This window comes from Ornithodoros turicata, chromosome 6 (genome assembly GCF_037126465.1).
Source record: "Ornithodoros turicata isolate Travis chromosome 6, ASM3712646v1, whole genome shotgun sequence".
NCBI classification, from domain to species: domain Eukaryota; kingdom Metazoa; phylum Arthropoda; class Arachnida; order Ixodida; family Argasidae; genus Ornithodoros; species Ornithodoros turicata.
In genome coordinates, this window is record NC_088206.1 from 33,187,753 (window position 1) to 33,259,841 (window position 72,089).

The 72,089-nt window shown below is 46.9% G+C and overlaps 2 long non-coding RNA genes across 2 annotated transcripts; both read right to left on the minus strand.

The window, feature by feature from the left end:
• Nucleotides 1-17,049: 17,049 nt before the first annotated feature.
• LOC135397832 (uncharacterized) lies at nucleotides 17,050-17,774 on the minus strand. The gene is made up of 3 exons (XR_010423790.1): nucleotides 17,615-17,774; nucleotides 17,281-17,358; nucleotides 17,050-17,117 (listed from the first exon to the last, which is right to left on the minus strand). It is a non-coding gene; the product is annotated as an uncharacterized LOC135397832 (long non-coding RNA).
• Nucleotides 17,775-40,640: 22,866 nt separating this feature from the next.
• On the minus strand, nucleotides 40,641-41,074 carry LOC135397833 (uncharacterized). Its single transcript, XR_010423791.1, has 3 exons — nucleotides 40,960-41,074; nucleotides 40,740-40,899; nucleotides 40,641-40,671 (listed from the first exon to the last, which is right to left on the minus strand). It is a non-coding gene; the product is annotated as an uncharacterized LOC135397833 (long non-coding RNA).
• Between the last annotated feature and the right edge of the window lie 31,015 nt (nucleotides 41,075-72,089).

Here is a 72,089-nt window from a genome sequence, read left to right on the forward strand (position 1 = left end):
ACATTCGAGAATATTATTTGCCTTGTGTCGTCTGTTGCCATTGCCGCCATACTCTGCGCTACCGTTGAACTGACATCTGCGGGAGTGCAGAGTTTCCTTACACTATAGGGCTACACTTGGCGTGCACTGGTTTGAAACGAACGAGATGGTGCAGGGGGCGCTCGGCTGCACTGGCGAAACGAACGGGCGAGTGCAGCGCCACCGGAACTGGTTCAGGCAGTGCAGGCCTAATCGAGCGTACCTAGCAAAACTCATGAATCAAAGTTCACTGCCTGTCAGAATGCCAAACGCCTGTAGTTGCAACTGCTGCCCTGGACGAATGTATGCGAGGATTTCCAGGTACCTCGAAGCAACGAGAAATGCTGCAGCAAGCATTGCTAACATTTTCCAGGACGTTCACGGGAAAATACCAGGTTTCACCGATGTTTTGGAACACCCCTCCCCCCCTCTACACACAGTCGTAACTAGACAAAAAAGTAGAGAACTCCGACTTCACGTAACAAAATAACAAGGTTTACTCAGACGTTTCGTCCGTCGTGCGACGGACATCATCAGTGCCAAACTCAATGAGAGATTACACAACCGGTCGCTATTTAAGGAGATCATTGTTCAGAAGGGGGCCACGGTTTTTGTTACAAACCGAGGGGTCACCGCGTATGTGCCAGGACTCTAGAAGCTTCCTGTGTCCCAATCTTTGTTCTCGAGCCAAGGCCACTGCGTTGTCGAAATCGAAAAAATGTCCCGTGTCCGCACGCAGACGTAGACTGCAACTCATGCAACGTTATCTATGTAATCCAATGCAACACATGCCGTGCCCAATACGTGGGTCAGACAAAAACTTCTTTCCGAATTAGATTCAACAATCACCGATCGGATGTTACCAAGAAACCTAATCTTCCAGTCTCACGCCATTTCAAACAACCAGAACATTCAATCAACGAAGCCTCAGTTTTTATTCTCCAGTCGAACTTTACCTCCGACCGCTCCCGAAAACAACGGGAATCTTACCTAATTTACAAGTTCCGATCGGCCATTAACGAGGACCCTGGCATGCTGTCAACAATAAGAAGTCTAACAACCTAGATAAGACCCTGTTGCCTTTTCTCGTTTCAGCCATATCAAAATCCCCACTGACCCACAAGGACGATGATCCCACTCCTGGACCTGACACAAAAACGCTCTGGAATTTCCCCAATTGACAACCGCCAGGTGGCGGGAATTTCCCCCAACCGACCACGTCATTCTCAAGCCCCTTATCAGCCTCGTGGCCACATTTAGCTCTTTTGTCCCGAAGAAGGCGGAGCTTCCGCCGTAACGTAGACATCCTCCCTAACTTTTATGATTTTTAAGTTTTAATAAACCCCTTTTTTGTTACTTCCCCTACTTTCGTCTTCTGTCTCCCATTTATTTCAACTATATATATATATATATATATATATATATTTATTGTCAGACTACATTAGACACTTATTGCCAAATATGGTAATTCTCTGTATAGGCACCGTGCGCTAGAGTTTTCTATCGACGGCAGCGGCCCCTCGAGGGGAAACGCGGCGTAATGCCCTGGTACCAGCCAGCAGCGTCTAGCAGTGCTGCGCTAGTTTCGCCGTTCGAAAAGAGCGATTTGAAGCTGCCTGCATAAGAAAGTCAAAGGAGAAGACAAAATGGAAACTAATTCTATGTGGTAATCTGCCACGACAACCAAGTTACTGCGAAAGAGAGGCAACTTGCCGTAAAGTTTTCGTCCTTCTCGCTGTATCGTCCCGCCGATCACATATTTGAGGGAGGGCTTTCACGGCAATCCACCCAACGTGCCGCTCAAATCCGTTGTTTCAAACTTAGAACTCATTCCTTGCATTTAGTATATTTGTCAATGACCAGTTGAGCATCACGATGCGGACTTATAGCACAGCAACTGACGTGAAAAAGTTGCCAATGAACATCGTGGAGCTTGGCTAAAATTAGTGTCTGCCATATGTCGTACAGTATTTATCTCTTTTACTCGGACCCTAATTTTGCGGCGTGTCGGCGAAGACTGGATTTGGACCTCGTCTTCCTTCAATATAAAGCTTGCATGCGAACACAGGGAGTTATTTGTCCTCCCCGAGCTGCGTTTCGCAAGCCGTCATCATTTTATGTAGGTGCATTCTGTCCCTATGATCTTATTATCGTTGCCAAATCTTGTGATCTCGGTTTACAAGTGGTTCTTTGCTCCTTCCTATTCGTCCGCGCGCACACACGCAAACACACACAAAAGTAATCATGCGTTTGTCGAACAGCAACCTCACTGTTTCTTCTTAATTATTGTCATTTTAATTTTATTTTTTAGCATAGTTTATGTTTGTGTTTCTTTGCGTGATATTTCTGGCTGCTTCTATGTTGCAATTTGCGACAATGTGTCTGATGCGCTATGTCCACCTATACTAAGGCCGCTGTGGTCGTTGTTTAGCACTAATAAAACATTATTATCATTACATATCCAGTTTCAAACAAAAACACGCCTTATTTATATCCTGAAACAATCTTGATTGACTGATTGATTTTTATTACTATGACTTTGCATCAAATGCAGGCACAAAGGGCTAAAAGGGAATCCCCCGACTTGAGCGATGCAAGATTGGGAATAATTTGACTAAGGAACTTATCCTGACAGTGCATCATCACGTTAACGGATTATGCATAAGAAAGAAACGAGAACGGTTTTTTCCGCTATCTTCGTAATGTATATTCCAATTTGTTGTTGACTGTATTATTGTGAATTCTTCAGTGCGAGATTTCCGTCTTCATAGCGCAGGTTCTGGACGCAGCTAGTCTCTGATCTGTAGTCTATAATTGGTAGACCCTTGCGGATAAATGTGCACTTAACTTCACGTAAATACGGGCCGCGAATACTACACGCTTGTCTGCGCTACACACTGTGTCACACATTTTGCATAGACACATAATGTTCCACGTGCAAAAGGCTTTCCCATCGCATACATTTTACGTGACAAACCACTTCCGCACAAGTAGTCTCACGGGTTAATGAGTCCAAAGCCCCAAAGCCGATATATAAAATTCGGGAAAACACCCGTACGCACCAAAGCTACATACGCGAAGGCGCCGATACGGCGTCAGTACCAGACCGTTACGCGCGAAATCGCCACGGGTGGCGATGTCAATCAAGCGACCGCAGCGTCCTCTCGCTGGTGCACGGTGCCCATATGAAAACGTTTGCGCACAGAAATAGATGCAAAACTTTGCAATCTGTCCGAAGCATAGAAACCTCAAGGAGTATGCTAGAAGGAAATAGCACGGTTACGTGACCACAACGCATCGACAACGAGTGGGGTTTGTCTGGTTGTTCCACGGACTGCGTAGTGCTTGTGCGGTGCTTTCGCAGTCGATGAAATTCGTCCAGCAAAGTTCTGTGGATATTCGCCTTTCCATGATAGAAGTTGAAGAGATTGCCGGCTCCGTCAGTTATCTCACCTTCCATCGATAGCGGTTGTAAACTAGCGGGATGATGCTCCTCAATGCTACGAATGAGAAAGTTTTGGGCGGACAAGCTAATGCGGACGACGCCGACGCCATCTACGCCGACGCTGTAATTGTGACTGCACGTGAGACATTGTTCTAGGGCATGTCTGTGCTCCAAGGCCATTTATTGGGAGAGTTTTGACATTTTCTGATCTTTCGCCGTCTCATGGGTGGAGCCTACTTTAAAGTCATAGTCCTCGTTCCGCCACCCACAAAGCGTGAATCCATGCAGAATCCGCTTATGAGCTATCTGGTGCGCGCCATTTTGAAGGTGTTCGCCAGGAGATGGTCGACAGCTTGGTTGTCGCACTGAATGCAGTCTACAGGAATAACCGGTTTCTGACCCACAGCCGCCTGTGATAAGAGAGATTTTATTGCCAAGCTGAAAGAGTTTAAGGACAAAGGATTTTCGGTTTTAGGCCTCGTATCATCCAAATGCCCTTTTCCACCGACGTCCCAAATCAAACAAACGCTCATATTATCCGAAAAAAAGTTTGGAGGTTCTGGGCTTTCGGTTGTTCTGGGTACACGGGTAGCAGTGACCCCATATCCCCCAAATGCTCTTTTCACCGGAGCGCCCAGAACCACCAAAAGCGGGACACTTGAAAGGACACGCTTCCCCCAGTTTGTCAGGGAGAGGAGGAGGTGAGCGGTTCCTGGGTGTGCGAGAATCCAATGTACTTCCTGCAAATGATTCAGAAGTGAAGTTTGCCAAGGAAAGGTAACTATTCGAAGATATTCCGTTAGAAAGAGGCATTCGATTCGCAATTCGGATACCGAAGTTCATATTCGATTCAGATTTCCAATCGAAATTTTATGTGTTCGCCTCGATATTCGAAAAATTAGAATATTCCACCCCAAATATAAAGCTCCGCCCCAATTCTCCGTTAGTCTGCGTTAAATATACTTCTCGTACGTGCTATAGCTGAATTCCATTGTGCCGATAATGCGTCATTCATTTGGTGCAAGTTAGACAGAACGTGAAGCTATAAGCCATTGAAGCTGTTCCTCTGCACCAACAAAAACACTCTCTCTTATTTATTCCGATGAAAACGGTGACTAGAATTTCAACGCAACGCGCGTGTTTGGAGCGTAGCTGGAACATCTTTATCTAGAGGGAACTCGTGAATGAATTATTCCCTTCGAAACTGACGCCGAGAAGTCGTTCCAGGCTCGAAATAGCAGTGGGGTCTGTGTGACCGGCCGCATCAATCACATTGTGGTGGCTCTATATACTGAATGCTTCGGATGATTTCACACCTACCTGTCTCAATCCGATTCAGTCTTCGCGCGCGGAAATTCTACGAAACGACAGTTCACATCCTTATGTATCGTTCCAACAATCTATGTGTTGAAAGAAGAGAATTTTCTGTTCAGTTCCGTTTCTTACGACGTCTCCTGTTGGAGGCTGTCTGTCAGCAATATCTCGTACAGCCGCCATGCAGATGTGGAGAATATAATCCTCTCCCACGCACTCACAAAGCCACAATAAACAGAAAGCCAGCATAATTTTACGTGTCGTCGCTTTCAGTACGCTTTGAAACACTGAGTCATCCACACCTGGCAATAACTACAGGAATCACGCTCTTGGTATGTCTACAGTCTGTCTAGAAGGATCACCTGAACCACCATTTCTGGGTAACGCAAATACATGGAGGCGTTAAATCTTTCATTGCAATAAAGTTAAAATCCGGGTGGGTTGGTGATTCTTTCTAAAAACGATTTGAGCTCCTAGTGCAAGGGAACAAGGCATGGGGGAAAAATACATAAATAAAAGAAAAGACAGAGAAAAAGAAAGAAAAAACGCACGGTGACAAACAGAGCACTGTTGAATGTAAGTGATCTGTCCGAAATTAAAAATTCGGAGGGGCTATTGCGCAAATTAAGGATTTTAAAGAAGGGGAAATGAAGCGTTTTTCATTGTACGTAAATGACTCACAATAATATTCCGCAAGGGGGGGATACGTTTATTATATTAAAAAAAAAGATAGGACGGAAAGGTTAGCCACAGCTACAGCGGCTTGCTATTCTTAGGGAAAAAAAGAAAAGAAAAAAAGGAAGGGAAAGACAAATAAACAGAAAAACAAACAAAAAGCAAAACAAACAAACAAAACGGAAAACAGACACGAAATTGGTCACAGTTCTCGCAGAAGGCCACAGATCCGTAAAAACAGAAGAAGTGCCTTTGTCCCCGACTATATTGTGTGGGGCCTAGCAGCGTAGCTAGGGAAAAGTTCGGAATCCTGAGGTGAGCGATACGCAACCGTAGGAGAAGACGACTTTGGCAGTAACGGGTGCAGTGGAGCAGCAAGTGCGGGATGTCTCCTTCGAGATGACAGGTGGGGCACTTGGGTGACGAAAGGTGGCCCATCTTAAACAGGTGCAGTGGAGTACGCGCCACATTCAGTCGAAGTCTGTGGAGCAAGGACTCTTCCTCCCTGGGGTAGCGGCCTACCAGTGTGTGGGTCATCGTAGGGTCAATCGAGCGCAGAAAAGGGTTCGTCCTGGCAGCGTATCGAAAAAAAGGCCTGAGAGCTATTTCTCCAGTAGCGGTGAATAGCTAGCCGACAGGCAGACGGCGCAAGCAGGACAAAAGGGAGAGACCCAGCCGCACGAGCACACCTGGCCACATAATCGGCGAGGGCATTCCCCGAGATACCTACGCGGCGCGGAATCCAATGGAACCACACACTTGTAGCATAGAGACGACAGTGTGGCGTGCAGGCCAAGGATCTTCGTGTAGATGTAGCGGATAACCTTGGGCGAATACGACGCCGGGTCCTCCAAAGCCGACTTACTATCCGAAAGAATAGTCCACGCTCTTGGTGTCATCGAAGAGATGTCCCGCAGAGCAGATAAGATAGCAAAGGCTTCTGTTTCGGCTGATGACTGCACGGGCAGCAGCTTGAAACCACGCTGGTATGCCTGCTCCGGAATGTAAAATGCAGATTCATAGGATGCCATGGAGCCATCAGTGAAAACCTCCATTCGGTTTGAGTGCACGGGGGGTGATATTGCAGCGTTAGTGGGCATGCCACAACAGCTGGGACATAGCTCTTCTTCGGAAGATCAGGAACGGATGTGTGCACTGGACGCAGACTTAAGGCCCACAGCGGCTCCGTACAGAAGACCAAGGTATGCGATGGTGGGATTTGTCCTTGTAGGCGCAGAACAGCTTGGCCGTACGCCGAAGAAGGGCAATGCTGCGTAACATCACGAAGGTGGTGACATGGGTGCCGTATACGAGACACCGTGAGTAAGGATTGGTGATTGCCCTAATGCAAATTGTAAAAGAAAGCATCGATCACTTTGTTGCGCTGAGGTTTCAGAATTTGTCGTGTTGTTCTTCACAGGAACTTGGACTCAACCAAAAGGGAAATTTTTCATTCAGAAGAGGGGTGTTTGTATTGGGTCGTGGATCGCAAAGAATCTGAGCGCGCTTCTGATGGCCAACGTAGATAGTAAAGTTAAAATGTGTTAGGAAACAGAAACGTTGGAGTTAGAGGAATGTGGAGGCATGTAGGTTATTCTCTGGCCTTTTTGCACCAGGAAATGACAGGCGGTCACGGTATAGGAATTGTTTGAGACCCACGGCGAGGATATCGAACTCACAATTGAAGAGGCCCGAGAAAGGGCAATTCAGTTTTTGGACTGAATTTCGTTTCAGTTTCCGTTTCTGGTAGTGGACGCTAAAACAATTTTGTTGTTTCCATTTCCGTTTCCTACTAAATTTCGGTAATTACCATTTCTCGTTTCCGGTAGCCAACCCTAGTTTTCTTTCTGGATTCTACAAATTTGTAAATCCCACTTTGCGGAAATGTGGATTTTTCACGAGCACTCTACACAGAGGACATGCGCTAGGACAGAAAACTGTGTTTCAAATCATCACATTTTTGCAGGAAGGACACACGACCTCCTGGATATGGTGATGTCCTTGTGGATGTTTCACTTGGTAAAGCCGAGTTCTTTCAGTGTACCACACAGGCAAAGCAACCATACCAAACTGTTTTCCCATCAAACAGATCAAGTAATGATGAAAGATGGAAGTCACTGAAAACGTTAGCCAGCCGTAGGACTCGAACCCACATCTTCTGAATTAGCGGTCCAGGGATCTACCAATTGAGCTAACCCATAACACACCTACCCAGCGACTTCTTAAGGGACAAATCAACCACTCTCTCTCCACTCGTCCCCCTTTCACTCTTACATTACTGTTACTCATACACACATTCATACGATGGGATCGATGCGTGCAGCAGCAGCTGAACATGAGACAATTGATGTTCTGATGCTGGAACACACAGAAAGGACAAATACATACAAAGCCTCAAGTGCATAATCCCTTGACCGGTAATCCAAAAGATGTGGGTTCGAATCCTACAGCTTGCTAACCTCTTCAGTGACTTCAGCCTTCCGTCACTAGCATAAATTGCGCAATTTTTCTCTAAAAAAATCGGAAAAGCTGGTGCGAACAAATTGCACGGGAACGTTCGTTACGATGTCCAAACGACGCCAGATTGTGAAAATTGTAGTATGGCGGTCAGCCGGTCAGATATAAGCTCTCGGTACAGCTGATATTGATGTTTTCACTCTGTTGCACAAGCGCCAAAGACGTGCCAGGATACCAGGCGACCGCCAACGGTCGGGAGGCAGACTGCCGGGCCACTATCGCTCATACACCGGTGAGAAAGGGATCGGAACCTGCACTCAGCGGAAAGTCAACTTGTCCCTGTATGCCGATGACACCTGGGTTTGGACTGAAGGCACTTCCCGTCCAGCACTCCGTCAGCGTCTTCAGCGCACGTTAGATGTCATTCGCCTCTACTTACTCCAGGCAGGAATGGAGATATCCGTAGAGAAAAGCGCAGATCGCCCGTATACTGGTGGAAGCCCACTGGAGCAGGTGACACATCACAAGTTCCTCGGCGTGACTCTATCATGGAATTTGTCGTGGAAGCGCCACATATACGTCATTGAACAGAAAGTCCAACGCTGGGTCAACGTGATTCGTCACTTCGCAGGTATGAGATGGGGGCGAGACGAGAAGGATCTCCTCATGCTGCACAATGCCCTGGTTCGTGGCTCAGTGATGTACAGCCTTCCCGTCCTGCACGGACTTCCTCAGACACTGATTCAAAGGATTCGAGCCATGGTAGCGCGCAGTCTTCGGGTATGTCTCGGGGTCCCGCGAAGCGCCGAAACCCGTCTAGTAGTGGCTGAGTCGAGGGACATCCCCATTGAGGTTCTCCGTACTCGGGAAACTGCACGCCACTATCTGCGTCTACGTGCCCATCATAACCGTCACACTCCGATTCGCGAGCTTCACGCTAGACGGAACGCGACGCTTCATGCTGCTGTGACATCATTCAGATCTCATATCCCCAAATTCATAGTCGACCAGACGGCACCCAAAGCGCCTCCATGGACGTTGCCATCGCCGCCTGTCACTGTCTCCATCCCCGGCCTCAAGAACAACAAAAAGAACTATCCTGATTTTATTCTTAGGCAACTTACCCTTGACTTCATCGAGGCTCAATACCGCAACAGTACCGCTGTATACACGGGTGGATCGTCGACCAGGGACACTTCATCTTCAGCCTTTGCCATTCCATCAGAGTCTGTTACACGTGGTGTCGTCTATCTCACCGTACCTCATCGACATCCGCTGAACTCTATGCTATCTTGTTATTCTTGACATATGCGGAACACTGTGAACCGCGGCACTGGGTAATTTACACAGACTCCAAAGCAGCACTCTTGTGCACTAAAAACATGGGCATCCGCGGTTCCCTTGCCTCAGTGGTGATAGACATCCTGTGCGCCCTGAAGTCCCTATAAGATCGCTCCCACTACGTTGCCTTTCAGTGGGTTCTAGGGCACTGCGGAATAACTGGGAACCATGAGGCCGACGCTGCCGCTGCACACCAACAACGACCTTCTATGACCATTATGCTCTCGAGAGGAGACAGAAGATCCCTCCTCAGGCATTTGTCCGATTCCTGGTCTACCCTACACTGGTAACACGACATTCCAACTATGTCTTCTTTGGGAAATGTAGACCCAACGCTGTCAAACCGGCTGCCTGCAAAGCTTCCTCGTCCTCTGAAGTCACTCATCCACAGGCTACGTCTGAATGTGGCCTTTACTCCGTCCTATCGATACCAGCTAGGCTGTGAGGCTAGCCCTATGTGCAACGAGTGGGGCGTACTTGCCAACGTTGAGCACATACTTCTCCGCTGCCGGACCTATGTCAACGAGAGGCGTACACTGCAGTCACAGCTTGCCACCCTTGGCTGCCGCCCCTTCAACTTGTCGACCATCCTCGGCCCTTGGGACACCGCGGCCGACTCCAGGGCGGCCTTACGTCACGTGGTTGACTTCTTTGAGGCAACAGGCCTAAAGGACTCATTATGACCCCAGCAGCGCCCTCGGAAATTCCCACCATCACGATCACGTCCAGCATCGTCATCGCCACTTCGATCATTCCCGTCATCTCTCATCGTCATCACTCATCATTGTCACCACTCATATTAGACCCCTCGCTATGGGGTAGCCTTCCACTCCTAGAGTGGAAAACCTCCCCACTTCATCATCACAATATATATGTTGTTGTTGTCCCTTGGACCGGTAATTCAGAAGATGTGGGTTCGAGTCCTACGGCTGGCTAACGTTTTCAGTGGCTTCCATCTTTCATCATTACTTGATCTGTTTGATGGGAAAACAGTTTGGTATGGTTGCTTTGCCTGTGTGGTACACTGAAAGACCTCGGCTTCACCAAGTGAAACATCCAGAAGGACATCATCGTATCCAGGAGGTCGTGTATCCTTCCTGCACAAATGTGATGTATTTGAAACACAGTTTTCTGTCTTAGCGCATGTCCTCTGTGTTGGGTGCTCGTGAAAAATCTACATTTCCGCAAAGTGGGATTTACAAATTTGTAGAATCCAGAAAGAAAACTAGGGTTGGCTACCGAAAACGAGAAATGGTAATTACCGAAATATATCTGTGATAACCATGCTGCTTTTCGTGGCCCTAAAGGCCATAGTCTCTGCGTGCCCCGAGTGTAAGGCGCTTACTGAAGTCCAATCGATCCTTCCACTTGAAAACGCAATCGCCCCCTTACTGCCAACCAAGCCGGTTGGGCGCTAAGCCCCGGCTGTGTGACGGCATCGCTCCCTGGACGGAGAAATGGCGGTGCCAACAATAGTGCAGTATCAGAAGACAACAATCTTCCAGTGGAATTGAAGAGGCCTTCAATCCAAAATATCAGACTTTCGCCAGTTTGCGTTGCGGCACAAGTTCCCCCTTATGTGCATCTCGGAATGCGGGAAGCTGATTTCCGTCTGTCGAATTATATCACATATGTCTCACAACCAAGCGGAACAAAAAGTCGGGCAGCCATCTTCATCCGCTCGGACATACCGGCTGTGCAGAGGAGCATTGTGGCAACGGGCGCAGGGGAATACGTCTGCTGATCGATTCCAGTGGGCTCCCAGGGCCTCACAGTTGTCTCCCTCTACATACCTCCCGCTGTCCCATATGATGTGAGCGACCTGGAGAATATCCTGGACAGTGTTCCTACGCCATATGTCTTATGTGGAGACTTTAACGCCCATTATACCATCTGGGGCAGCGTGCGGTCCGACTCGCGAGGACAGCGGCTTGCTGCGCTGTTCGAAGAGAGGAACCTCCACATCCTTAACGACCGTTCCCCGACCTTTGTACAGTCACCACACCGATCGTCATGCATGGACCTGACAGTTGTGCCTGCTTCGCTTGCGCGGCACTTCACCTGGACTGTTGGCGCTGATATGCTTGGCAGTGATCATGCCCCGGTATTAATCAACATTGGCGGAGCAGCTGGGACACAGCTCAAGCGCACAGTCAAGCGGACCGACTGGCAACGCTACAGGGCTGCCGTTGATTCCACCTTTCCAGGCCGCGTACTTGGGAACGCCAGCCACCGCGACTTCTGCCGGTTGGTGGTCGGCGCCACACACTGTGCCACGAGAGTCTTTCACCTTCCGACCAAGTTCTTAGCGGTCGACGCCGAGTACGCCAGACTACGTGAGATCCGGCGGAGAGCAGAGAGGCGGGCCCGTCGCACGCATCTCTTGGCCCATATGCTGGAAGCGCGACGGATACAAAAAGCCGTCCATAGACACATCTGTAAATTGGCCAGAAATCACTGGAGGAACTTTGCTTCCTCCCTATCTCCGCGAACATCTCTGTCCCGGATATGGATGGTACTCAGAGGACTAGCCGAACCTGTTACCCAGAGAGACCCGTTCCGATCACTCTCCGTGGCCACAGGACGCTCCGAATTACAGCTGGCAGAGGAGTACTGCGGCACGGATCCTACACGCGGATCCTAACGCGGCACCCCTTCCACTATCTCCGACTCATAGGAAGTGACTGCCCCGACTCTGCCCTTGGTGGCGCTGTCGACCGCCTGCGGGCTGTTGTGCCCCAGCCCTCTTCCACCGTGTCCTTTGCCCCCCTCCCCCTTTGTGGGCCCTCGACCGGCCCTTCGTGTGCTCCACTATCCCCGGCCTTGGGCGAAAGAATGACACTCCTTCCGATGTCGCACGTCAGCTTGCCCTGGAGCACCCTCCATCCCGCCACAGGAAAACTGGTACATCTTTACAGATAGTAAGGCAGCGTTGGAGGTCATCAGCTCACACGGATCCCAGACGATCAACGACCTCCACGCAATTACTATCTCGTCATACAACTCCGTTCTCGCCTGGGGTCATACCGTCTGGCTCCAGTGGGTTCCCAGCCACATAGGCCTCCCTGGGAATACCCGTGCCGACGCTGCTGCAAGGCGCGCACATAGCTGTGACAGCCCCATTGCAAACATACCGCTCACGGCATCAGCTCGCCACCTTAAAATCCATCGATGGTCTCCCTCTGAAACCCGCCACTTCATTGCAGGCGCTATTCGATGCAACACATTTCTTCGAGCCATCGACCCCGCGATGCAACTTTACCCATCCCAACACCTTACCAGGGCCGAGGAAACCCTCGTTCATCGCCTCCGCCTTAACGTCGCCTACACTCCGTCACTCCTGCACAAGATGGCAGACGCGGCAACGCAAACTGCAACGCCTGCGGCGCCATCGCTGACGTAGCCCACCTCCTGCTAACGTGCCCGACGTTCTCGGCGCCCCGTGCCGCCCTCGCCCGACGCCTCCAAGCCTTGGACCACCACCCCCTCTCGCTCGCTACACTCCTCGGGCCTGTCCAGCGCCCTGGGCAACGGGTTGTTACCAAGGCACTCTTCGAGTACCTCAAGGCCACAGAAATGATGACCGCCCTCTGAAGCACAGGCGGCGAGCCTCAACGCCCGCTGCACATCGTTCCCATCGCGGCTTCTTCCGAACCTGTTTTTTTTTCTCTTTTCTCTCTTTCTCTTTTTAAGGAGTAGCAAGCCGGCACTTGCCTGGCTGACATCTCCATCGTGTGAATAAACATATACCCCCCCCCCCCCCCCCAAATCAACCAAAAGCCCATTTCCTCCAAAAAAATATTCGGAGGTTCTGGGCTTTCAGTTGATCTGGGCACATTGGTGGCAGTGACCCATATCCCCCAAATGCTATTTTCATCGGAGCGCCCAGAACCACCGAAAGCGATACTTGAAACGACCCAGGCAGCACAGCGCGACGACCCAACGTCGGTGCGCCGGCGGCGACCGACCCGACCGGGTCGGCTCCCGACCATGGTCCGGCATACGGTTTGCAACACGGGGATGTTAATGGTCCGTTATCGGCAGCCTGTATCGTACCCCAACGATTTCCCGAGGTGCAGCCAATGCACACTTGCGGGTACCTCCTACCCCCCAAACAAGAGTTAATTTGCGCGATTTTTAAAAACAAAATCAATATGCCATTGTAGAAAACTCTTTATTGCATCATAGTCACAAAATACATGGGTTCTTTAATGCATCACTTCACCAGCAATGAAAGAAAGAGAGTTACATTGAAAGTATCTAACCACCAGTCCCGCATATGCACTATTTACTTCACAAATATTCACTTAACACAGGTTATATGGAACAGAGATAGAAGTTGGAACTCGTTACCAGTTAAGTTTTAAAGGGACTATCACATCCGGGAACGTATGTATGATACCCATAGGATAATGTTCGTCACCGTTTCAGAGTCAACTTTGCCAAATTTCTCTTCCGAAAACAGCTTAAATATTAAGTAATCGAGTTTTAAAGGTCCGCATTCCATCTGCAGCCAACACGATGATGACGTAAGCCAGGCACACGAATAGGAGCGCAGCGCAGGCGATTGTCTCCGAGATCGTCTGCTTGGCGTTCGCATCGTACTATACTAAGTGAAAAGTCCTCGGTAAATACGCTGGCTTTCGCTTACCAGTGTGAGTGCAGACGTAACCATGTTACGTGAAACAAGGCGTTACGCTCCTGACTGTACGAACACGTTCGACACTAACCAGAAACAACGTTCCGCGAGCCGTTCCCCAGCATTCCGCCTCGCTCGCCCGCCCGGCCGCCTGTCTGTCGGTTGCCAAGGCTACCAAGGTCCCTCCGGCCGCTCCGTGATTGGTATTCTCCATGTCATAGGGCGCGCAGTGATTGGCCTCGTCCGTGTGACGTTTCCGGAGAGGGAACCCCGGAATGCGTCGTCTGCTCTTGCGAAGTTTTATATCAAACTACACGGGAACAACGCTGCCAATTCGCGTCGGGTTTTCGGCGTTATTATCAGTGATGAACGCGGAGTAAAACGGCGCTACAGTTTCGGAATCGACTGAGATGGATGCGATAGTCCCTTTAACTGTTGAAAGATGGGAGCCACTGAAAAGGTTAGCCAGAACATACTTGTAGGCCGGTTCCACGTTAGCTCAGACAGGGACGTCCCATGGACCTTCTGAATTTTCATGAGTTTTCATATATATTTCGACGCTCATCGCAGATGATGATCAACATTGGTAGAATTAATCATTCCAATACTTTCCGTGCAAAAAATCGAGAAATCCAGCCCTGAATTCGATTGTTGCAATTTTGCCGTGTTTGCACGTGTATACATCCTAAGTCCTACAAGATATCGTAGTGCATTTTTTTGTGTGTGCTTTAGTATACCTACCTGCCAGCACTCCGAGCGGAAATTTAGGCGCTCAGGTGGAGCACTGTATCGTATAAAAAGCGGCGAACATGCTCTGTCACGCAGTTTTGTTCAAACTTCGACGCTTCTTGCTCTGGCTGTCGATATCTCCGACACGTTCGTACGCAGTGGGGCCGCGTTTTAACGCACTAATCAGCAGCATACGCCTTTGGAGAAGAAGTTTTTCCGTTAGGTGAAAGGCCTAACATCGGGCCATATCCTGGCAAAATATATACGAAATTAAGTGGGACCTTTTTGAGAAATACAGGTGCAAAATCCACGTTTATTTCGAAATATGCCTAAACATTTGCCTATTTAAGCACATGCCGCTAGAAAGTATATGCAGGATAGATATATCAGATGAAAGAGCATTAAAAGATGAGTGAGCTGATACCAAGTATTGCGATCAGGGACATCTATAGCCAGAGATATCAGGCGTTGAAATTAGGGCAAAAGTGCGCGAGAGGGCATGTTCGCCATTTTTTATAGCACACAACGTTGCACCTGCGCGCTAAAATTTGCTCTCTGACAGCTGGCCTGTAGGCATAATAAAACAGCATAAAAAAATTTCACAACAGTATCTCTTAACACTCGGGAGGTATACGCGTGCAAACACGGCAAAACTGAAACATCAGAATTCAGGGCCGGATTTTCTTAATTTGTTTGCACGAAAGCTATTCGGCAAAAATGTTGATCATAATATACGATAAGCTTATAAATATCGAAAATACTGAAGACCCAGGAGGTCGATGGGACCTCCCTGCCTGAACTGACGTGAAACCGTTCGGTAGCTAAATTTCAAACGCAGTTACACGTAATAAAACGTAATGCAAATTGACGTGAAGTTAAGCTACTTTAGAAATGTAACAGGTTACCTTCAAGTTATTTGCTACTCAATACATATACTTTTCAGCTCTTGACCTGTCTATATGGTTAATTCAGACCTTGCTGTCACAATGGGCGATTCAAGACGTTTCAAAATAGTCTTGATATACAAAAATGATATCAATATCTGCTACGACAAAAGAAGCCTACATTTACGGGCCTCTTTAGGAAGGGATTTGATGATTTTAATCTCGTAATAAGGCACATGAAAAAGGAGCACAAAGCAAGTTTATGCTCTACGAGTTGTCCCCAACATACATATCGTAGAACTGTGCAAAGTTTTAATCCTGCTACTCAATGCCCTATATCATTATCAATACACTTCTTATCGTTAAGATGCGCGATACCTGAGCTTCCTAATGCTCGGCTAAAACATAATTTGTAACATTCACCGTGTAACAACACCGTGTAACCGGAGTTAGTCGCGCCATGCACGTGCCATCTTTCATCTCAAGTCACGGAGGGAGGACTCAGCCTGCGATGTTTGTAGACCAGGATTGAACAAAAGGAACTTTGAACATTCTTCAAGTTACTTTGACGAACTTAACCCCCGCACCCCCGAAACAAAAGAAAAAGGGAAAGGAACGAGCTCTTCAAGAAGTTACTGGAGCCCAAAAGCAAAGAGCTATGCAAAAAGTTACTGAAAATAGCTAAGCCGAGTAGCCTAGTTACGGTATCGAGTTACTGGTAACGAGTTACGCCCAACAACATGGAACACGTGAACAACTTGAGAATCCGTACTACATGTGTCATGATCGTTCTGTACCTTCTTTAAGAAAATAGAAGAAATATTCGCGCACCTTTGCTAATACGAGGACAACATACACACAATTTGGGAACCACAATCTAAGGAAAAAGGCGTGAGAGTAACTTCCTTAGTTACCTCCTAAGCCAACATGGTAAGGGGTGTAAAAAGCTGGTAAAAAAAAATTATCATCCATCCAAATTACAACAAAAAGGTCTACGCCCCCCTCTCTCACCGAATCAGAAGCGGTAACCCTATTATTCGTGGCAGAGAGTGAGGTAGCGGGTAGAACTTTGCAACCTTTTAGGCACAACATATGCGACAGCTATTACCTCCTAAAAGGTCCACCCTTTTTTCTGAGAGTGCATTATGGCACATGTAGTGTGACTCGTACCCTTGTCTTTAGGAGAAATAATAATGTATCAAGAAAATGCCTTTTCTTATGGCTTTCTTGCTAGGAACGCCTCTTATTATGGATACCTGAAGTTCTTTTAAAAGAAAAACAACACAGCATACCAGACTGTATTCCTTTCAAGCAATCATCACAGCGCGATAGGTCATAGTGTTGTAACCGAAGTGCGGGGTGGATTCTGAAAGTGGAAGATAGGCTCGAGGTCAGGGTTACACTGAGAAAAGTACACCACACCACATGATGCACACGTTACAGACCAAATAGCCAAACTTACAGTTTTCAGCATGACATGGCAAGATCCGCTAGAAAAATCTTGACCATCATCACTGGCTCTTAGGCACAGAGCTGGTGGTGGGCACTTCGGTGATACCTTCATCAAGGCATTGATTCCTTTAAGCACGCTCTGGTAGTGGTCCAGCATGACATTCTGAATGAAAGATCAGGATAGCTTTCATCCACTCACAGTTTCAAAGAAATTGACATATCATGCGTCGATCACATTGCGCAAACGGATTAAAGCGGAATAATTTATTCACTTCGGAGGTTCCTTTTTTCTTTTCTTTTTATTTAGACTGACTCCAAAAACCAACCTTGAGCTGAAGTCCTCCAGCATTCCAGTTTTGTGCGTACGCAGGAGATGAAAAGCACAACTGCAGCACGCAGTCGTCCTGAGAAATGGGTACATTTCGTTTGATGTCAAATACACAATACATACGATTCCACACTTTACTGAACCATATTTTCACCAAAACGGAGTCCATCATCCTAAAAGCAACGCATAAACCACAATGGATCACTGAAATCGAAACTATGCGATGCTAAGTTTCGAGACAAGCCTTCTAGAACGGTGTCACTCATGTTGAAAAGCATCTATGAGTAACATTTATCAATGCGAGGAATACCACAAAAAGAAATAGCACTTACCACTCGATGAATCGCTTAAAAACGTTGGAATTCCTCAAAAGTTTCGGGAGCACGGCCGGATACATTCGTTTCTCGCAGCGAGAGCGACGGGGACTCCGACAGTGCAAACACGGCTGGATGATCGAGGAACATCATTGGCCAGATTCGAAACTGTCGGTTACGTGATTGCATCACTCGGCGCCTGACTGTCTAGGAAGAGAAATCCGTTGCTGCACCCCGGTCATGTGACTCATTATCGTGAAGTGATCAGATCAGCATCGGGGAGCGATCCTATATTTTGGTCACATGACCAAGGTCAGTCCAGACCGGGAAATGATCAGAGCAGCATCGGGGAGCGATCCTATATTATTGTTTACATGACCAAAAGGAGACCAGAGCGGGAAATGATCAGGGCATGGTCGGGGGACTACCATATCTCTTCTCTTATGTTCTACCTACTCAGTTCCCACACCGCTGGGAACCAGTCGGGCACTATCGCCCGTTCAGGAGCCGGAGCTCCCATTGCGTTCCCATTCTTTTCCAGAGGGTTTGTGCTGCCTGGGGACACGCTTCCCCTGTTTAACAGGGAAAAGAAGAAGGGTTAGCGGATCCTAAGTGTGCGGAATCCACTGTACAGCTCGAAGCAGAGTTAACAGGAACGCCAGTTCGACTGTCGGAGCTAAAGTCGCGGAGAGAGCATCCCTAGCTGCTCTCTCAAGGAAAAAAGAGAAATAGTGTTTCGACAGTCCCACTGTTGCTGCGGGAGTGTCAGCCTTGTCATGAGCTGTTGACTCGGCATTATCCTCAGTTATGGTGGTCATCGCGATGTTTGTTTGTGTTTGCGGCGATTGTGTGAAGCTGTATGCCGGCTGATATCGCACGGATGGGCTGACTTTATCTTATAGATACACGCGAAGGTGGTCACGTTCGCTCAGTGGGGCATTTTCAGATTTGTGATGAAACATATGAGCATGCACAGAGTCTAGTGGCAAATTTATTGGATTTCGTGTCCGCCTTTGTGTGTTAATGAGATAACAGCATCGCATTCACGTCATACCGGCCAGCATACACCTTTACATAATCGCCTCAAACCCAACCAAGTGTCGCCATGATAGCCACAGTTGACGGTAATGCCGAGTCCACAACTCATGCCAAGGCGGACACCCTCGCAGCATAATGCCGAATTCGGGTGGTCATTTCGTGGCAACTTTTTCCCTTTTTTTTTTCTTGTCAGATCCCGAGCAGTCATGTTCGCTTGGTCGAAACAAAGCAATCTCGCGTGGGGCTTTCCAAGCGCCCGGAATTTGCCAGCTTGCACTTTTTTCGCGAAACCATAGAGCAGCAGGTTGCAAAACTACATCCGGTGTTGTCAAATCCGCACTGCAGCGGTTACGAGTGCCCAAGTTAGCCCGCACGTCGAAGTTCACGTAATTTAGCAGACGACGGAACCCGAAGACGGGCGACCGCGATGCCCCTAGCTTGATCCAAGTGTGCCAACTCTGCCCTGAATCAAAAGGAATGAGGCGAGCCTGATCCTGATCCTAAAACTGCTAGATCCCTGGCACTCACGTTTGGGTGGCAAGTGTCCCGTGATCCAGCTCGGGAGCCGACCCAGCAATTTGGCGCTAGGCCGTGACGCCATAAAATGGCCACCCGAATTCGCTGTAAGTAGGACAGTCAAAACATTATTTCCCTGTATTTCTTCTAAGCGCCGCTAGGGTGGCTCTCTTCCCGATTCGGCGGACGAAGTCGCGTTCCAGTTAACTCTGCCTCAGACTGTGCTTCCTGCAACTCACCAGAGAGGGTCACGTGACCCTAGCCGTCACGTGGGTCCCTCGGTGCTGGTTACAGACATTCATATGCTTGCAAGCTTCTTCTAGGGGTTGTTTCAGCCGGTTAACATAGAGTGTTTTCTGAACGTCTGAACTGTATTAACAAAATGCATTAAAGAAAAGTAAAGAAGGAGGTCCTTTCTGTAATTTTCTTCGGGACCTGTGCCGTGGGCGTTTTGTTACTATTCGTTTCCCACTATGATGACCTACACAGTGCCTGGACTCCAGTCACTCACATGGAAAATGTCTCTCTAATTGGATCGGATCCCTTCTTGAACGCGATAGGCATCGATAAAGCTTTCCTTGGCAAACTACACTTCTGAGTCAGTTGAAGGAAGTACGTTGGATTCTCGCACACCCAGGAACTGCTCACCTCCTCCTTTCTCTGAGAAACGGGGGGAAGCATGTCCTTTCAAGTATCCCGCTTTTGGTGGTTCTGGGCGCTCGGGTGAAAATAGCATTTGGGGGAGATGGGTCACTGCTACCCGCGTACCTAGATCAACCTAAAGCCCAGAACCTCTGAACTTTTTTTCGGATAATAGGAGCGTTTGTTTGATTTGGGACGTCAGTGGAAATGGGCATTTGGATGATATGAGGCCTAACCGAAAACCCTTTGTCCTTAAACTCTTTCAGCTTGAAAAAAAACCTCCCTAATCACAGGCGGCTGTGGGTCAGAAACCGGTTATTCCTGTAGACTGCATTCAGTGCGACAACCAAGCTGTCGACCATCTATTGGCGAACAGCTTCAAAATGGCGCGCATCAGACAGCTGATAAGCGGATTCTGCTTGGATTCACGCTTTGTGGGGGGCGGAACGAGGACTATGACTTTAAAGTAGGCTCCACCCATGAGACGGCGAAAGATCAGAGAATGTGCAAACTCTCCCAATAAATGGCCTTGGAGCACAGACATGCCCTAGAACACGACAACGTTGAACTGATCTGACGTGTTCTCTGCTGCTCCTCACGAAATTCCTTTTTGCCTTTCTTTCGGCTTCTCAATTTTCGGATATTGGCGGAGCATTTCGCCGTCTCCCCCGTAACAATGGAGGGGGGCGGAGGAAACCGCCGGACCATTGGTCACCCTGCCGGAGACGAGGATCCGGAACGACCCAGGCCGGCGAGAAGTCGGTCGCCAGTGGGAAGGAAGACAAGCGAAGATGCTGTGTCTGTCTCACCGAGTACTTCACGAACCGAGCTTCTTACTGACCTCGGCTCCATGAGCGCGGCATTTCACGAGCAGGACCTCATTCACCAGCGTATGGAGGTTCAGTCTTCTGACCTAAGTCCAGTGGATGACTGCAAAGAGCCTCAGGATGGGTTTGAAATAGTACGGTATAAGAAGAGTCGTGCCGACGGCATCCCGGTCGTTTTTCGCTGTGAGAACCCTCTGGCCTCTTTCTGGGATGTGGACCCTAACCCCGTCGCGCGCGACATCCTGTCGGCAACACAAGAGACGGTGCTCCGTCACCGCCTCAATAAACAGGGTACCCTCATTGTGCATGTGCCATCTGAAGAATCTGCGCGCCGTCTCGTGGCCCTCCGGTCACTTGCTGGAGTCGATGTTCTCCCATACATTCCTTAATCATAGCTTCGCACCACGGGTTTGGCCTAAGTAGCCCTTGCGCCAGAAAAACTCTAACTATACACACACACACGCACCACGGGTAGAATAGTTGGTGTTCCACGCCAGTACAGCGATGCACAGCTCATCGGGTTCTTCCGCGCCAGCGGCGTCATTGTGGTGAAGAGAGAGGTGGCCTATTCCCGCGAGAGCGACGGCTCGGCCAACGTTATCTTTAAGTCAAGTGTTCTTCTCACTTTTGAGCCTGGCCGCGTTCTCCCTGCCAAGCTACAACTTGGCTTCGCTTACTATCCAGTCTCGGAGTATACTGACCCCCTGGTTCAGTGCTTTAACTGCCAGAAATACGGTCATTATGCCAGGAATTGCCGAGGCTCCCAGCGATGTAAAGTGTGTTCGGGACCGCATGATTTCAAACAATGTCTGGCCCGACGAGAGCCGAAGTGCGCCAACTGTGGTGAACAGCATACCGCGACTTAACGTGCTTGTAGAGTTGCCAAGGCCGCAGTCGCTGCGAACCAACGACGTGTCCTGAGTGCAGCAACCGCGCGGCGGCGTCCCCCTGGAGAAGCCCACTTCCCACAGCTTCCGTGTAGCGCCGTGCAGTGCAGCCGCCGCACTGTCCCACGAGACCGTTAAAGACCTTTGCATCTGCTGTCAAGACTCAAGAGCCAGCTGGAAAACCGGCGCCTCAAGACAGCCTCCCGCGATCACCTCAGGCGTCCCAAGCTCGACCGGAGAAAGAGGATCACTCCTTTGGCGCAATAATCGCTGTGATGTTCACTGCACTGCGCGCCATTGTCCAACAAATACCTGCTTCGGGAGATCTACCTGTTGTTCAAGCAGTACTAGCACTTGAGCCTCTTCTGCGTCAGCGTCATCTTCCCTCTCCACCTGTGAATGGCTAATCACCCGCCACTTCCTCCAACAGCCCCTTATCGCCACACAACTAGTTTTCAAATGAATGCTCGAAGTCTCCAGTCGGAGACGCCTGATTTTCGCCAGTCCACATGGCGGCACAAATTCCCCTTGCTCTGTGACTCCGAATGCGGTATCACAGAAGATTTTCGGCTCTGGAATTACCTTACCTTCCTTTCTGAACCCCGAGGACGAACAAGTCGTGTCGCGCTGTTCGTCTGGTCTGACATTCCCGTAGTCCGCCGGACAGTGTGCACACAGGGGACTGGTGATTACGTGGCCTGCTCCGTTCGTCTTGGCTCCCTTGACCTCACGGTTGTCTCTCTTTACTTACCCCCTGGTGTTACCTACGACATTGCTGAAGTGGACACACTTATTGCCAGCCTCCCGTCGCCGCTTGTGCTTTGTGGCAATTTCAACTCGCATAATGCCGTCTGGGGTAGCACACGCACCGACGCAAGAGGACAGCGCCTTGCGGACCTCTTCGCCGACAGAACTATAAGTATACTAAACGACAGTTCCCCAACATTTCTTCAAGCCACACACCTCTCCTCATGTCTTGATCTTACCGCCCTGTCAACATCAGTGGCTCGTCTTTTCACATGGGGAGTAGATGCTGACACCCTTGGAAGCGATCATTTGCCCGTTCTTATCGGCATCCGACGATCGCGACAGCCGGCTACATCACGTTCCGTCAAGCGAACCAACTGCCAGCTCTATCAGGCCACACTGGAGTCAGCTTCCTCAAACGATGCACTGGGAAACCAGCAGGATTTTGCTCGTACTGTAGCAGGTGCTGCGCAGCTGCTACTAACTTCTCCCGTGTCCCGGCGTGCTTCTCTGCCGTCGATGCTAAGTACGAGCGGCTTCATGCACTTCGTCGTCGCGCGGAACGCCGTGCCCGACGCACTGGTCACGCTCCTGACCGCCTCGAAGCCCGGCGGGTTCAGAAAGCAATTGGGCGTCATCTGTGTCAGCTTGCGCAGGACCATTGGCGCAGGTCCATGTCCTCTTTATCCCATCGTACACCACTCTCCCGGATATGGGGAGTACTATGAGGCCTCTCCTCCCTTGTATCTCAGCGGAATCCGTTCCGCTCCCTGTTTCTTTGTACATCACAGCCTGAACTACAAATTGCCGAAGATTTTTGCGTAAGACTTACCACCAGCACCCCCAGCTCAGTAACGCCTGCAGTCCCAGTCCATGCACCAAGTCATCCTGTCCTGGACACGCTCTTCACCCTCTCTGACATCGAAACTGCACATGCAGCCGCTCCCCTGCACACCTCACCTGGGGCAGATCAGGTTACCTATAAGGCCCTTTGGCACCTTCCCCTATCGGGCCGCTTGCACCTCCTGCGGCTTCTCAATGAGAGTCGGTATACCGGACAAGTTCCAGAAAATTCGAAGACGGCCATGGTGGTTCCTATACTCAAACCGGGCCAATCGCCGCATCACCTTGACCCTTTTTGTCCCATTGCCCTCACCAGCTGTATAGGGAAGACACTTGAACGCATGATTTTCACGCGTCTCAGCTGGTTCCTTGAGACTGCTGAGTATTTTCCGGAAATGATGGCGGGATTCCGCCCGGGCCGATCAGCGCTAGATTGTGTCATCAGCCTAGTCAGTCAAGTCCAACATGCCAAAGCAGAGGGATTATTGACTGCCGCTGTGTTCCTCGACGTAAAGAAAGCCTACGACAGTGTTTACCATGCTGCCATCCTTAAAGCTCAGCTCCGCCGATTTTCGACTGCGACAGAATGGAGCCATGCTTGGGCTGTGCGTTCCTTTCCGCACAGGGAGCATACATGTGAAAAATTTTCACCCATTTGTTTGTAGTTTTTAAGAAAAGAATTCTTTTTTAATTTCCCTGGCACGGCGGTCCTGTGGTCGGCAAACCCTGACCAATCCCGGCTTCGTCCTGGCTTAGCCGCGCTCGTGGCTTGGCTAACGCCAAATCGTCGATGTGATGGCGGAGATCTATGGGCGAAGGTGAATGTTTTGGGTGTGTTCCGTGATAATTGCTGTCGTTAATAGCCTCAAAGATAGTTTTGCCGGTCTTCTTTAACAAGCCTTACAGGATGGCCTCGTTGTGAAACGACGGCCGTCGTGAGCGGACATTCTGTGCCCACACTGTGCTTCATGCTACCAACAAGACCTAACACCTAACGTGTGACGTACACTTACGCATTCCCAATAGCTTTGGCAGCGCACTATGCGCGGAGTTGCTGCGCGTGCAGAAAGCACCACCAAAGCTATTGAGAACGAGAACGTGCTCGAAGACGAAGTATTCCTTATAAGAAACATCATAAAACGGTCCGGTGGTCCCCGATAGCTCGTGACAGCTATTTCAGCACGATACAGCGTCCATGACGGAGTGTAAACACAAACTGGTTGCCAGGCAGAGCTGGCTAGGTGTGGCTATCCAATCCGCGCAGTTCCAAGTATGACGTCACAAGTGGAACCGCCGCCCGGTAGTTTTTCTCAAATTTCTCACGAAGGAGTATGGAAATTTTGAAAGCAATGTGCGTTTATGAATGAAGTTGGGACCACGGTTCTGAATATCACAACGTCTTCATACTTTCGGAACAGCAGCGGAGCTGCACTTTAATGCTCTTACTGCGGCTCAAGTTGGCGGCTGCCCCCTGCGATGGATACTGCTTGATCGATTTTTCTTATCGGTTCACGTGGAGCGTTCATGAAAAAATAAAAATAAGAAAGATAAAAGTAAAAATAAACCGATCAATAAAAGAAAGAAAGAGAAACAACAAATAAAGCTGCAGTTCTAAGTACCGTTATCCTAAGAAACATTTATCTATGTGCAAGACTTCTTATCAGGCCGCTATCTCTTCGTGCGCACCGCTGGTGGTGACACCACCAAGCACCACGTGACCAGTGGGGTCCCGCAGGGCTGTATCCATAGCGCCCTCCTCTTTAATCTTATCATGGCTTCCTTCACCCTGTTGATCCCTGCTCATACATCCATCACAATATACGCCGACGACATCTGCATCTGGACTTCTGCAATCCGTCGAGATACGATCCAGCGCCGACTGCAAAGCTCTCTACATGTGATTATCACCTATCTTGCCTCCAGTGACCTAACAGTGTCGCCGACGAAGCCTGTTGCGATGGCGTTCTCGCGCAAGTGCTTCCGCAGGTATCCGCTCTACCTTGACGGCTCCCCTCTGACTTTCGCCACTTCATGCGGATACCTAGGTGTTATACTTGATCGCGACCTGACTTGGTCCTGCCATGTGAAGATGATTACCACAAAAGCGACTGCCTCAGTTCACGTCCTCAGACGGATCGCTGGTGCGTCCTGGGGCCCGTCCTGCACTGATCTTTATCGCGTCCATCAGGCCCTCGTGTTGGGGACACTACGCTACAGCCTCCCTATCTTGCATGCCCTCAGCCAAACACAGGAGCGCGAGCTCCTTAACATCCAAACCCGCGGCCTTCGCATTTGTCTGGGAGTACCACGAACATCAGAGACTTACGGCACTCTTGCTGAAGCACGGAAGACTCCTGTCCCTCTTCTGCGGGATGCTGATACACTTCGAGTATATTCTCGCTATCTGACCAGTCACCCTCACCACTATCTTTGCCATATTGACGACGAATGCCCTGACTCAGCTTTCGGCAAGACCATCGCCCGGCTGAAGGATCATCTTCCTCCCTCCCCAACCACTCCCACATATGCGCCAGCAATGTGGACCCTTGCGCGTCCTGATATCTGCTCCACCATCCCTGGTCTTCAGCGCAAGCGTGACACTCCCGCACCGGTAGCCCTCCAACTCGCCCTCCATTGTTTGCACTCCACGTATCAGAATCATCGCCAGGTATACACGGACGGCTCAGTCACGGCAGACAGCTCGGGTGCTGCATTTTATATCCCTGATAGTGACTTTCAGCAAGCCGTTGTCCTCGCATACCCGATGTCTTCTATGGAAGTGGAACTCCTCGGCATCCTCTCTGCTCTACAGCACCTGCTCGGTGTGCCGGCTGCACAGTGGGTCGTTCTGACTGACAGCAAGGCTTCACTGGATTTGCTGCTCTCGTTTCGCCCCAGCACCTTATGCCCTCTCCACTCGCTCATACTACAAGCTCTGACACAACTTGCGGCAACTGGCCATTCTGTGACGCTTCAATGGATCCCCGGACACGTAGGCCTTCTGAGTAACACCCGCACAGACACAATAACAAGAGACGCAACATCTAACAGAGCTCTTCCTGCCACGCCTCTGCCCCTAGCGATCTCTGTCTGCCCCCTGCACATTCGTCGGCGGCGTTGTGTCCATACCCAGCAGTTCCGAGCGGACTCTACCTCATATCATGATTTCGTACGCCTGATTGAGCCCATGCAGGACTTCACTATTGCCTGCCGCTGCAATAGAGCTGAAAAATCACTCCTCCACCGCCTTCGAATGAATGTTGCACGGACACCCGCGCTCCTGCATAAAATGCGCCAGACGAACTCCCCCGTTTGCACAACATGTTATGTTTCTTTTCTTTTTCGTTTTTTTCTTTTTCGTTTCTTTCCTCTTTTTTTCGTTTTCGCTTTTTTGTTTTCGTTTTCTTTCCTCTATCTTTCGCTTTCTTTCTTTGGCTTTTTTTTTTCGCTTTCTTTCTTGCCGCCTTCTTTCCTTTTTTCGTTTTCTTCCTATATTTTCGTCCCCTTTCCTTTTCCGTTCCTCTGTACGAAAGGAATAGCAAGTCGGCCATTGCCTGACTAACCTTTCCTTGCTTTTTTTCTCAATAACCATATTCCTCCCCCCTCCCCCCGCCCTAGAACAATGGCTCACGTGCAGTCACAACTACAGCATCGGCGTAGATCGCGTCGGCGTCGTCCGCATTAGCTTGTCCGCGCAAAACTTTCTCATCAGTAGCATTGAGGAGGATCATCCCGCCAGTTTACAACCGCTATCGATGGAAAGTGAGATAACTGACGGAGCTGGCAATCACTTCAACTTCTATCATGGAAAGGCGAATATCGACAGAACTTTGCTGGACGAATTTCATCGACTGCGAAAGCACCGCACAAGCACTACGCAGTCCGTGGAACAACCAGACAAACCCCACTCGTTGTCGATGCGTTGTGGTCGCGTAACCGTGCTTGCGAATTTTTAGTTTTGGTTTTGTGTTCTTCCTTTTCTTTTCTTCTCTTCCTTTCCTTTTCTTCCCCGTTTTCTCCTTTTTCTCCTCCTTTCATTTCTTTCCTTTTCTTCCCAGTCGTTGACGCTCGTAGCTCCGAATGAACGTTCCGTACGGCTCCACGCACAAGACATTACACACGACTAGGTGTCCTCCTCAAGACATCACTCTTATGTCTTTGTCCCCTCCCTTTGTTTTTGATTTCTGCCAAATCCATGGATGGCCTGAAAAGCCATTTTAGAATGAATATATATAAGATCACAGTGTCAGTATCACAGACGGTATACTGGCTTTGAATTCGTGGCATATCAGCGGGATGCCACGTAATTATTGCTTCCATGGGAACTTCATGGAGACCTTATTATTTTAGTCTTGACCTTGGGTGGGGGCAGTTCTTCCCACCGCTTGATGTGGTTTATCGGCTCCTCTGCTCGACAATGCCTGGTTGTTGGACAATGCCTACCTTCACCGGTTGCCAGGTGCCAGAGCAGCGCTCTTGGGAGCGATAACGGGCCGCGGTCATCGACAACGGAGCTTATGCTCGGCCTCGACGGCGCTCCTGACCTGCAGGGCCCAGACAGCGCCTTACGCACGGAAGGCATGCTCGTCGGCGACCTACAAGGTCACCAACAGGGTGAGCCGCCATTTCAAGTCGTCACCCACAAAAAGAATCGCCCAGGGGGCATCCCGGTAGTCTTCAGGTGCAAGAGCGACTCGGATTCCTTCTGGAATGTGAACCCCGATCTTATCGCCCATGACATCCTAACAGCAACTCAGGAGAAAGTGCTCCATCACCGAATCAATAAGCAGGGCACTCTCATCCTTCATGTCTCCTCCGAGCATTCGGCGCGCAGACTGCTCAGCCTGAAGTCGCTCGCGAATATACCTGTCGAACCCCGTATTCCAGCTTCATACACTCGTACCACGGGCAGAATATCAGGTGTTCCCCGCCATTACAGCGAGGACCAGCTATTGGAGTTCTTCAAACCCCGTGGAGTCACCGCCGTTAAAAGAGAAATGGCCTTCTCCCGTGAAAGCGACGGATCTGCCACCGCAATCACGAAGTCCAGCGTCCTCTTGACTTTCCAGCCGGGCCTTATGCTCCCTGCAGAGATTCCCCTTGGGTTCACGTATTACCGCGTTTCGGAGTACATTGACCCTCCTGTTCAGTGCTTCAACTGTCAAAAGCACGGTCACTATGCAAAGGCCTGTCGTGGGCCACAAAGATGTAAAGTGTGCTCTGGCCCACATGACTATAAAGAGTGCACTGCTCGGCGCGAGCCGAACTGTGCCAACTGTGCCGGACCACATACTGCGACCTTTCGGGCGTGTAAAGTTGCCAAGGCTGCTGCTGCTGCCCATCGTCGACGGGTCCTGAATGGGAAGGCCAGCTCTGCGCCGCCAGACAAGCGACCGTCCCCTGGGGCGCGTTACCGAACACTGCGCGAGCTTGCGAGCTCGCGATGCCTCCGCCTTCCGCGTCGTCTTCACCATAGCAACAGGGCATTCACGTGACGGTCACGTGGTACTCTTCGCGGGTAGCCAAAAAAACCCCGTTTTTCGAGAACGGCGCAGCTACTGCGCGTGGCAGAGGGTAATCGCCCGCGCAGAGAAGGAAGAACAACGCAAAGCTCCTCGACGTTCGCGTTGCAAATGGCGGACCCGGTGGACTTGTATCTGCTTTTCCTCGAAGAAGGTGTTGCTGAGGAAGAGCCGGTACGCAGCTTCCGCAGTCATCGAGATGCTTTCGAAGCGTTATCGGAAGACGAGTTCATTGCTACCTTCCGATTGTCGAAGGAAGCTGCCAGGGAGGTGTGCGAAGCTGTTAGGCCGGACATGCAGCGCAGTAAGTACACGATCATAATGTGGTTCATTCTTTGCGCACGTAACAGCACCCCATTTTTAAAATATACATTTCAGCCCGAGAATCCCGTCGGACAACTCTGAGCGTAGAGCGGAGAGTCCTCACAGCCCTTCGTTTCTACGCTACTGGAGCTTTCCTTGGAAACATTGGAAATGAGGAAACGATCGCCTGCAGCAAGCGTGCAGTGTCACAGGCTGTCCATGAAGTTAGCGAAGCCATCTTAAAGTACCTTGCGCCCAAGTACCTGAGGTTCCCCACAACTCCTGAGGCGAAGCTAGAAGTGAAACGTGGCTTTCATGAGCTGGCAGGCTTCCCAGGCTGTGTCGGTATGTGACCACACATGATATGTACGCATGAAAAGGCTAATGCACAGAGCGAATCCTGTGTTATCTTACGTGTTTTCAATACACTGATTTTCGGTGCAGAGGCGTTTCGTGCGAGACAGGGGTCTATGTCAGTCACTATGTGCACTGTGACTCATAATGTAGTACAGTATACATGCTGTACTTATAAGTTACGAGTGATCACACATGGTTGAGTTGACTGTCTGTTGAAATGTGCTGCCTGCGACATATCCCAAAAAGTGTGTTCATGATTCCAGGGGCTATCGACGGTACGCAGGTAGCAATTTTGCAGCCGAGCATTTTCGACCCGAGATTTGTGGATGGCAATTACTATTGCCATAAAGGCTACCATTCCATCAACGTCTTAATGGTATGTGCCTTTTCTGCTCAGAATTTCAGTACCATGCATGTCTCAAACCAGTACGAGGCACAATTGCCCCATGTCTTTTTCTCTTCTCCAATAATGCTTTCTTCCATTTTGCTGTTCGCGAAGGGCACCTACAACAAGGTTCTCATTAAACATGTTTTCATATACCCAGGTTTGCGATGCCTCCATGCGGATACTCTTCCTGAATGCCAGGTTCCCTGGTTCATGCCATGACGCAGCTGTATGGGCTGCCTGCAACCTCCGTCAAGCCACCTCAACCGTATTTGAAGAAGGAGAGTGGCTAGTTGGTAGGATGCGTTTATCTGTTTATAATGCAATTTGTACTCTTACAGTACACAGTGCATTACACTTCACATTCAGTTCATTTCAGCAATCCATACTTGAACTAAGCAGCTGTATTCTATTAATTAATATACATTAAGTAGTGGGTTAATTAACATGGATGCATTACACTGTTGCAAGTTGTATAAAAGAACATCTGCCTTGCTAACTATCAGTTGTGTGAGCACTTTATTGTGTTATTGGATGAAGGGATAAATTATTGTGCCAGATACATTTATTACAGATACATTACATTACATATACATACATACATTATTACATGCCAGGTACATTACAACAACATTTATTTTCATACACTTTCATTTACATTATCTACAGCAGCATAACACATTGTCAACATGAATATATAAACACGCACAAACTCCTCCCACTTCTTCCTGCTCTCCCTTCTCTATCCATTTGTCTGAATTTGTGGATTTTCAAGAGAATAAATATAACTTTACAACTATTTACAGGTGACAGTGGCTACCCCCTCCAACCTTGGCTGATGACACCGGTTCGTACACCCACGACATCGGAAGAAAAAGATTACAACGATGCACACAGCAGGACCCGCGTGTGCATTGAACAATGTTTTGGGCTGTGGAAAATGCGGTTTCGATGCCTCCAAAGGTACCGTACGCTGCACTTTGCTCCTGATCGAAGCTGCAGAATTATCAACGCCTGTGCCGTGCTTCACAATATGTGCTTGGCGTACAACACCCGTGAACCTCTTGATAATACAGATGAAGGTGATGGGCCAAGTGGGGAAGGGGCAGAAGCTGGTGCAGCAGGGGAGACACAGGAGGATGGAGCACAGGAAGAGGAGGACCATGACTCTCAGCCTATGAGAAATCGTGCAGCACAACTTAGAAGCCAGCTCATTACGCATGGTTTTAGGCGAAGAAGATAGCCTACCTCATTGACTGTCATTTCGTCTGTCTCTCTCCAGGTGATAAGCGAAATATTCGCTCATAGGAGTGAGCAGCTGCAAGTGATAAGCAAGCTGTGATATGTGCAGAGACTGTATATTTTGTCATTCACGAAAAACAACTGAGGCTGAGCTGTGCTTGAGATATTTTAAAATGTAATTATCTAGCCAAGTCAACCCCTATTTATCCAGACTTCACAGATGTGGATCCAGCACCACACTGACAAACAGCATGGTGATAGATTCTAGTCCATTCAATGTTCCTTCATGCATCCGGGCCAGAGTTTCTGGATCAGACCAACGATTTTCTGAAAATGCTTAGGAGATTGCCCAACAGCTGCCTTCACATATCCGGATTGGAGGGCTCAGTACAAAGTGCGCTACATTTGTGTGCGGTATTGAGTGAGAGACAGTGTGCGGCCTATATTTCATCAAGGCAGTGTGACAACCTTGAAGAATTTCCCCTCGGACCTGTGTAACATGCATTGACCAAGTCATTTGAAGCCCTGGAGAATGGCGACTGTAAAACTTTCAACAACACCTTCAGCCATGCACATCACTTTGTCAGCTAATGTGTACAGTAATTTTATGCAAGTGTGCATTGTACCGTTGTTGTACTGTAGTGTACTGTTTCATACCTTCTGAAATCAACATCTTCTTTACTATCATCTAGTGACTGATCCCCTCTTGAGTTCTATTCATCAGGATACTTCACTTTCGATGCAATTTTTGTTGTAAACTACAAGATGAAGATAAAAAAGGGTTGACTGTAAAGAAGGCAGTCAAAGACTACCCGTACCTGTTTTTTCATTACATTTTCTTAGTCCTCTGCACAGCTGTCGTCATGAACTCAAGTGAGAAATACAGTGTGCACAATCAGTACTACCACTGCTCAACTGATCAAGTCAGCTGACATGCTACTTTAATGTGCTATGACTACTATTATTCACAATCATTCAATCCTGTTTCTCTTACTGACAACATTGTCCCATATCTGCCTTTGTATACAACGGTTCAACTCTACCTGACAAATTGTGGTCAAACAGTTGACCGTCTTCTTCTGCTCTTCCAGGAGAGCCTTCTGCTCGCTGAGCAACTCTTGCTGGCGCTGCATGAGTTGCCCAGCAATAGAGGGAGGAACTCTTCTCCTCCGTCGTCGGCATGCACCACCTGTGCCCTGGCGCCTGCTGTCAGACGGAGGAGGTGCTTGGTCCTGTAAGCCATGGAATCAGATGTTTTTAGAATAGTGGCTGGACAGTTTTCACCATATTGACATTACCGTCTCGGTTGGCTCAGCACCAGCAGGACCGGCCGAGGTCGATGGTACAGGCTCTTCCACGTCCTGAAAGAAAAAATATGTACAACACATCACTCTTTTTGAAGGAAGGAGGACTCTATATAAAAAGGATGGAATGTGAAGTGTTCTCCATTTGGGTGTGCTGTTTCATAATTGCTTCAAAATCGTGTTATTCTAAGATTACTGTACATGTCTTACAGCAGAGACAGGAAGTCTCACTTCCATGGCTCCGGTTTCCACAGAGGGCTCCACTCCTCTGGGAAATCCTGAGGCGGAGTCCCATCCAACAAGGGCCATCACCCTCTAGTCGATTCGAGACAGGTGGGCAGCGATGTCCACAGGAGTGGCCCCCTGACTGGACACCACGTACCCACTGCCTCCACCCGTGGCCTGCATTTTCCGCGTCATTTCCCGTGCGCGGCTGCGCACACGGTACCTCCAGTCTTTCCAGAGCTGCTGCCACCCCTTAGCATCTTTATTAAATGCCCCAACAGCATTAAGGGTGGCAGCGATCCGGTCCCATTTGGCACGGCGATCAGCTGCTGTCTCACCCCGGAGGAAGGTCCGGTTATTGCAGAGTTCTGGAGCTTCCTCCAGTAGTGACAACAGCAGCATCCGTTGTGCCTCGGTTGCCATGGCTGTAAAGGGAGGAAAACCATTTACATTGATCACATTTACACTTACATTGATATGACGCATGTCAAACTTGAAATACTGCATGATTAATAAACTCCCCTCAGGTTTATTCATTTGCATGCAACTGTACAATACGCTTTAAACATGTGAATGGAGGCAGTGGGTCATGTACAGCTCTTGGTGCAGCTGAAATTGCATGTATTCATGCACTAGCTTTAGTAATGTTTAGGTGAGTCTGAATAGGTAGCTGTACAATTCCAGCATGAACAGCATTTACACGAAGGATGGTGCAAGCCTTTCGCCTTTTTCTTTTCTTTGTTTCAGATGTTACTTCATGTAGATGGCTACTTACTTTATCAATTGCACTAGAGAGGGAGGGATCGCTATTGTCGCTACATCTCCCTATTTTTCACCATACTGCTGTTTTTTTTTTTTTCTTTATTCAAGATAATCATGGTAAGTTACTAACTACACCCCTACAGTAGCGCGCCAAGACAGACTGTGTGAAATGTTGCTTAAATTATACGCCGGCGCTGAAGGATCAAAATGAAACGAGAACTTAACGACCCACATCATGTATCGTGTGTACCGAGAGTGTTAAACTGCGTCGCCACGAACGTAAATGTGTGGTTGGCGCCTGCTGCAAGCGTATTGTACAGTGTAATATAACTCGCGTCAGTGGAAGAAGTTCAATACGAAAAGCTCGTCATGGCAACAAAGTGCAGCATGCGAACTTGCGACGCAATACGGGAATGTAGCTACACGATTTCATTTCGTTGACTTACATATTCATGGCTTATACTAAGTCCTGTTGGGATATAAACTTTCAAAAGGTGGTATACGACTGTGCGATAGCACAGGCAATTAATTCTGAGAATACTTTTATACTTACCGGTAAATATTTGGGTTGTTCACTTTCGCGAGATGAATTTGGCGGTTTTCGTAGCAGACGACGAAGAGGTGTTCCCCCATTGGTCAAGTTGAAGAATAAGACAAACCACTCAAATGAATTGCAGTTTCGAGGCGTACTCACAATTCTTTAATTCATACGAACAAAAGTATACATTGCACTTCAAGTTTATTTCAACCTGTTGTTATTGTATTGCTGTTACGAGACGCACGTGTTCTCGAGAGTTTCTTCGCTCCGCCACGGCTCGCGATGCGATGGCGCAACGGTAGTGTTACTGATCGTGCGACTGCCACCTGCGCAGCCCCGACGATGGGCGGAGCGTCGCGAGCTCGCAAGCTCGCGCAGTGTTCGGTAACGCGCCCCTGGTTCTGCGGACCACTTCCCGAGCATTCCTGAGCCTTCCCGAGTCTTCTCAAGCGTTCTGAGGAGTGAACAACCCTTAAGAGAAACAAACCAAGCACCCCGGCCTCACAAGGCCTACGCTTCAGTTGTCAAGTCAACAGCGCCTCCACCTCCTACAGTACCTGGCCCTCGCACGTCCGATGCCGATCGACCCCAAGTATCTGGGCCTTCAGTAGCAGGCTCCTCCCAGCTGCCCAAGGGACAGGACACCCACTTTGACGCTATCCTCCCCATGCTCTTCGCTGCGCTGCGCGCCATCGTTCACCAGTTTCCTGCGTCTGCTGGTCTGTCAGCAGTCCAAGTGCTGCTTGCTCTAGAGCCACTGCTCAAAAGTTGCCTTCGTGCCCCTGCCACCCATAATGGATAATTGGATGCACCACTCGACGTCAGTGCGCTACGAAACCACGGCCATCTTCCAGTGGAATTCCAGAGGGCTACGGTCGAAGATATCAGACTTCCGCCAGTTCGCATGGCGTCATAAATTCCCTGTCATGTGTATAGCAGAATGTGGACTCTCGCCTGACTTTCGACTGTCTAACTATGTTACTCACCTTTCGGAGCCCCATGGTGCACGAAGCCGCGCTGCCATTTTCGTTCGTTCTGACACTCCGGCCATTCAGCGCGACGTGCAGGCGCAAGGCTTCGGCGAGTACGTCTGCTGTTCAGTCCGCCTGGGCTCCCTGGATGTCACATTAATATCTCTATACCTCCCGCCGGCAGTCAACTACAATGTCGATGATCTGGCTGCGCTCCTCGCCAGCCTTCCCCCGCCTTACGTGCTATGCGGCGATTTCAACGCGCATAATGCCATCTGGGGTAGTACCCACACCGATGCAAGAGGAGAGGGGCTCGCAAGCTTCTTTGCAGACCACAGTCTCTGTGTCCTCAACGACGGCTCACCCACGTTTCTCTACGGTGCGTTCCTCTCGTCGTGCCTGGACCTCACTGTCACCTCAGCGTGCTTAGCGCGGCGGCTGGTCTGGTGCGTGGATGCTGACACACTCGGTAGCGACCATCTCCCCGTTTTGATCGGCGTCAGGGGCATTCGTCAACTCGCCACGTCCCATCCTGTCAGGCGAACGGACTGGCAGAAGTACAAGGCGGCCATCGACTCGGTCCCTCTGAGCGGCACGCTGGAAGACGAGCGCATTTTCCGGGACACCGTGACCAACGCTGTACAGGCGGCTACGACGGCTTTCCGTATACCTGCGCAGTTCTCTGCGGTGGACAGCGAATACGCTAGACTCCGTGCCCTACGTCGCCGTGCTGAGAGACGAGCCCGTCGAACCCAACTCCCTGCACACCAGCAAGACGCGCGTCGAATCCAGAAGGCCGTCCAGCGCCATTTACGCAAGCTTGCGCGGGACCGCTGGCGAAGTTTTGCGTCCTCTCTCTCCCCCCGCACCCCCATGACTCGGATCTGGAACGTAATGAAGGGACTATCTTCTCCTGTCACGCTCCGGCACCCATTCCGTGCCCTGTCCCTAGCCACCGCACGCACGGAGCTGGATATTGCTACGGAATATTGCGCTCGCCTCGCAGCCGATCCCTCAGCCGACCAACTATCGGCCCGCGGCATTCCAGTTGCTTTGGCGTCGTCCGCGGAGCCGGCTTTGGATCTTCCGTTCTCGTTCCTGGAGATGGACTCTGCGCTGCGGGACTCCCCTCAGCACACATCCCCCGGGCCGGACCGAGTTACCTATAAAGCGCTTCGGAACCTTCCGGATTCAGGTCGTGCTTGCCTCCTGCGGATGCTCAACGCCAGCTGGCAAAGGGGCCACGTCCCTCAAGTCTGGAAGACCGCTATGGTTGTTCCCCTTCTCAAGCCTGGCCAATCACCCCGCAACATTGACTCCTTCCGTCCGATTGCTCTTACTAGCTGCGTGGGCAAGACGTTGGAACGCATGGTGTTCCGCCGCCTGAGTTGGTACCTCGAGACCGTGCGATTCTTCCCCGAAGTAATGCAAGGCTTTCGGCAGGGTCGGTCGGCGATAGATAATGTTATCGACCTAGTGACTGAGACGCAGCAGGCAAGAGCTGAAGATCGCATGACTGGTGCCGTCTTCCTGGACGTAAAGAAAGCGTACGATAGCGTTTTTCATAGCGCCATCATCGCGACACTGCAAGAAAGTGGTATCGGAGGCGCTCCCCTTCTTTGGATCCAGGACTTCCTGAGCGACCGCTTTTTGTTTGTTCGGACCACTGAGGGGGACACTGACCCCCACCCTGTTAGCCGAGGCGTTCCTCAAGGAAGTGTGCTCAGCCCCCTGCTCTTCAATGTCATCATGGCCTCTCTTCCTGCCCTGCTGCCCCACCACACGCGCCTCACGCTATATGCCGACGACATCTGCTTATGGACATCTGCCGCTCGCCGCGACACCATTCAGCATCGACTGCAGGGAGGCTTAAATATTATCGTCGCGTTTCTCGCCGACCGCGGTCTCTCCGTTTCACCCAGCAAGACTGTGGCCATGGTGTTCACTCGTCGATCATTCACGAGGTTCCCGCTCGACATTGAAGGTTCACCACTGCCATTTGTCCCGTACTGCAAGTACCTGGGCGTGGTACTCGACCGTGACCTTTCCTGGTCTCGCCACATTAAGGCTCTTACCACCAAGATCAACAGTTACGTGGCGGTTCTTCGTTGCCTCGCTGGTTTGCGATGGGGCCCATCCTTCTCTGACCTCCGCCGTGTCCACCAATCCCTCGTGCTGGGTTCTCTCCGGTATAGCCTTCCCATCCTGCACGGTATCAGCCGAAGCAGAAATCGAGATCTGCTCTTTAGCCAAGCCAGGAGCCTCCGCGTCTGCTTGGGAGTCCCTTCGACCACCGAGACATACTCTGTCCTAGCCGAGGCACGTGAACCGTCGATCGATGTTCTGCGGGACGGGGCAACCCTCAGTGTTCTCGCACGGTACCTTACGCGGCACCCTCTCCACTACCTTCGCCACGTCGACGAAGACTGCCCAGCCTCTGACTTCGGTCGTGCTCTCGGTCTCCTCAAAGGGTCCGTCCCTGCACAGTTCTCCCTGCCCTTGCACGCCCCTGCGATGTGGACGCTTGCAAGACCCGAGACCTGTGCCACTATTCCCGGCCTCCAGAGGAAGAACGATGTGCCTGTGACAGTAGCCCGCCAGCTCGCGCTCGAGCATCTCAGTTCGGCCTATCCTCTGAGCCGCGCCATCTATACTGATGGATCGGTAGCGAATGCGTCATCTGCAGCGGCCTACTACGTCTCGCAGGAAAACCGTGACCTCGCCCTCCGACTTCCCTACACAGTGTCCTCCACGGATGCGGAGCTGCTCGGACTGCTGGCCGCTCTGCGGTATATCGCTGAATCTGTGCCTGATGCGTGGGTCGTCCTCACAGACAGCAAGGCGTCTTTGGCGCTCCTGTCCACATACCACCCGAGTGTCGTGAGCGATCTGCGTACCATGGTACTTCAGGAGTACGCCCAACTCTCCTCGGTCGGCCACCGTATCTGCCTTCAGTGGGTACCCGGGCATACAGGGCTACACGGCAACACATGTGCTGACGCGGCTGCGAGCCGCGCCGCGCTTGATGCGGCCACGCCGGTGCCCCTACTACCGCTCCCGGTGTCTGCGTGCCGCCTGCTTATACGGCGTCTCTGCGGCGACGGCACCCGCCAGTTTCTTGTAGACGCTATCCGACCTAATGCGTTCCTGCAGTCCATCGACCCCTCACTGGAGTTTGTCATCGGCTGCCGCTGTACCCGCGAGGAGGAGACCCTTCTACATCGTCTCCGGCTGAACGTTGCCCTCACCCGTTCACTCCTGTTCAAAATGGGCCGCGTCTCATCTCCCACTTGCCCCTGCTGCGGTGTAGAAGACGATATTTCTCATCAGCTCCTCCACTGTCAGCGTCACCACCATCATCGGGCCGTGCTCTGGCAACATCTCTCAGAGCTTGGGTGCACGGACGGACGGACAGACGTTTCCCTCGCAGCACTCCTTGGCCCTGTGCAGCGAGCTAACCAGTGGAGAGTCACAAAAGCGGTGCTCCGCTTTCTGCGTAACACGGGTCTCCTGGGCTCCCTGTGAGCCCTGTGTTTCTCTCTCGGCCCAGTGGGCAGTCACCACAGCGCTCCTCCTTCGAACCTTGTTAACGCCTTGCGATTGTGTGACTGTGTGTGTGACTTTTCAGTTTTAGTTTTGTGCTTTAGTTTGGTTTTTCTTTTCCTTTTCTTTTCTTCTTTTTCTTTCTTCTTTTCCTTTTCTTTTCTTCTTTTTCTTTCTTCTTTTCCTTTTCGTTTCTTCTTTTTCTTTCTTCTTTTCATTTCTTCTCCTTTCCTTTTCCCTTTGCTTTCTTTTCTTACTTTTCCTTTCTTCCCCTTTTCTCCTTCTTTCTTCCCCTTTTCTTTTCTTATTTTTCCTTTCGTCCCCTTTTCTTTCCTTCCCCTTCCCTTGCCTTTTTTGTTTGGAATAGCAAGCCGACCTTCGTCTGGCTGACCTTTCCTTTCTTTTTCTTAATAAACATATTCCCCCCCCCCCCCTACCTTCTCCACGGTACAGAAGAAGGTCATACGGAAGCACGTTCTCGCACAGCCAGCAGTGCACCAAACTGCTTCCTTCTCTGTTGTGGTCTCATTTACGTCACGTTAACAACGAGATTATATTGGGAATGAGGATTGGGGAGGTTTAGGGTATCGCCAGGGGGCGATACCCTAACCACACCGGTGGTGGTGGTGGTGAGGGCGGAAGCGTTGTTGAGCTGCATTTGGCCAGAGACCAAGCAAGTGTGATATAGAGAAGGGGCGAGAGTCCAGTTGACTTAGAGACCCGGAGAGCTCAGCTCCAGAAGGTTAGTAGTGTGGCCAATGAAGAAGTGAGAATGTGCCAAACCCTCTAGTGACAGCACCTGGGAGAGTCAACTTGTCTCAAGCGGTAACGATCAAGCCACATGGAGTCGCATTCGATGAATTCATGCAGCATCTTGACGTGAGCTGTTTCGTGGCATGCGGAAAGCGAGTGGAACTCTCATAGCAAGCGAGCACTTCTCCTCATCATAGGGGGGGGGGGGGGGATTGTCCGTTGTTTTTTGGCGGGAAGCCAGGGGTGTCACGGGGCGTAGAGTGGAGTCGAGAGAGTATAGCTTGTGCGGTGCTGTCCGCCTGCTCATTCCCGACGACACTGCAAGGCGCTGGAACCCACTGGAGAGCCCGCCCGTGACCTCTTTCATTCACATGGCGGGAAGCCATTAACACATCCGTGACTAGGGATGTCTATCAGCCGTGTATGCCATAATTTTCAATGGCTTGCAATCTGTGAAGTAAAATCAACGATGTGCTGCAGAAAGAAAAGGATGACATACAGTTCCGCAGCTGTTGGTGCGCTTGCTTTTCCGCTTTCTTTTTCTTTCTCGCTTTGCAGTTTTTTTTTTTTTTTTTTGCTGTTTCGTTTTGTATTTTTGTTTTCATCTTCGCATATTTTTTTTTGCTTTTCGTTTTTTTTACGTTTTTGCTTTTTCATGTTCTTTGCTTTTTCTTTTTGTAGTTTTTGCTTGTTTTTTGTCATTTTCTCATTTTGTAGTTTTTTTGCTTTTTCGTTTTGTATTTTTTTTTCCTTTTTCGCATTTTGTTGCTTTTTCATTTTGTAGTTTTTTTTGCGTTTTCACATTTTGTAGTTTTTTTTTTTGCTTTTTCCAGTTATGGCCGTTACGCAGGAACACACAAAAGAGAAGTCCACAAAGAGAAGAAGCGAGGACAAACGAGCTGACCACCAGGTCACTCGAAGCTGGTCGTCGTGGTGCTGCCGCCGAACCAGCCGGAAGGCGGTTCTGCCGAAGCGGAGTGATCCACCGTGATTTCCGGGATCAGGTCCTCCTCTGTGCCTTTACGCCAGCAGGAGCCCAGGATGTCTTTATGTATTGCGACGAAGACCAGTGGACTGCGTTTCGTCAGGTAGCTGATGAAATTCAGTCCACTGCATGAAAGCTTGTAATCATTAAAGGAAAGCTTCAGTGTTTTATAATTTTGTTCTTACTTCTGGCAAGTGGACCTTGACCCAACCCTCTACATTCTTCAACCAGTTTGGTAGTGAGAATGAATAAAATATTTCTACACCTCTCTTCACTGAGCGGTAATACATGTTAGCACACTTCTCTGGATACACTTGAATGATCCTGTGGTTTGACATCAAGCTGTGTTCATCAAAACTTAAAGGCTGGTTTGCCATTAGTAACATTATCTGGCACATGTAATGAAAGCATCCACATTCTTGTGAAAAAAAGCTGAACGTATGAACACAGGGCAAAACTATGACCCTAACAATATTTTTGGCCTGTCGTCATGTTTGTCCTTCACTTGCCACATGCTGTAAGCAACACAGGAGGAGCCAGGCAATGCCACCACTGATTTAACGAAGCATTTGGTGTCGGCGGGCTTCTCTGCCACCCTCTCTGTCACCAGCACCCGCAAGGTATCTGCCAATTCTGTAGCACACTTCGTGTTCGGTAACGTCCTTGCACCTTGCCAACAATACTTCTGGAAGGAAGAAGCCAACAGTTAACCTAGTTTTATGAACGTTGTATGATAGGAACAGGTGACCTCACCAACAATGCATGAGCAGAGAGCAAGGGATGAAAAATCTTTCTTGGAGTGCGCTCCTTTCAGGCTATACTGCAGCGCGACGGAATTGCGGATGAGTCGATACATGGTAATCCTCACACTCTCCTGGAGACTGTTGCCCCCCAAGCGTGATATCATAGCAACCTGCAAGATAAAAAAAGAACATAAATGCATATCAAGTTTAATGCTGAAGTGAACACTAACCAGCCTCCCCTTTATGTTTGTGTCAGACAGTTTAGTGCTGAAATCTTCAAGTTCGTCGTCAGATCCTAGAGGAAAACGTGGCAGTTCAACATCCAAAAACGCTTTCTCTTGTGACATGGCGTTGCTCATCCTTCGATTTTTCTCCCCAAGCACTTCACAGACATTTTCAGGTCCACAAGCAGTGTGTAGATAGACCGTTCAAAACCTACATGAAAAGATTTGAAGACTGATGCAATAGGATCAAATGCAAGGCCAACAAGAGAGTCATCTGACAGTTTGCAAGGTACAGCGGGGTGGCAGGAACAATTGATGACCAATATGGATACCTGTTTTATTTGTGTCAGAAACTGGTGATGGACTTTGGTGGGAACCTGTTGGAGCATGAAAATTCAGTTAGCATGTATCAATCAGAGCTGACTGAGTTTACTGCTGACAGAGCGACGAATCAAATGTACCGTTCTGACGACAGTGAAGAGAGACTTGAGAATCACGAAATGGAATCTGGCTGACATTGTTCTCTACATAGCCTATAATAGTCCAATGCAAAAGATGGCAAATCAGTGGAGTACACACGGTGTTTATTTATTTGTTACTGAATTTTTATTTAAAAAACTATCAGAGCAAGATAGGTGCCATTGTAGTAGGTGGGTTATGTGGTCAGGCAAATGTCCTGTGGTGCAGCGTCTACATGTTCTGAGCAACTAATTATCTAAAATTCGTTAATCTTTCTAGAAAGAGCGAGATAGCAGAATTGGAGCCAGTCATTATTCGAATCCATCATCCTTATTAAACACCCTGGGAAGTGAAGGTACTTTGAGATATCAATTGCGACAAGAGTGACAGCCAATCCCTGTGAGACGGTCACGTGCTTTGGAGCGATAGAGCTGACTGGAGTAGGTGCTAACCTGTTGACATAACTCTGCATTTTGGGCCTCGAAACACACATGTCACCTGATAAGGCGAGAGTTCAGCCACAGCTATGAACTCACGTGAAGGTCGATATGTTGTACTGGTGAACTCAATCATGCCGCATATTAGCGCAGTCACCAAATAACATCACACCTGCTGTCTTTACAAGTGTGATGTTATCCGGTGAGCAGAGCCGTCACGAGGCAACTTTGTGCCCGGGCCAGGGCAAATCTGGACCCCCCCCCCCCGTTGCCGCCAGAACCTCAGTAAACAAAGAAAAGAAAACGCTTATTTGCACTGCCTAGAAATGCCTCGTAAATTCAATTCTCCTCATTCCCACTTTATACTGTCTAACTAACTTGTCAGGGCCTGCCGTTTGGCGCCCCCATCGCACCCTCATCGCTACAGCTCTGCCAGTGGGTGCTCTAACGTGCAACATGATGGAGCTCACTGATACACAATGTGATCTTCACGTGAGTTCGTAACCGTGGCTGAACTCACGCATTACCAGATGACTGTGATCGTGAGTTTAGACACCCGAAATGCCGAGCTATGCCTGTAGACCAGATAGGCCGCTATCGGACTCAGCAAAGGTGAGGGTCATGTCTTTTCTGCACTCGAAAAGCGCGTAGTTCCAGCTCATTTGAATCATGAAATTTCACAATTTATATCTCAAAGCACGTTCACTTTGCAGGGCGCTTAATCAAGACTACAGGTTTGAATAATGACTAGCTCCAATTTTGCTGTCTCGCATATCCCAGACAACATGCAATTTTTTAAATAAAAATTCTGTAGCGAATAAGAAAGAACCACCCTGTATATATTGTAGACAGTCTAGAAAATCCAGACATACTATAGTAACCACCAACATAATGCTCGACCTGTCTGGTGTTGGAGGGGAAGTTGTCGAGCTAACCCTAAGCTAGTAATAAAAACGAAAAAGAACATACCAGAGTCAAACTCTTGCAAGAAATTGTTATCTTGGTAAGACAAGTTAACAGGGCTATGGCCTAAGTGTGGGCTGAACCCTGAAATGAAATGAACCATGAAATGAAAATGAAGCTCCAGAAATCAGAAGGTACACAATATGAAACGCATTATCTATAGTTGCCCAGGGTTGTAAGGCTATCCTAAGATGAACTTCTGCACAAAAATGGTTTGCGCTCAAAGAGGTCCTGCATGGGGTGACGAAATATCTAAAAATGTGGTAAATTTGTTCCCCTAAAGTTACTCCTGAAAACCCACCTGCACGGCACTCAGTCACCGTTGCAGAACACAAAATATTAGCTGACTTCAGTATCTGAAATAAGATTCTATTTCTGCTCCGGTCATGATATTGTTCCTTAATAACAGCTGCATACCTAGCCAGCTCCTGTGTATGATTAGCAGCGAATGGCCCATTGCACATTCACCAGATCAGAGGCACCTCCAACGCTTTCGGACGTGTGTTGGTGCAGTTACCAGTGAAGCCTCCCCAGGACCCACATTTCCCACAAGCCAACTTAGCGCGAAGTGCAGGCAAGCTGACTGATCCGCAAAACGAGATTCATGAGCTGGACACACAGAAGCCTAATACTCATGCGAATCACTAAATTCAATCCTAGCGCTGCTAACTTTTCAGGATTTTATCATAAAGCTGTCAGTGTGTTTCGACCTCTGCAGAGCTCCTTGAAATTACATGGGGTCAATTCGAAATGGCAGACTCACACTCACAACACTGGGCCAGCATCAAACCTCTGAGACATACATCGAGTGCAACTTCATTTGTTATTTCACAATGGTTTACTTTCGAGGTATGTGTACTTAGTATTTTGAGCTGTAGCGTTTAGCCATACAAGTGCTTGCTCTATTAGTAACTTTTGTGAACCTGTCAAACTGTACACACACAAAGACATTGTGATTATAAAGGGATGCTAGGAAGGAAATTAACTTACTGTTGTTAAACTGGGGTACAGGTTGTGACAGCCAAGTCGGACTTGTAGGTGACAATGACTGAGCTCAAAGGTCTTGACGAAAGCCTGCAAAATCCGCAAACATGCGACCATTGCTGTAGTGGTGAAGCATAAAATTATCCAGACTCAAACAGACATACGTTTCTTCGGTAGGCGCACAGCACCCTCCACGCAGCGCTCTGGATGTGCAGTATTGCTCGTCGCACATTGTCTTGAGTCTGACAGCAAGATAACAAGATAGATTTTTCCTTCGCACAAGCCTTTGATTTACAGCCAACTCACCCAGGTTAGAAGTTCTTAAAGAGCTCGGGAGGCTTCGACTAATGTCTGAGATGATAGAAAATCCAGAGAATGGTTGTGAGATGCACAAATCTGAGGTAAGCAAATGACAACATACCCATCCGATTTTGGAGTTCACAGACTTTTCACAGACAGTTCACTTGGGCTGGATGGTTCAAAGTGAGATTGCCAAACATATTCTTAAAGGCTAAAGCGGAAATAACAAAATACAAGAACAAAACTGGACAGGAAGAGACCGGGACAACGGCCACAATACTGTTCCCTATCGCAAGATATTTTATAGTAGACGAAATGTTGCAGTAGTTCTCTAAATTAAAAGAAAAAAAAGAATCGTAGTTCGAAATTGTGTATTTAAAGCTGTTTTACCTTGTGCAGGAGGGGTGGTTATACTGGGGGATAGCCATGTAATATCAGGTGCTGTAATGTGAACAAAAGCATAAGTCAAGCACAGTGCAATGGCCAGACAACATCAGTCATCTTTCACTCTACAATGCACGTACGACTTTTATCACTCGATGGCAACTGTCGTAGCACCAGAGGTGGCACAGGCAGAGCAAGTCCCACATCGTCACTGCTCCTTCCCAATGTCCTGTTGTTTTGCATGTCACTAATACAAGCAGAGCACCAATGATACAGACAGAACCGTGCAGTATAAAAATGAAGAATATTCAAGTAATTACTTCACCACTTGGCTGACTTCAGCAACGGAGATGTCCTCACTGTCAGACTCTGTCTCCACGTTTGATGTACACAGGGACTTCTCAAGCATTGCTACAGCTGTTGAATAGGATGCTGGAAAAAGTATTTGCATATGTTTTTTTTTTTCACATGCTCAGCTGAGAATCACTCACATGCACGTCCAAGGACACGAACTGCCCTGCTCTTCCATCGTCCTGGGAGTTTGTATTTTTTCACCATGTCCTCTCTTTTGTAGTCTGGCATTGAAATAGGCCACTTGCATTCACTCTGCTCTTCATTCACCCATGACATGGGAACAGCGCTGGTTTTCTCCTCCCCGAGGAATTCGATGACAAGCCATACTTTAGCACCTGAGTTCATGTCTGAGACTGGGGAAGCAGGTTACACTGCAAAAGACATGCAGCATATCTGGGATCTTCTGAACAGAACACGAATAATCGGTTTATCAGGCTACGAGTGACACCGATTCTTCTTTTTTTTTTTTTTTTGCAAATGGGCAAACGGAACAAATGTGGTGGAATTAACAATACAGCAAGTGACTGCATGCACTCACATTAAAAGTAAGCACATTGGCGTCCACGCCACCTCATGATTTCATGTACGGTGTCAATCTTTGAATCTCACTTTCTCACTTGAGTCTCACTTTCGCATCTACTTTCGGCTGTCACAAGCGGGACACAGATAGTCAGTCTTAAGAGTTCCAAGCTGTGCATAACTGCTAGTGCATGAAGCAAGTTATGGAGCATTGTATTTTGTCGCTCAGATGCGAGGGTATCAATTTTTATCATTTACAGATTTTTTAAATAAAAAAGCTATGAGAATGGTACAGACGTCATTTTTTCAGTTGATTTATACAACAACAACAACAACATAGATGAATACAGCCCGGTAGGTAACTCTTGAAGAAAGTACGAAATACAAATGACTAATTACCCAAAAATCGTTAACGAACTCTTTAACAACAAGATTTCGAGGAGAAGCGAGATAGCAGAATAAGATACTACCCTCGTTGAAAGCCATTCCACATTTAAGAAATGCTGATGTGCATTAAAATATCCTTCCCCAAATTTTGATATGCAAATGTGCCAAAAATGCCGGCCTCAGGAGCACATCACCTTTGCCAACAAAGATAGAAAGCGGTTTATCTGGTCAGCAGACCAGCAGCAACTTCATCTCCATCGCTCCAAATCGTATGGCCCTCTGACGTGAGGTAATCACTGCGCTCCCTGCGTTCCCGGTCGCTGCGGTTTCGGTTTCCGCTCATTTACATATCAAGATTTGGGGATCGATATTTTAACGCTCTTGCGTGTTTCAGGACTTTTAAACGTGGAATGGCCATGGCGTGGATAGCCTATCATTCTGCTATCTCGCCTTTGGAAGAAATCTCCTCCTGTGGCTAATTAATGAATTCGAGGTAATTAACCTTCTTGTAGTTGCATATTTCTTGAAGAGGATATCTGCCCTGCCGTATGACTCAACTGCAAAAAAGATGTGCTGTTCTCATTTTTTTTACAAGTGTGTATATGTTGCGGCCCAGGTATTCAGAATGATGAAAATCAGCAACCAAACAGTACAGCTTGTAGGGGATATACTGCACACACCATGGACGACAACAACACATGTACAACTTTAGAGCTCCGAAATTTAGTTGTGTATTATGGGGGTGACAGTGTACCCAGTGCCGTATGGAAGCTTCACACATTTAGCAGCAAAACTCTCTTTAGGCCATGTCTGCAGAGTGTTATCCAACTGTCCAGTTTTGAAAATATGCAAACGTCAAGATGGCAGTGGATGCAAGTAGAGATCTGACACAACCACATGCTTGTACCCAGTGAAGAAGTCTGCATGAACTTCATGCACCGTGACCACACTCCCATCAGTCAGCATGCAACAGGAGTCTGCATCTGAGGTAACCATCAGAGATGCAACACCGCGTTTGCGTTTTTCATCTGCAGCCTCAGACACAACTGGCTTCAGTTCCGAGAGTCTTCTGCTTACTTGCGCCAGTGGCATATTTGGTGTGCGGACCAGTTTCTTCATTGCACCGAGATAGCTTTCGAACTTGAAAGCAAAGAAAGAATCGAGAGGTCCGTGAACCCTAGAGTCCGCGGCAAAATGACACAACCCGTGTACATTATACACGAGGTTGCTCTTCCCATATATAGAACCGAAGTTTTGCACAAACAATGCCAGCAAGTTCGACCCGTACTCGTTGAATTCTAGATAAAGACTTGGGGAACAAAGGATAGAAATGGCCACATGCAGAAGCAAAAAACGTTCATACATTCGTGTTTGCAAGACACGCTTCAGCACAGTTGGACCAATGTAGAGGATGAATGAACGGAACTCCACTGCCTTCCAATACTCAAGTTCATCAGTGGTTCGAGGCTGGCGTTGGAACTCCAGAGGCAATGAGCATTCTTTTAGGTAATGATTTAGTTGCTGCTTCTGTTGTGCACTAATGCGAAATGGAAGCTTCCCAGATATCCATATGTGCAACAAGCGCCGCATCACACCTAAGCAGACCAGGTGCATGTAGTCCAATGCAAATGACACCACCATGTCAATCTGCAAAGTGCAAAACGGAGAAACAGAATTGTGGTGGTTTGCATCCTCCATCGCCCGAAATGACTGATATGTTCGCAAAATGAAACCTGTGCACTCAGGGAAAATCACACGGCTGTCAACAAAGGCACCCTTCAGTGTGCAGCGATCGCAGGAGCTGTACCCAGTGTGCCCCTTGGTGCACTTAACGAATGATCGTGCTGGGACATCGCAGATCATAGCTTTTAACACCACACTGTGCACCTTTCCTTGTACAGTTATTCCACTTTCTTCTAACTGTTTCATTTCATCAAGAAATTTCTCCAGGTAGCTTCTCCAGGTAGCAAGATCAGGTGGCTTTCCGGGACCATAATATATACTCACTGGGAGAGGCCTGCTATTTAAGGTATTGGTCATTGAACAAGTTATTGGCCAAAAGCTATATGGAGAGCTTCTGTAGATAGGGATGCCGTCAATGTTAACCTGTAAGAAAACAGTTTCACCTGTCTGGATGCAACTTATGTTCAACACTCTTCCTAGCTCCTTGATTAAACCAAAATGGACAAAATTGTTGGTGACGGACGAGGTTCGAGCTGTTCCAAGGATTGTACGTGCATCTTTTGGAATGTCATGGCCAAGATCTCTGAGAAGTATCGCAATATCATTAACTGCAGCATGTGTTAAGCTGTGACGAAGGGCAAGGCTAGCAACTCGTTCCCTAAGGTCAGCAGAAGGAGTATCATGTGCACGATCTTCAGCCAATGCACCACTTAAATCATCAGGATCATCACTCGAAGATTCCAACACAGAGCACAACTCATCCTGTTGACTCTAAGATCGTTTGTTCTTGCAAGATCGCCTTGTGTTTGTTCTTGATCCAAATCATAGGTGCGATGCTGAAGCTCAATGCATGGTTCATTGTACACAGAGGACGGCTGCACTTCACACGGTTGACAAGAAGTGTTTGGCAAATGGTGAGCACTATTTGTGGCTGGAGAATCATGAGGTGATGGTACTGCAGTGCTCTCTGCATTATCGATAGCATCCATCAGAGCATCGACTTCTGTGCGCACAGCACGGTAGTGCGTCCACCGAGACATTCTAAATCGAACAACGTCCATGTTATAAACACTATTATTGCTAAACATGAGAGAACTGATGTTCTGTGGCTGGAACAACATAGAAGGGACAATCAGGCCTCAAGTTGCCTAAGAAATTAACGATGAAAGATGAAAGTCATTGAAAAGGTTAGCCAGCTGTAGGGCTTTCATCTTTAACTATTATTGCTCAGCAGGGTTGTCTGCTGGATCATTGACTCCATGCGTGAACAATTGAGGCATTCGGTTGACCATACAGAAATCAAATCGCTGTCCACAATACGACATGAATGTGTATTTATAGCGTACCTTCAGGGGATTTTCTTTTCGGTGTCTTCAGTCTCAGTAGATGGCATTGAACACCAGAGCGTTGTACCTAAATCGAGAAAAAGCGAAATTAGTGTCGTTCGTTTCTTGACATGCCGCTATCTGTGCGCCACGGCAAACATTACAAGACAAGCGCGTTCTCCAGCGTTTGTAACGTAATAACAGTTACTATTATCTTGTATCTTAACGTAGCGCTTTCACAGACATAGACGACACCATAAAATGCGTGTGGTAGTGAACAATCCGACGTTGCCCACGTCGTTGTAGGAATTCCGAAACTATGGGTCAATTCCGAAACTATGTGACGCTACACTGGCGATCGTTATAGGCCAACCGTCAATTCTACAGCGGTGTCATCACCACGTAATGCTACATACGTATGTTTTTAAATGCTCTAAGCACTACTAGGGGCCCACGAGACCCAAAAAACACTTACGTGTCGTCGGTTTCTCCAGACACACTTTGAAATCTTGCGGGCGAGATTTCCTCCAGTTGCAGACACACTGACTGGGCGACGGGGGCCACTGTCAGTGGAAGCAGGGACGGCAGGGCCGCAGGGCCATCGACACAGAACCGAAACTACCGAAAATTCGTCTTGTTCAAATGCAAAACGAAAGATTCTATTTTGATTGTCGTTACAAAATGTATAGACTTTTGGTCACTTATGCATTATTAACTGAAGCTTTTCTGAAATATATTATCTTCTTATGTTGAGCTGTCTATAGCGCGGTATGACGCCACCAGAGCTCCGCCGTAAGGTTCGCCGTCATGGCTCTGATCATTGTGGAATTGTGGAGTGTATCTGATGTGTGTGGCGTTAGTTTATGACTGAGTGAAAATATGCGTATACGATGTGCTTCGTAACTTGCACCTGGCGATCACTGTATCCTGGCCAAGCACGAATTATATCAGACATCATGACATTATAACAGACAACTTGCAATTGGTGGAAGCATATGCTTCCACCAATTGCTAGTCGACAAATGTGAAGGCTATGTGTTGGTGTGTTTTGGTCTTTATAACCTCGAAATATTGTTTGAGCTCCATTGTCGAGCATCGGAACAGCAGCATGAATTCCAGGACGTGAAATCCAAAGGAAAATAAAGGGGACACTTCTCTGTATTGGAAACAATCGTCACGCAAGTCAACGAGCAAAATGCACGTACGGGATCATAGATAAACCCAGAAATCGTGGTACATGGCGTGCGCTTCCGGTTCGTTTGCGACTGGAAATGGCGCAGGTAACCTGTGCGCAGTAATTTTCATATCTCAAGCAACCTATGCGGTGGCTACTTTGGTAAACCACAACCATGCACCCTCAGTGCAGTTTCGTCTTTAACTTCCATTGTGCCCTATGAAAAACAACGTAGAAAGGAATGTCTAGGTGCGAAGAGGTCTGCTTCATGTTCCGCTTGACATATCAATATGGACCATTGCTATGCTATGAATAGGATGTGAACATTTTCTGGACTGATTGAAATGAGGAAAAAAGCATCTTGATGCAATTTGGTATTACTGTATATGTGTCTCCGTGTGCCCATCAATGTCCTGTAAACATGTGTGTGCATAGCGATGATGTTCTAGTATCAAAACGAAGGGAACACTCTAGTAGAAGCAGCACAAAACACAAACAACTGAATCTCGTCGCAATTGTCGTGAACATCGCAGGCATCGAGCAAGCCATCCTCAATAACCGGGAAGTAAAACTTTGGGATATCGCAGCACAGCATAACATTAATGTCGGCAGTATCGAGATCATCACGTGTATAGTGTGAATGCATCATTTCACCCCCCCCCCTACCCCCGAGACAAAACAAAGTAGCATGTGGTGGCGACATAAGGGTACTCCACCGTCAAAGAAGAGCAAGATACAGCCGTCTCCTGGGAAGACCATTGCAACTGTCTTCTGGGACATGCACGGTGTAATCCGTATGGACTTCTTCGAGCATGGTGTCACGATTAATGCCCAGTACTACTACATGTTGATAAAGGGTGCCGTGCGAAACATGATTTGCAAGAAACTGGCTTAGGATAATTGCTGGAAGGATCATTCTTCTTCATAACAATGTCCGGCCTCGCACGGCAAATTTGACAGTGGCAACCTGGCAGAAATGTGCTGGTAGGTTTTACCTCATGCCCCTAACGGCCGAGATTCAGCCCCAAGCGATTACCATTTGTTTGGGCCCCTTAAAGAGTACATTGCAGGAAAGACGTTCCACACAGATGAAGCCCTCCAGAAAGATGTCCTGCAGTGGTTACAATAGCAGGCTACTTCTCTCTACGCCTCAGGCATCAAAGAGTTGTCACAGTAATGCCAGCGGTGTCTAGATCTGTACAGTAAATACTCTGAAATACTGAAGTCGTTTGGGGGGGAGGGGGGTCCTGGAATTTTCCATTTCTATTCAACCAAATAAAAGCTGCAGTCAACCTCAAATAACCCTTGTACTTCAGGAAGTTTTCCTCAGTAATACACTTTACTTTTTGGAGTACATTTTGTTGTACTTTTTATTGAAGCACTTGAATTAGCTTTCTCTCAGCTTTTCTATGTAGCTCAGCTTGAAACACACCACACACTGAAAATCATGGTCTCCGACTTCACACCATGATGTTGCGGTGTTCACAACACTACTCTCCTGGCTATTTAGCCAACTTAGTCTGATCGTAGCAGATATATAAATAATTGTGGTGCAATAAACAACTGTCCTGATTTTCATGTCGTTCTCAAACCGTCAAAGCTATTGCGTGAATGACACTGGGCTGCAGGCTAGTGGTGCTGCAGTTGCAGCAGATTTGCAAGCTTTCCAAAGTCCCAACCTTGGAATTAAATATTGTTAATTAATGAGTAATTATTATGCAGAATTTATCACTTTTTGCTGCTAACAAGCCATCTATTAAGGCCTCTGAAACTACACAGAACAACAGTACACAACAGACCAGACTGCACCCCTCCCTATGTGCTGCAAAGTTCCACAAAGTTGGAAATGTGTTGCCTTCGAGACACTTTATTTAATTGTTGGGTACTGAGGGCACTGGAAGTATATTTTCCAGTACTTTATACTTTATTTCAAGTGCTTCGTGCCGGCTGGATTTTAAACTGCACCTCAAGTGCAAAACTTTTGATAGTCTACTACTTTACTACGCATACTTTTCCTGGTACTTTGCTGAACGGTGACTAAGACAAAGAGTACATATAGCAAAAGCAATAAAGATCGGCATTATGTCATAAACACATCGGGGAAGAATCCTGCTCCGTCAGTGCCAATTGTCAGATTGCCATTTGTCGACAGGCTATCGGAACTATGTCGGGGGGCGATCAGATATTCCCTTCCACTCTGCCTTCTCTTCTCCAGCACGACTGGGAAACAGTCGGGTAATATTGCGCGATGGGTAGCCGATCGCCCCGTTGAGTTCCCATACAGTGGCCAACGCATTGTGCTGCCTGGGAATGTGGCTGCCTCCGAGCGCATACATTGAGAGAGTGAGGAGCGCCGTTAAAGTTCTTTGCTCTCCTCCGGTCCTCCTCCCCGCCTTTCCTTCTAGCCTCTCTCCGCAAGTTTTCTATGGTCCGAACCGTATGATGCTCGTGCCTGATTCCTTTATACCGCTTTATTGTGCTGCTGGCACCTTAAAATAGATTCCGAGAAATAGCCTGCTATAATCATTAGTGACTGGAGGAGAGCAGCTCGGTATGAAGACATTGAGAAATTCCTGTCTTATGTGGGAGGGATCTATCTACACTTCAACCCTCATGACCCCACTGATCAAAGCGGCTCCGACGGTGGTGTTCCTCTTATTCCACCTGGGAACTGGACAAAGGAAAAAAACGCAAGACGAAGAAAAAAAAAAACGAAAATGTGGCACCCCGGTCGAAGAAAAGTTCAATCCTCTTCTGGCATTCTCGGCGTGTATCACCATTGGGAAAGGTAAGTCATTCCGAGTTTTTGGGACCATGCCGAATTAGTAAAAAAATAAAATAAAAAAGAATCAGCGGACGTCTTTGTAGGATTTTATGGCGCTTACCTAAAACGTGACAGTGTAAACTTGCTCTTTCGTTGCAGGTTCCACCGTGCGTCGAAATAACGTACTACGGTTTTGATGAGACGATAGACGATGAGATGCATGATACGTTTTGGCAAAATATGCTCTCGGTTGTCCTCGCTTGCTGTTCGCAAACTTCGGCGCCTCTGGTCTCTCTTTTCTGACTGCTCTCAGCGACTCTTTCTGGTAAGTTATTTTCGCTGCACCTCAATCGCATTTTAACCTAAAGGGAGTGTTTATGCTTTTTCCTTAATTGGTATAGTCTGGCCAAACGCATAGCGCTAATATATCTGTAATTCTGTCCCGTGGACTTCCTTGCAGACGTTTGCTTAACAGATATTTAATGACTTGTCTGTTCTGCATTTTTCCCCGATTACCGTTCTCTTGAAATGAAATTAAGTTCAGTATGTGACAACATCTTCATTTCTTTTGCAGACATGAAGTTCGTCAACGTCGTCACCGTTGCTCTGCGAGGGCTGTGGGCCGCCACCAGCGTCTTCTTCATATGGCTGGCCCTCACCGAGGCCGACGAATGGCGCCGGTTCGTCTACAGCCTGTACGCCCTCGCAGCGTTATTGGTCTTCGTCGCAATACATAAAGACATCCTGGGCTCCTGCTGGCGTAAAGGCACAGAGGAGGACCTGATCCCGGAAATCACGGTGGATCACTCCGCTTCGGCAGAACCGCCTTCCGGCGACTATTCTCTAGAGATCTGGCCTAGGATTTTCCCTCTCCCTCGCGCGCCCCGCCCACCCGGAGCGCGCCAATGGGAGGACGCGTGGGCGGAGTCGACTTTCATTGCCATCTGGGGGCAGAGGTTCGAACATAGACGGAGACGTGCTTTTCGCGATGCTACGTCCACTGGGTCGTTCCATTCACCGTGGCCCTGAGTTGGCCCGTGTTCCAGAGATGGCGCTGCTCGATCTGTGAACCTAGGGACGCGCGTTCCTTGAGGCCACGAAAATGGTCGGCGATAAGTACTGTGTCTGAGCGATGCTCGCGTTTGTCTGTTTGTTTTTGCTTTTAATGAACGTTTTATGATGGCTTGTTTTTGCTTTTAATAAACGCTTCATGATCGGCGTCTCTGAGCGATGCCCGCGTTTGTTTGTTTGTTTTTGCTTTTAATAAACACTTCATGATCGGCGTCTCAGAGCGATGCCTGCGTTTGTTTGTTTGTTTTTGCTTTTAATAAATGCTTCATGATCGGCGTCTCTGAGCGATGCCCGCGTTTGTTTGTTTGTTTGTTTTTGCTTTTAATGAACGTTTTATGATGGCTTGTTTTTGCTTTTAATAAACGCTTCATGATCGGCGTCCTTGGGCGATGCCCGCGTTTGTTTGTTTGTTTTTGCTTTTAATGAACGTTTTATGATGGCTTGTTTTTGCTTTTAATAAACGCTTCATGATCGGCGTCCTTGGGCGATGCCCGCGTTTGTTTGCTTTATTAAACATATGGAACACGCGTTGTTAGAATGATCTTGATAAGACGTCCGCGGAATCGTTGCGCCCGTGTTTGGTTGATAGTAGTTTATTAAAAACAAAAACAAGCCATCATAAAACGTTCATTAAAAGCAAAAACAAACAAGCAAACGCGGGCATCGCTCAGAGACGCCGATCATGAAGCGTTTATTAAAAGCAAAAACAAACAAACAAACGCAGGCATCGCTCAGAGACGTCGATCATGAAGCGTTTATTAAAAGCAAAAACAAACAAACAAACGCAGGCATCGCTCAGAGACGCCGATCATGAAGCGTTTATTAAAAGCAAAAACAAACAAACAAACGCGATCATCGCTCAGACACAGTACTTATCGCCGACCATTTTCGTGGTCCCAAGGAACGCGCGTCCCTAGGTTCACAGATCGAGCAGCGCCATCTCTGGAACACGGGCCAACTCAGGGCCATGGTGAATGGAACGACCCAGTGGACGTAGCATCGCGAAAAGCACGTCTCCGTCTACGTTCGAACCTCTGCCCCCAGATTGCAATGAAAGTCGACTCCGCCCACGCGTTCTCCCATTGGCGCGCTCCGGGTGGGCGGGGCGCGCGAGGGAGAGGGAAAATCCTAGGCCAGATCTCTAGAGAATAGTCCTTCTCTTTGTGGACTTCTCTTTTGTGTGTTCCTGCGTAACGGCCATAACTGGAAAAAGCAAAAAAAAAACTACAAAAGGTGAAAACGCAAAAAAACTACAAAATGAAAAAGCAAAAAAAAAGCAACAAAATGCGAAAAAGTAAAAAATACAAAACGAAAAAGCAAAAAAACTACAAAATGCGAAAATGACAAAAAACTACAAAACGAAAAAGCAAAAGAACATTGAAAAGTAAAAACGTAAAAAAAACGAAAAAAGCAAAAAAATGCGAAGATGAAAACAAAAATACAAAACGAAACAGCAAAAAAAAAAATAGAAACTGCAAAACGAGAAAGAAAAAGAAAGCGGAAAAGCAAGCGCACCAACAGCTGCGGAACTGTATGTCATCCTTTTCTTTCTGCAGCACATCGTTGATTTTACTTCACAGATTGCAAGCCATTGAAAATTATGGCATACACGGCTGATACACAACCCTAGTCACGGATGTGTTAATGGCTTCCCGCCATGTGAAAGAAAGAGGTCACGGGCGGGCTCTCCAGTGGGTTCCAGCGCATTGCAGTGTCGTTGGGAATGAGCAGGCGGACAGCACCGCACAAGCTATACTCTCTCGACTCCGCTCTACGCCCCGTGACACCCCTGGCTTCCCGCCAAAAAACAACGGACAATCCCCCCCCCCCCCTATGATGAGGAGAAGTGCTCGCTTGCTATGAGAGTTGCACTCGCTTTCCGCATGCCACGAAACAGCTCACGTCAAGATGCTGCATGAATTCATCGAATGCGACTCTATGTGGCTTGATCGTTACCGCTTGAGACAAGTTGACTCTCCCAGGTGCTGTCACTGTGGTTCTCTAGAGGGTTTGGCACATTCTCACTTCTTCATTGGCCACACTACTAACCTTCTGGAGCTGAGCTCTCCGGGTCTCTAAGTCAACTGGACTCTCGCCCCTTCTCTATATCACACTTCCTTGGTCTCTGGCCAAATGCAGCCCACCAACGCTTCCGCCCTCACCACCACCACCACCGGTGGGGTTAGGGTATCGCCCCCTGGCGATTAAACTCCCCAATCCTCATCCTCAATATAATCTGAATGAAGTTCCCATGGAAGCAATAATTACGTGGCATCCCGCTAGATATGCCAGAAATTCAAAGCCAAGTATACCGTCTGTGATACCGACACTGTGATCTTATATATATTCATTCTAAGATGGCTTTTCAGGCCATCCATGGATTTGGCAGAAATCAAAAACAAAGGGAGGGGACAAAGACATAGGAGTGATGTCTTGAGGAGGACACCTAGTCGTGTGTAATGTGTTGTGCGTGGAGCCGTACGGAGCGTTCATTCGGAGCTAGAGTGTCAACGACTGGGAAGAAAAGGAAAGAAATGAAAGGAGGAGAAAAAGGAGAAAACGGGGAAGAAAAGGAAAGGAAGAGAAGAAAAGAAAAGGAAGAACACAAAAGTAAAACTAAAAATTCACAAGCACGGTTACGCGACCACAACGCATCGACAACGATTGGGGTTTGTCTGGACGTAGTGATTGTGCGGTGCTTTCGCAGTCGATGAAATTCGTCCAGCAAAGTTCTGTCGATATTCGCCTTTCCATGATACAAGTTAGTGTGATTGCCAGCTCCGTCAGTTATCTCACCTTCCATCGATAGCGGTTGTAAACTGGCGGGATGATCTTCCTCAATGCTACGGATGAGAAAGTTTTGGGCGGACAAGCTAATGCGGACGACGCCGACGCCATCTACGCCGACGCTGTAATTGTGACTGCACGTGAGACATTGTTCTAGCGCATGTCTGTGCTGCAAGGCCATTTTTTGATAGAGTTTGGATATTCTCTGATCTTTCGCCGTCTCATGGGTGGAGCCTACTTTAAAGTCATAGCCCTCGTTCCGCCCCCCACAAAGCGTGAATCCACGCAGAATCCGCTTATCAGCTATCTGGTGCGCGCCATTTTGAAGCTGTTCGCCAGGAGATGGTCGACAGCTTGGTTTTCGCACTGAATGCAGTCTACAGGAATAACCGGTTTCTGACCCACAGCCGCCTGTGATACGGGAGGTTTTATTGCAAAGCTGAAAGAGTTTAAAGGGACCGAAAAGTGAAAAATAACCCCCATATTTTTGCCCACTGTCGTGCACAACATCATTGTTTGATAAGACACAGAAAGCATTACTTCTCAATTCGGCATATTTTTTACGTATCAATATTTTGAAGATTGCCGGAACATGGACGGTGCTGCCAACAAACGGCGAAAAAGAGAAACTTGGGTTTCGGCGGTTTCCGGTCCAGGGCTCCCAGGGATTGGTCAATCCTTACCACGTGAGAACTAATTTTATAGAGAACAAAGTTGACGCACAGGATGATTACAGCTAAACGACATTTTAAAAATGGCGCTCACTTCCATAGTTTCTACGTTAATAAAGCATTCACCTACTTCGCCGTTACGGGCTACGATCCACCGCGCCATCTGCAAGGCCATCTGTGTTATCGCGTTTATTGTTTACGTCGTGGGTGGTCATGTTGGTCGCGCGAAATAGTAAGTGGAAGTAAATGACATGTTCGGTGGCTGCTGTGTCACGTATTCGGGATACCTACATATGCCTGATGTAGTTTTGGTGTTCGGGGATGCAGAAATCATGATTTTTCTGCCACAAGATTCTACAGGAGAGGGCACGAGAACGAATGTGGTTCGAAACACTCAGCTACTAGATGCAGCAGTCGTGTCGTGTGTGCTGAGCTTATTTTGCTGCCGATGACAACGAAGAAGATGCCGTGGACGGCGAATTGCGATGGCGTCCGAAGCAAACTGCCGTTCAGTACCAGTGATTTTGCTTCACCAAGGTGACGAGTTCAACACAACTCTTAGGTATGTACAGGCGTCACACATGTATAAATTAATTGTAATATAACGATGACGTATTTCATTTAAATTATGTTATCCTACTTGTCCCGTACTCAACATTGTCAACATCAACAAATTTAGTTTTAGGGGCCTTCCAGTGTTGAAGTGGCGCCAGACTGCTTCGTGTTGTGTGATCCAGGCACTCAAGTTGACATGACAGAAATAGCTGGAAGCAGGTATGCAGAGTCCAGATATGGAAGCAGTAGCTTTGTTAGGTGTTGCAGACTTTGTGACATTTATGGAGTCTTTGGACAGGTGCAGAACATTAGTGCGACGTCAACAGTAGGAGAAGAAACCGATGAGAACTACTAGCTTGTTTGAGGGATAGAAGAATACTTCCTGTGTGAAGAGGTGTAGTTATGACTAAGGAACGCGAATTAATTTTCTAAAGATGCATCCTTTACACTTGAATGACCATTGAAACAGTGAAAGTTCATTGTCGTTTAAGCCCCACTGCTGGAACTGTTCAGTGTTTGTCACTGCTGCAGTGAGCCATGCAAGGTTACCACATCATATTGGTCCTAAATTTGTAGAGTTCCCCTATATCAGACGCAACCATCATTTTTCTTTATTGCGCTCCCGATCCTACCTTCTCAGAGATTAATGTGGTTCTCCATGCATTGCATGGGCACTGCCTTTTTCTACTCATGCTTTCAGGTTCTTCTTCTGTTGAATAAATCTTCACTTGAGAGTTTGCAGCCATCACGCTGTCTACTCACGCTGCCCCTCGTCTATATTGATGTGCTGTAACGGTTGTGGCATATCAACATGCCAACAACCTACCAACAACTACCAAAAAACCTTGCCTAGTCCTACTTTTGGATGGAAAGTACACGATGTGGTAACATCCGCATATATAAAGTTTTAGTCGACGGAGATTTGCTGTTTTTGTATAACCTTCATTGTACATTTCTTTTGTCTCACTTAGCATACCTGAAGGAATGTTCTCATCTTCTTCAAGATGACAGGTCATTGTTTGATCTGCAGCATTATTGTTCCTGTAATCTTTTCACCAACAGAGAATACAAAAGTGAACAAATGGTAAAATATAACTAGCTTCTTAAATTCAAAAGCAAAAGACAAAACTGTTTATACTTCTCTTGTTTATTTTGTTGCAGGTTTTACAACTCTATCAAGTACGTCAAAACATCAGAGGCCAGGAAGTCCTACTCTGTTTCCTAAATCCCTGGACAATAAAAAAGAAAGATATAGTTTGAGTTGTGACAAAATGTTGCTTCTGCTCTTATATTATATTTCAATTAAATGTTACGATGCATTTGTAGTGTACACTGAAGCCAGTTTCAATTTGCAGGGCTGTCAAAAGTACTTTACAAAAGTACATCTCAATTACAGTAACAGAGAACTTATGCAATAAATTATTTAGCCATTTTGGAGTACTATGCACACCAATGGTGCATGGTTAACTTTGAACCCAGATCAAGGGTTAACAATACTTGAAGTCAGTCCTCAAGTCCTCCTTTACAAATGTTAGTTGGTGACGTGATAATGAATCAGTTACAAGTACTCCATTTAGCAAAACAGAGTTAAGTGTTAAATCCCAATCTTCGTTCAAATATTAATTGACATTTAGAAACGTAGTCACTAGGATGTATACTAAAAGGTTATGAACACAGTTCAGCTGAATGATCACTGATGAAAATTATCTTACTTACTCCTCACATACAGGGTGTCCCAGAAAACGTGTCATTCAATTATAATAAAAAAACTACACCACCTAGAGTCATGCGGTCTATGGCATTTGTTCTTACTGGGTTTTTGCCACCTCCTCGTGTGAATGTTGTGTAACGTAAATTTAATTATGTAAATTTTTGCGAGCTTAAGTCGAAAATTTGCCTAGTAAAGGTCACTTTTTTGCCCCACCAATGTGAAGAGCGTGTCTAATTTAGTCAAATTAATGGTAATTGACAGGGATATTCAGAAGCTACCCCATCGGAAAAAATAGCCGAACATCATACTCTACGGAGGTCGCACAGAATAGCGCACGATGAATTTTTCAGCGTAATCTTTGTCAGTCCGACGAAAGGAGGTTGGAAACCCAGCCCTCCCCGACACCGCAGAAAGAGATAAAACAGGAACTGTTACTATCACTCTGTGGGCTGGCTTCGGAACCTCCTTTCGACGCACTGCGAGCGATTGCGCTCAAAAAGTCACCGCGCGCTATGGTCCGGTGCTCCGAAAAGCATGATATTCGGCTATTTTTTCCGATGGGATAGCTCGTGAGTATCACTGTGAATTTCAGTGGATATGAGTGAATTCGGCACGCTCTTCATATTGGTGGGGTAAAAAAGTGACCTTTACTTGGCAAATTTCCGAGTTCAGTTCGCAAATATTTCCATAATTAAACTTGGAGTACATGACATTCACATTAGGAGGTGGCAAAAACCTAATAAGAACAAATGCTGTTGACCGCATGATTCTAGGTGGCGTAGTTTTTTTATTATAATTCAATGACACGTTTTCTGGGACACCCTGTATACAATTGAGACATGAGATTAACCTACAAATACATCTATGCCCACAGGTTACTTAACCCTCCAGGAACAAACTAGTAATTATGATATGCTGTGACAGCAAAGAATGAGAAAAACTTGCAGCAAACAAGGAATGAAAATATGCTGACATCAACATTTCTACAAGTCAGCGCACTGATGGGAAAGCATCTCTTTATAGCATGCATGACCCAGATCGAGAACCAGTGGAGTACTTTCTATTGTATTTTCTCGGAGCACCCCAGTAGTAAAGATAGGTTGAGAGCCGTCGTCAATGAGAAACTACGGCACCCCCCTACCCTGAGCCCTGCGCGTATTTTTCCCTGCGCGGCGCGTCCCTGCGCGTATTTTTCCCGGCGCGGCGCGTGTGGGGAGGGTTGTCAGCGCGCTTATCGGTGGGGGAGGGATGCGTGCGCGCTTATCCTCTCATATTTTTCAGCCTGGGCAGACTTCTTGGGTCGACTTCACATATTTTTCCGATACAGCAGGTGAGCGGTTTACATGCAGAGACATGCAAAGAAGGGTCATACACAAAAAGTACAAGTCAAAATATATTTATTAATGTCATTCAAGTTGAGATATATTTATTAAAGCCAATAGTGCTTGGAATTGTGATGCCAATCAGGTGAAGGAGAAAAACCCAACCGAAAAAACCTTCAACACCTGTAACAGGGCGGTGCTCGGGTGGAGGGTTGCTGTGGTGGGCGGAGCGCGACCGGAGGGCTGCGTGCTAACCGTTCCACCTGGGCTGACTTCTTTCACCATCTGAACTGAGAGCGCAAGATACACGGACAAAGAACGGAGAAACAGACAGGACGGGCGCTAACTTCCAACTAAGTTTATTGAAGAAAATGAGTAAGAAAGCATAAACCCTTCACAGCACACGTGTCACATTCTGGGCGCACCGGTTCTGAGGAAGATCAGTTCCTTTTCGGTTAGAGATACAGAAGGTGTGCTAACGCATACATCTTGATGGTTATTTATCTTTTCTGCTTCTATTATTTCCCTTGTTAGTTTAGTCTTGTTTCTTGCGATGATATGGCAATCTCGATAGATGGGTTCACATCCATGAGTGTTACAATGATAAGCCAACCACCCCTCTTTTTTCTTGTTGTTCACATGGTTCCGGTGTTCGCGCAAGCGATCATTGATATATCGCCCTGTTTGGCCTATATAACATTTTCCACAAGTGAGTGGTAACTTATACACCACTCCTTCATCACAGGGAACAAAGGGATTTCTGTGCTTGGTACTGCATGTGTGCGTAGCCTGGGGACAACTCAACTTACTGAGCTTACTTAGCTTTTCTGGGGCCGAGAAGACAACCCTTGCTCCTGCCCTTTCACCAATCTTTTTTAGGCGGTGCGAGATGTTATGCAGGTAGGGAATGACAACTACTCTCCCTCTGTCGGGGTCGGGTGCCGTCAGTTGATTAGGGCCATGAGCTCGAATTTGCCTGAGCAAGGCTTCAGCTACAGATACCACAACATGCGTTGGGTAACCTGCTCTATGCAACCTCTCGGTTTGTCGTTGAAGACACTCTGCCATTTGATGCGGGCAAGACTTCTGCAACACATTACGTAGGCAGTACTTGACAATCCCTCTTTTAACTAACTTTGAATGCGTAGACTCGTAAGGAAGGAGTGGTTTGTTTGCTCGCGGGCAGTACGCCCAACACATATGGTCTTGATTGAAGGTGAGAGTAATGTCCAAAAACTTGATAGAACTGTTAACTGGCAACTCATGTGTAATCTCTAATGGGCTTAAGAAAGTTTGAACCTTGGATATGGTGTTCAGTGCTTGGGACTCAGGGTTGGTAACATTCCCTCTGATGACTAACAGATAGTCATCTACAAAACGGAACGTTTTTATGACACCCTCACTATGTAGAATACTTGACATGGACTTATCTACATCTGCCAACAAGAGATCACTGAGCACTGGGGCTATGCAAGATCCGATACAAACTCCTTTCTTCTGTAGAAACGGTTTCCCATCCCAGTGAATGTATGTAGATTTAAGATACATAATTAGAAGCTGTACAAAGCCTGAAGCAGATAAGCCAGCTGTGTTCTGAAAAGCGACAATCCCAAAGCGGTCAATGTTAGCTTCAACACAAGAAATCAACATGTCATGGGGCAGGGAATAATACAAATCTTTGATGTCTACAGAAAAGGCATAAAGCTTACCCTCAGACTGAGAGCGAGCAAAATCAAGAACTTCTTCCGAGTTTTTAACAAGAAAAGGATCCTCGATATCAAGAAGTTTTAGCTTCTCCTTGAGAAACAAGCCAAGAGCTTTCTGCCAAGTACCCCTCTCTGATAGTATTACCCTAAACGGCATCTCGGGCTTGTGAGTCTTGGCACTAAAAAATACATCCAAAAAGTCTTTCGATGCGTTCGAAATACTCTTCAAAACGTTTTTTAGCTCATGTTGCTGGCAAAACTGTACAGCATTCTTTTTTAGGCGTGATATGGAGACTTCTCTGTGACAATTAAATACAGAGTTTATGGCACTATCACCTTTCTCTTTGAACAAGTCTTTCGAGAAGAGTGCGAAACCTCCTTCTTTGTCAGCTGGTATAACAGAAAGGGCATGTTGCTGAAGAAAGTCCCTAGTGCGCTTTACTGGTTGCTTCTTTGTGCCGATCTGAGGCCTTGATAGGGCATCAACCCCTTCGGAGATGCAACGATCATTTTCAGAGTCCAACACTTGCCTTGAGACTTGGTGTACCAGCGTGAGAAGTTCAGGTGGAGACCTACTCGGTTCAGCTGCAAACTTGGGCCCAAGGGAGAGAACCTGGGCAACATCATCTGGCAGTGGCAGGTTCTCAGGAGAGTGAATAACATTCTTGGTTGTCGCATGCTTCTTCAACGTACTCCTTCTGAGGAAGCTCAACTGACCAATCCATAGGCACTCAACGGCGTTGCTGATGATGCGCTCATGCTGTTGCAAAACACTCTCCGCTGCTGTTGGGGAATGCGAACCGTAGACTTGCGCTGCCAGTAGTTTCCTGTGCAGACTCACTTGCCTGTACCATTCAGTCTTTACTATCTTGCAGACCCTTGAACTATGGCCTTGCGAAGGTTGGCAGCCCCCAAACAGTAACTTTACCTCGTCAGGTAACACTCTGTTCCGAAGGCAAAACGACAGAGTACGTTGGTACACGCTGGTACACCAAGTCTCAAGGCAAGTGTTGGACTCTGAAAATGAGCGTTGCATCTCCGAAGGGGTTGATGCCCTATCAAGGCCTCAGATCGGCACAAAGAAGCAACCAGTAAAGCGCACTAGGGACTTTCTTCAGCAACATGCCCTTTCTGTTATACCAGCTGACAAAGAAGGAGGTTTCGCACTCTTCTCGAAAGACTTGTTCAAAGAGAAAGGTGATAGTGCCATAAACTCTGTATTTAATTGTCACAGAGAAGTCTCCATATCACGCCTAAAAAAGAATGCTGTACAGTTTTGCCAGCAACATGAGCTAAAAAACGTTTTGAAGAGTATTTCGAACGCATCGAAAGACTTTTTGGATGTATTTTTTAGTGCCAAGACTCACAAGCCCGAGATGCCGTTTAGGGTAATACTATCAGAGAGGGGTACTTGGCAGAAAGCTCTTGGCTTGTTTCTCCAGGAGAAGCTAAAACTTCTTGATATCGAGGATCCTTTTCTTGTTAAAAACTCGGAAGAAGTTCTTGATTTTGCTCGCTCTCAGTCTGAGGGTAAGCTTTATGCCTTTTCTGTAGACATCAAAGATTTGTATTATTCCCTGCCCCATGACATGTTGATTTCTTGTGTTGAAGCTAACATTGACCGCTTTGGGATTGTCGCTTTTCAGAACACAGCTGGCTTATCTGCTTCAGGCTTTGTACAGCTTCTAATTATGTATCTTAAATCTACATACATTCACTGGGATGGGAAACCGTTTCTACAGAAGAAAGGAGTTTGTATCGGATCTTGCATAGCCCCAGTGCTCAGTGATCTCTTGTTGGCAGATGTAGATAAGTCCATGTCAAGGATTCTACATAGTGAGGGTGTCATAAAAACGTTCCGTTTTGTAGATGACTATCTGTTAGTCATCAGAGGGAATGTTACCAACCCTGAGTCCCAAGCACTGAACATCATATCCAAGGTTCAAACTTTCTTAAGCCCATTAGAGATTACACATGAGTTGCCAGTTAACAGTTCTATCAAGTTTTTGGACATTACTCTCACCTTCAATCAAGACCATATGTGTTGGGCGTACTGCCCGCGAGCAAACAAACCACTCCTTCCTTACGAGTCTGCGCATTCAAAGTTAGTTAAAAGAGGGATTGTCAAGTACTGCCTACGTAATGTGTTGCAGAAGTCTTGCCCGCATCAAATGGCAGAGTGTCTTCAACGACAAACCGAGAGGTTGCATAGAGCAGGTTACCCAACGCATGTTGTGGTATCTGTAGCTGAAGCCTTGCTCAGGCAAATTCGAGCTCATGGCCCTAATCAACTGACGGCACCCGACCCCGACAGAGGGAGAGTAGTTGTCATTCCCTACCTGCATAACATCTCGCACCGCCTAAAAAAGATTGGTGAAAGGGCAGGAGCAAGGGTTGTCTTCTCGGCCCCAGAAAAGCTAAGTAAGCTCAGTAAGTTGAGTTGTCCCCAGGCTACGCACACATGCAGTACCAAGCACAGAAATCCCTTTGTTCCCTGTGATGAAGGAGTGGTGTATAAGTTACCACTCACTTGTGGAAAATGTTATATAGGCCAAACAGGGCGATGTATCAATGATCGCTTGCGCGAACACCGGAACCATGTGAACAACAAGAAAAAAGAGGGGTGGTTGGCTTATCATTGTAACACTCATGGATGTGAACCCATCTATCGAGATTGCCATATCATCGCAAGAAACAAGACTAAACTAACAAGGGAAATAATAGAAGCAGAAAAGATAAATAACCATCAAGATGTATGCGTTAGCACACCTTCTGTATCTCTAACCGAAAAGGAACTGATCTTCCTCAGAACCGGTGTGCTCAGAACCGGTGCGCCCAGAATGTGACACGTGTGCTGTGAAGGGTTTATGCTTTCTTACTCATTTTCTTCAATAAACTTAGTTGGAAGTTAGCGCCCGTCCTGTCTGTTTCTCCGTTCTTTGTCCGTGTATCTTGCGCTCTCAGTTCAGATGTCTCATTACCAACTAGCCCAATCCTCAACCCTTCTTTCATCATTTTCCTACTTGGGCCGACTTCCTTCCCATGACAGGTGGGCGGAGCGTGACCGGAGGGCTGTTGTGGTGGGCGGAGTGTGACCGGAGGGCTGCGTGCGTGCTTACCATTCACCCTGGGCTGACTTCTTTCACAATTTTCCTACTTGGGCGGAGCGTGACCGGAGGGCTGCGTGTGCGTGTACCATTCAGCCTGGGCCGCAACTTTCGTCATTTTTGAGTCTGGACCGCCGACTTTCGTCATTTTTCAGCCTGGGCCGTCGACTTTCGTCATTTTTCAGCCTGAGTCGACTTGAATCGTAATTTTTCCAGCTACAACAGGTGTGCAGTTTACATGCAAAGGATAGCCATACACAAAAGTACAAGTGAAAATATATTTATTAAAGTCATTAGGAATTATGTTATGACTCTGCGTGAATGGGAAAAACTTAGCCAAAAATCTGAAATAGAAGGAACACAATACACGTAACAAAGAATATTACAGGTATGATACATTAGCATTGAATAGGTATCACAAATCAAACACAATATTTTTATTAGTGGAAGTTTTCAATGAATCAGAATTGATAGCGCATTTAAAATATTCTTAATCAATACTATTACAATCAAAATTACAAATTGTATTATAAAACGTCTAATATTCCTATACGTGAGAACCATCAGTGCAATAGCGGGAAGTTCTGATAGCTGTATGTAATTAACTGTGAACAGCAGAGACACTGGAAGACTATGGGACACGAACACAAGACGAAATAAAATCTATACCAATACAAAGAAGATATTCCACTTCACCACATAGCACACTCCTAGCCAACAAAGAACGACACGAACACAAGAGGAAATAAAATCTATACCAATACAAAGAAGATATTTCACTTCACCACATAGCACACCCCTAGCCAACAAAGAACGACACGAACACAAGAGGAAATAAAATCTATACCAATACAAAGAAGATATTCCACTTCACCACATAGCACACTCCTAGCCAACAAAGAACGACACGAACACAAGAGGAAATAAAATCTATACCAATACAAAGGAGATATTCCACTTCACCACATAGCATACTCCTAGCCAACAAAGAACGACACGAACACAAGAGGAAATAAAATCTATACCAATACAAAGAAGATATTCCACTTCACCACATAGCACACTCCTAGCCAACAAAGAACGACACGAACACAAGAGGAAATAAAATCTATACCAATACAAAGAAGATATTCCACTTCACCACATAGCACACTCCTAGCCAACAAAGAACGACACGAACACAAGAGGAAATAAAATCTATACCAATACAAAGAAGATATTCCACTTCACCACATAGCACACTCCTAGCCAACAAACAGAACGACACGAACACAAGAGGAAATAAAATCTATACCAATACAAATAAGATATTCCTAATCAAAACAACATAGTAATCTATCATTCAGTAAATCAGAAGAAAAAATCAAACTCATCAGAAAATAGACATGTTAAAAATGGACTTCACCATATAGCGCGCTCCTAGCCAACAACCAGATCTAATGATATCTGACCTGTATGATTTGTTGAAGACGGATGCCGATAGATGTATGGAAGACTACGGAACACGAGCGACAAGAGGAAATAAAATCTATACCACTACAAAGAAGATATTCTTAATCAATACGATTACAATCAAATTACAAATTGTATTATAAAAGTCTGAGACGTGAGAACCATCTTTGCAATAGCGTGAATATTTGTCATAACATTTCGGGCGCAATAGGGAATCTCAGTTTCATATTCCAACATTACTCGACTTTTAATTTCTTATTAAGTGAACAGCATAGACGTAAGGAAATAACGAGAAACAACACAATCAACTGCTACAATTAATAGAGAGCCAAACCTGCGCAACATCCAAACATAGAGAAATAATAGCTAATCAATCTATCAAAGGTGAAATAGCACAGACTTAACGCTGAAGAACAGAGGAACACGCGGCGGCACGTAAACAACAATAGAGGAAAATAATCTATCACTAAACCATCATAAAATCGACCAATATACAATTTTCATTCTAACAAACACTACGAACCTTGATGAAGGTATCCAAGACGTAGAAAATATGCACTGTTTTCATTCTTTTCCTCAAAGCCAGGAGACTCTATCTATGTCTCTATCTATGTGACCATAGCACCGCGCATGCTTTATCACTCAAAGGGTTGGGGGCTATTTTCCTTCGTCCAGCAAACAGAACGCTCTAGAGGTCAGATAAGAGAGTTCAAAGGCGATATATTTTATTGTGCAGCGCAAATAGATGTCGATATCACTCGCTGGGGTCACTATCTTTTCGCATCCTTTCCCTGAAACGGAAATCTTTCCTCAAAGTGGTTGACAAGTCGGCTAAGTTTGTAGACATGCGATATTGTTATTGAAGGTGTAGAGAAAGTCCAAATTATTAATTGGTAGCAACGATACACAATCAAAAACGAGAAACAGATCTAATTACATCAATTTTGTGATATCTTGCAACAGAAATTTCTAATGAACCACACAGAAATATCAAGTGTGAAATGCAACTCAGAGTTATGAGGCATTCCCATCTTAGAGGTACTTACTTATGTCATGCGAGTGAACAATTGGAACAAATACAAGACAATAATTATTTCCTGCGGTAAGTTCACAACTCATAGAATATCATTCGAGTGAATACTTGAAACAAAATCAAAAGAATAATTCTCACGACAGGTGGAGATTATAGCATTCTAAACCAGATAATAAAATTTTATTCAATAAAATAAACATAGATATGCTTTTAATTAAGTGTAGATGTGCACTTGAAAACAGAAGAGACAATTGCTCTACATTGAAAAGATGGACAGATTTTGTACTCGATACCATAAGTCATGGGAAGATGTGATAAAAAACTGCTTCGAAAAGGAGGAGCCGCGAAACGATTTCATTATCGCTGTATTTCAATACGTCCTAGACATGGTCGTATTCGGAGATATGGTACAAACTACAGAACTGAAGGTGCAAGAATTTATATGCCAAATCTACAATACTTATAAAAATATCTGCACATCAACGTCGGAAGGGCCATTGGGATTGATGGCGGAGTTTTTGAGGTTTGCCAACGAAGAATTGAAATACAATAGACCAGATGTAATTGTAATCATTGCAATGGGCATTGCATACATCAAGAAAGCAGTCGGATCAAATTATCATATACAAGCGGTCTATATCGCACGATTCATTACGGATTTGTTGAAATTACACATATCTGAGATGGAAAGTACATAAAATCTTATCACGTGATATATTCCACTACCACGGCAACGCAATTATTTTCTTCTACCAGTCTCTACAACGATGTCGAATCAACAGAAGTTCAATATTGTCGTGCAAGGTCTGATGTATTATCACCTGTTGAAACTCAACAAACATATCAATTGCGGTGGACCACCGGACGATTTTCATCTAATTCTCTCTTGTACGCCATTCAAGAACCTTCATACAAAGAAAGGAAGCATCAATAAGAGACTCTGCAAGTTCATCGCGACAAAGTGCAAGTTGTTGAAGCAATACAAACACGGCGACAACATAGCGCCTGCGTTAATCAACGCTGGATTCAAGCGCCCAATAATCAGAATAAACTATTTAATGTCTTCGGAATTCATCAATGAAGGCAACAAACGAAAACTTCAAAGTTTGAAATAGAACTGTAATTTATCGAAATAAACAAGTGTATAAGTGAAACAATAATTGTAATCTTTGTCATCATTATAATGAATTCTTCACATCACAATGAAAAACACTTTACATTTAGCATGGCTAGACTGAGAACAATGATCGCTAAGGAAACGAATATTCCACAATTTGTGTAAGAATTCTCATATGGGATGAGACCTGACCACCAAATAGGTTTTACTCGACTACACTCTGTACAAATCCAACACCCGATGGATAGAATTGCCGGAGAAGGATCGGTCATTGATATTTAGAGACATGATACATCGGTCTATGATTACAAAAAGGATCACTAATCTCATGTGAAAACTTATCATATTTCATGAATTAAATTCCACAGTGCATGTACATTTCTCAATCAGTTGCACTATCCCAGACTTAGTAAAAGAAGAAAAGGCCTCTTTGACAAGCATCCGATTGGAGTGCGAACAAATAAATAAATATTTTTGTCAACACAGTTGTCCATTGTTTGAGTAGGAAAAAGGAGCCGTCCATGGCTTGCAGTGGGGGCCAAGGTATGGCAAAACGGGAAATAAGACAAGATAACTGATTGCGGCGAGTCGTTCGCGACATCTTTTACAATCGCATTGGGGTTCACTGCCTGGGAGATAACACGAAGCCTTCGCGAAAAGCGAATCTATTATCAGATGCCACAATGCAAACGAAAGATTTTACGAGCACGACGTACAGGCCAAGTCTACGTTTCTAATCACATAGTCTTCGTAACACACGGCACACAAACGTATATGAAATAATTTCCAAGTGGCAATCAGATTTGGGGAGAAGCGGATCACACAACAGCCATCAGAACTGCAATGAAGATGAGCGCTATGCATAAACACAATGGAAGACATGTTAATTATAATAACCAGACCAGCGCAGGTCACACATAAACGTAGATCCAATTCACAAAATATACTCGAGATTTCAGGTAACCATGCAGAAAAACTATCACAATATTTTAGTGTCATAGCATCCGGGCACTACAAATGGAAAGGCCATACTTTAATTTTATAAGTCCTTAGCTCATAACATTGTAAAACGCAAATTCCACACTAAAGATCATTTTCTTCTTTAAATTTTCAAAATCGGAACTGCACGCTATTTCTTGCATTTTTCTAAAGCTATAGATTAAAAAGTTGTGCATATACTCACACATACTATAGAAGATATTTGATTGTGGATTAATTGCTAAAATTTATCGATCCACATTGAGGAGAAGTGTTGACTACCACACAACGGTAAGAGTTTAATCACAATTTGAACAAGTGTTGCAATTTATGATCAGTGTTGTAGAATGTGTAATTTCACAATACGCAAGCTTTAGGTCGCTCACTTTGACGAGCACTCTTTCATGATGTCAGGGAATTTAATCGAATGGATTGATATTTTCTGTATACACTATAACATAATGCGAATTCTTTATGTCGCGGATATTAAAAGTTACGAATATTTTTCGAACGGAAATTTACTTAAGACTCGAAGAATGTGTCACCCGGGTCGACGAACCCATTTCCAGAAAAAGCAACACGCTCGCGTGCGGTACCGCGTTAACGCGTCGGGCGCAGAATCGCGTTCGGTTTCGGGTACGGCATTATGGAAACGCGGCCCGGCGTGTTGCCGAAACGTCTTCGACGACGCGGGTGACCCTTTCTTCGAGTCTTAAGTAAATTTCCGTTCGAAAAATATTCGTAACTTTTAATATCCGCGACATAAAGAATTCGCATTATGTTATAGTGTATACAGAAAATATCAATCCATTCGATTAAATTCCCTGACGTCATGAAAGAGTGCTCGTCAAAGTGAGCGACCTAAAGCTTGCGTATTGTGAAATTACACATTCTACAACACTGATCATAAATTGCAACACTTGTTCAAATTGTGATTAAACGCTTACCGTTGTGTGGTAGTCAACACTTCTCCTCAATGTGGATCGATAAATTTTAGCAATTAATCCACAATCAAATATCTTCTATAGTATGTGTGAGTATATGCACAACTTTTTAATCTATAGCTTTAGAAAAATGCAAGAAATAGCGTGCAGTTTCGATTTTGAAAATTTAAAGAAGAAAATGATCTTTAGTGTGGAATTTGCGTTTTACAATGTTATGAGCTAAGGACTTATAAAATTAAAGTATGGCCTTTCCATTTGTAGTGCCCGGATGCTATGACACTAAAATATTGTGATAGTTTTTCTGCATGGTTACGGGAAATCTCGAGTATATTTTGTGAATTGGATCTACGTTTATGTGTGACCTGCGCTGGTCTGGTTATTATAATTAACATGTCTTCCATTGTGTTTATGCATAGCGCTCATCTTCATTGCACTTCTGATGGCTGTTGTGTGATCCGCTTCTCCCAAAATCTGATTGCCACTTGGAAATTATTTCATATACGTTTGTGTGCCGTGTGTTACGAAGACTATGTGGTTAGAAACGTAGACTTGGCCTGTACGTCGTGCTGGTAAAATCTTTCGTTTGCATTGTGGCATCTGATAATAGATTCGCTTTTCGCGAAGGCTTCGTGTTATCTCCCAGGCAGTGAACCCCAATGCGATTGTAAAAGATGTCGCGAACGACCCGCCGCAATCAGTTATCTTGCCTTATTTCCCGTTTTGCCATATCTTGGCCCCCACTGCAAGCCATGGACGGCTCCTTTTTCCTACTCAAACAATGGACAACTGTGTTGACAAAAATATTTATTTATTTGTTCCGCACTCCAATCGGATGCTTGTCAAAGAGGCCTTTTCTTCTTTTACTAAGTCTGGGATAGTGCAACTGATTGAGAAATATACATGCACTGTGGAATTTAATTCATGAAATATGATAAGTTTTCACATGAGA